Raw genomic sequence first — 72,089 nt, forward strand, 5'->3', positions numbered from 1 at the left:
TTGAAGAATATGGTTGATTCTATCAAATCCGTGGCAGAAATCTACTATGATGCTGCATGAAGAATTGTTGTTTTCTTTGTTTTGATGATCAAAAGAATGAAATAAAAGCTTGTTGATGTTACAAGATAGATTTTCTTGCAAGAGAATTCCCTTTTCCTTGGTGTTCCTCTTGGGGTTCCAATCATCCTGTTTCTCTTTTGCAATTTGAGGGATCCGTAAGAGATGATTGGCTAGGATATGGGAACGGCCAGGCTTAGTGACCACTTCAAAATCAAACTCTTGGAATAGGAGCAACCATCTCATCAGCCGTCCTTTAACATATGCTTTCTTCATCAGGAAGGATAGGGCTTCATGATCCATGTAGAACTTGAAATGCATTGATAATAAATAGTGTCGAAACTTCTCTAGTGCAAACACCATTGCCAAGCACTCAAGCTCTGTCATTGTATAGTTCCGTTCCCTATCAGTGACCTTCCAGCTTGCATAATAAATTAGTTAATATAATTTAGAGGGGCCCTTTTGACATAGGACAGCACCTACCTCTTCAACTGTGCATCTATGTGTACATGAAACTCCTTCATCCAATTAGGAGGTTGTAAGATAGGTACTTGGATAAGGCACTATTTTAGGGTATTAAAGGCTTCTTCACAGTCATTAGTCCAAAGAAAATCCGCGTCTTTGCTTAGGAGCTTGTGCAGAGGGGCTGCCTTGATTGCAAAATGTGCAATAGATCTTCTGTAGTAGCCCACATGGCCAAGAAATCCTCTCAATTGCTTAAGGTTTGTTGGTGCTGTCAAGGCGGAAATGTTCTCAATCTTCACCGAGTCTGTTGCAATCCCTTGTGCAAAGACAATATGGCCCAAAAGAACTCCCGATAAGACGCCAAATACATATTTGTCGGGGTTGAGAGAAATCCCATGCTCTCGCCATCTGTCAAAACATTGCTCTAGGTGTCCCCAGTGCTCACGGATTAAACTATAGACATAGAAGTCATCAAGATACACCTCAATGAAATCATGCAGATGATTTTAGAAGGCATTCATCATTACTCGATGGAAGGTGGCAGGAGCATTACAGAGCCCAAATGGCATTACTCTATAGGCATAGGTTCCCCATTCTATGGTGAAGGTTGTTTTGGATTGGTCATCTTTTGCGATTTGGACGGTTATATCTGTTGAATCTATCCAAGAGGGAATACAACTCATGACGTGCCACTGTATCCGACAGTTGGTCTGTAAAAGGGATAGGGAAATGATCCTTCTTTGTCTTTGAATTGAGCTTTTGAAAGTCCACACATATTCAAAGTTTCCTGTTCTTCTTGGGTACTACCACAATGGGTGAAACCCATTGACTATTAGCCACAGGATAAATGAACTCGGCTTCAAGGATCTTCAATAATTCGGCCTTCACTAGAGCAGAATAATTAGGATTCATATGCCTTTTTCTTTTTCTTACAGGTTTGGCATTAGGCTCTAGGTCAATGTGACGTTGGCATACTGTGGGATCAATCCCCTTTAGGTCTTTATATGACCAAGCAAACATGTCTAAGTTCTCCTTTAGTAGATCTTGCATGACCATTAGTTCTTCTTTTGGAAGATTGAGACCCACTTTCAAGTGATGTTCAGTATCGTTAGTATCCAGGAACGTCACTTGTCTTTCACCTTCCACTTCGTGGATAAATGTCCCATAGATTGCTTCTGGTTGACTCTTTCAAGGGAATAGTATTATCGTCTGATATTCCACTAGAACCACTGTCCTCCGTCTGAACAGATGACTCATTTTTCTATTGAGATTGCTAGAAGGGTATTAGAGCTTTGTTTGCTTCTGTTTGCTATTGTCTCTGCGATTGCCATGTAATAGGGAGAACAATACATCCATGCTTCTATTTCACAGTCAAAGGTGATTTCAAAGGTCAATTCTAATTGAGGCAGGAGGTATTCTCCCATGGACAATGACTTTTCTTCCTTTGGTAGTTGGCTTACAGTGTCCATTGTTAGGGATTGTGCCTCTGTTTTCTTGGGAAAGATCTATTTAACAGCCTCTTCATCTCTTGATGTACCATCTGTTACTTCGTTGGAGGAGTCAGTTATGACTTCGATGTGGATGTGGATCCATTTCCTTTTTGCGATCCATACAATTTCAACACCACTTTGTTGAGTCCTCTGCCTAGGGTTAGGGTTCCTTTGAACCAGTCCATCCTGGCTCTCGCTTCAAAAAGCCAAGGTCTTCCCAACAACAGAGGGTATGAGGTCCCATAAGCATTTGGTTTGACCAACAAATATGTTAGTCAATAGTCTCTTCTTGCAAGGGTTGTTTTTACGTATGGAAGGATGCCCAATGGTTTAATTCTGCATTAGTTTGCCAATATGATAAGCCACTATGTAGGTTGAATTCCTTGCAACCCTAAGTTCTTCATTGTCACATCCGTCATTATGTTTACTGATGAGCCCCCATCAATCAATGCATCTGAAATAAAGCATCCTTCTATCCATACACTAATATCTGGGGTTCTAGGATCTAGGAAGGTGCTAGCCACATCTACTTCCTTTACAGGCTCCGGGGCCTTATCGGTCTTGGTCGCTGTTGAAGAAGCAATCCTTAGTCCATGTCTTCTTGTCAAGATGCTTTTAAATTTCTTTCGGCAGATGGGAGACTGCATCAACAATTGTCAGAATATTAAGTTTGGCTTAAAAGTGTCTAGGTCTTTTACCAAGTCATATTCTTTGATAGGATCCATAGGCTTCTCCAGCTTGTTGAAGAATGGGGCTATACCCATCTTCATCTTTTCTTTTTCTTCTAGTAATGGTAGCATGAGCACTTCCTCTGTTTTCGGAGGTGCTTCTATATTGTCTATCTCTTGGATTTCTGGTCCTATTTTTGGGCTTGTCTCTGTGACTCTTTGTGGCACTACAGTGCTCTGTACTGCACTGTTTTGTCCTGTACTGCTCTATCCCTCTGTTGGCAGGTTGAACTTCACAGTCTTGGTAGGAGATTTGTTCTCTTTCTGGAAAACTGGTTCCTTCTTCTTGGCATGCGTGATAGCGGCAACTTCCAACTCTACCAGATTGGAGGTAGGCTCTTGTACCTTTTGTTGGCTATTAGTAGCATTGGCCTTGACAGGGGCTGGACTTGGACAGTCCTTTGCAGTGTGGCCTTCTCCTTTGCATCCACTACATAAGGGCTTGTAATCCATAGATCTTCTAGGGTTTGGATAATTCAGGGAGATATGACCCTTTTCTCCACACCTATAACATTTCACCTCTGATCTCTGACCACCGCCAAACTTTCGTCCTCTATAACTTTGAGAGGGAAACCTCCTTAGACTGAAATTAGGACCAAAATCCCTAGGCTTTGGTCCAATATCTTGTGTTGTCATTTTGGATTCTAGCAAGTTGAATCTTACATTTTTATATTTCTGTCTTCGTTCATGCATCTCTTTCAGAGAGCAAATATCCTTTGTATGGTTCTTCTGCAACAAACAATAGGAACAAAAGGCTCTAGGAATGGTTGGCTTTTGGGTACATTTAGTGGCTAAATGTCCTGCTTGATGACACTTTTCACACCATGTATTAGAACACATCACATCTCTCCCAGCTCCCACAAGGGTGGATATATTGGCGGTATTCACCTTCAGCGTCTGTAGCTACTCTGTAATCACATCCATAAGCTCTTTCTTGATACTTGCAACTGAGTTGGATAAGTAGTCCTTCATATTTTCACCTCTTGAAGTACTTGTAGTAGGGTTTTGGGAAGCTTGTGTAATTATTGCATACACTGGTTGGGTTGATCCAAAGGGTTCTCTATTCTGGTTCTGATTCAGAGCTCTTGTTGAGACTTGGGGTTGTTGATTCGAGTCGGTAGGGTTCTATTGTTGTTGAGTCGCCATTGGAGGAACTGTTTGAGGCCGCTATTGTTGTGGTTGAACCATCATTTTAGGCATTGTCATCTGTGGCGACTACAACTGATTAGGTGCATTATACTGCAACACTATTTGCATCTAGGAATAGGGGTAGGGAACTCTCCTTGGGACTACATTTGGTGGGTATACCATTCCTGGCATGGGAGAAGGTAAGACTCCTCTTCTTGGAGTCATTGAAAGCCTTGCTTTAACTTCATCATACAATCTTGCACCTTCCACTGTAGCTTGCAGATTGACTGGTCTTCTCAATTCCACAAACTTGCAAAGTTCTGGTTGTAGGCCTCTAAGGAACACTCTTTTTTGGATGCCTTCGTCCAAATGATGGTAAGTCCATATCTTTAGGATGGATTCCATTCGCGAGACATAATAAGCTTCTACTCTTTCTCTAGAGGACTGACTTACATTCATGAACTCCTCTCACATCCGCTCTTCAAAACCTTCACGCCTAAATTTAGTGAGGAATGACAACTTCAGGTTGTCCCATGTGCCAAAAGTTCCTGTTGCTTGTCTCTCATACCACTAAAACGCCGTGCCTTTGAAAGTGGCGGGGAATATCGCTAACCAATGCTTAGGGGTTTTGGCATTGTTAGCCACACATGCTGCCATAAATTTTGCTACATGAAGATTAGGGTCTTCATTGTACTCTCCCTTAAAAATTACCAATGGGACTACATTTGCTGGCCTGTCACTCATCAATATTTCCAGAATGAATCTGACTAAGAAGGGGACCTTGAGACGCCATGCGGACTTCTGTAAAGAGTGCTTTTAGGGCATCAAAGGAGGCTTCTACGAGGTCGTTCTCAGCCTTGATTCTTGCCTTCTCTCTTCTCACGTACCTCTGGACTCGTTCTAATGCTTGCCTCTTGATTGCATCATTCATCAAGGGGTTGGCTCCAACTAGTTGGTCTATACTCAACAGAATAGAATCAGAGTGGGCTTCAGTCTTTGGGGGATTCTCTGGCCAACATCTCTTCTACTTCCTTCTTTTCAACATCTCTGAATTCGGCTTTCAAACCACTACAAAGGGGGAGATATTCTATTCTGAAAGTATCAAAACTCATTCTTCTTCGGATCATTGTTGTGCCATCATTATAACAATGCCAGCTTCTGAGGATTTCAAAAGTGTATGTTGTGAAAAACACTCTGTCTACCAACTTTCAGTGGGTTGCTAATTGGACAAATAGAAGATTGTCAATGCACCAGGCATCCCATGTATCTTGCTATTGAGTATCCACAAACAAATTCCAACTCTTTTCCTTCTTGTTTTCGTGAACCTCCACAGACCACGACTCCTGAAGCTTCTTCACGATCTACCACTCGATGATGTATGTAAACTTCTCAACGAATACCAAATCTTCCATGGATAGTCATTCTCTCTGCTTCTGCTCTTCAGTTTGTTTCCAAACAATTTGCCACCAAGATGCAAGTTTCTGTTGCTTCAACAAGAAGAGGAAATAGTCCACTGCATAGAGCTTGCATCATGATGGTAATGTGTTTCTACCAATGTGGGATGAACTTCTTGTGGAAAGTGGCATTGATAATGATAATCTCCAACTCTTTAGTGGAAGAAGGAACTTTGCAAACATCCATTGAATTCTTTTCTTCTTGGCAATGCCATTTCTTTCATTTTCAGCCTCTTCTGATGCTTGTTGATGGCAAGTTTCCCCGGTTGCGCACCAAAAACATGGAGCCCCAAGAGAGACACCAAAGAAAAAGGGATTCTAATGCAAGAAAATCTATCTTGTGACATCAACAAGCTTTTATTTCATTCTTTGGATGACCAAAACAAGGAAAGCAACAAATCTTCACGCAACATCATAGTAGATATCTCCCACGGATTTGATAGAATCAACCATAATCTTTAACATCTTCAAAAAATCCATCAATAGAACAAGGAACATAAAACAATACATCATTTTTGAATAGAAATCAATCACATAGTATTCATATTCAATATCTTCATAGTTTTCTCTCTCAATCTCTCATAGACAGATACATTGTTTTCATATATTTGGCTCTCTCTCTCTCTCTCTCTCTCTCTCTCTCAATAATACATTATCTCCTCACTACAATACTCAAGAATGGCACTTAATAAACCTTCTTAAGTCGTGGATGCACCTCCCAAGAGGTATGGGAGGTATGAAAGGGCACCAGAGCTGCTACAGTGTCTCTTCATAGCTCATTACTGTCATTGTCACTTTAGTCTTCTCTTCAGTCTTAAGCAGCTGTTTCTTCCATTTGTTTTAGCTCTTTTGAACTTAGATTCATCCTTTTCAAAAGTTAGAAAACTTTTCCAAAGTCACACATACATTCTACCGAACACTTACAGAAGATCTACATAACAGAACATAATAGGAATAGAGTAGAGACAGAATAGAGATAGAGGCTCTATAGAAGGTTTACAGAGGGTTACAGAAGGTCATCAGAGATCAGTAGATCGTCATAACTCATACTAAAATCATTCCAAACTATCAAAAACTATTCAATAATCTTTCAAAAGACCTCAAACTTCATCAATCATCAATTCATGCTTCATACAGAAGAAAATTAGAACAAAACAGAAGCTATATAGAAGGTATCAGAACCAATCAAAACCTCAACAAAACCTATCAGAACATCACAGAGCCTCATATTTCTACTAAAAATCATCATGAACTTCCAAAACATAATTAATATCATCCAAAACACTCTAAAAAACTTCCATTAACAACCATACGTCACTCTAAATCTATAAAAAATCAACCATTCAGACCTCAAAAACAACAAAAATCAGTCAAAAATTCAGTCTTTTTCCACTCTCAACATCCTTGGTTTCATTGGGCACCTTGTATGCCCCCATCTGCCCACTTATCCTCAGTATAACCAGCAGGCCCCACAGTAGCAGCTCACGTTTTTTTGTGCCTATTTCAAAATTTGGCTAAAAAATCCCACTTTTTCTCATATCTTGGGCATCCAAAACCCGATTTAGGCAAGATCTGAGTTGATTTACAGCAAGAAAATGTCATGCTCTTAGCTTATGTGATGCTCTCGAGGCTTGGTATTTGATGCTCAAATTCTTTGGGGATATTTGCCCAATGTTTTGAGAGGCTTTGGGACTAGGTTTGAGCTTCCATAGCTTGATTTATGCAGGGATTTACTGATGTACATTGTTTGGGCAGCAAGGTTTTATCAGGGATGGCTTATGCATAATGTTCTTTGTTGACATTCGGGTGTCTTGTTGGATGTATTGATGCTTGATCATCATGGTTTATGCCCGGATATGCTATTTAAGAGCTATTGAGCCTTGATTTAGATGCAGACACTTCGTTGTTGGTTGGGATTTATGCTACCTTGGTTGACAGGTTATTTTACCTCCAATTTTGTTATGCCTATGGTCTACGGGTGCTCCCGACTACTCGCGATGATACGTTAATGTATTTGGATGATACCACTTTGATGTTTATGTTCTCGGATGCTTCTTGAGCAAAGAGTAGAGCTCAATTCTTGGTTCACTATCATTTTCTTTGCCTGCTGGCATTTCGCTTGATAAGGTTTATGCCCCGTGCTACCCATTATGGGACTCATGTCTGATGTGGATGCTTTTGGGTTCGGTTGTAGTATGGCAGATGTTTGGAATTGAATTGACTTGCATTTGAGAATTTTGTGGAGCAATTTACATTTGGTTGGCTTATCACTTATGCAGCTTGGATGCTATTTGGCCCTTAATGCCCTGATTATGGATCTTGGATTTACTTGGATGCAGATACATGTTTTGGATAGCTTGCTCCATTGTCTTGGTAGTTGGTTATTGAGATTTCATTGCTCATTGATGCTTGGTTCTTTGCGGGTTACTCCTTGATCACTAGACTTTTTGAAAGTGCTTGGGTTTAGCAGTTATGGCTTTGTTGCTTCTGTGTTGCCTAGCGTCTATGCTAGTTGGGTTGCTTTTTCCCATATAGGTCAGAGATCAGTTCCTCTTGATGCTTACCTAGCTATGCACTTTTTCTACTGTCATGTACTTTATAGAGCCACTTATTTGGATGTTGTTGTAGAGATACTTGGGCTTCGCTTGGAGCTTGACCATTGCAGGATCTTATGCCACTTATGGGTCTTGTATTGACTTGGATGCTACTATGTTGTCTGATGTAATGCATAGTCATGTTTGCCATTATGGTTATGGGCTGATTTCATGGCTGAATACCATATGCTCTTATGACAGATGTCTTATGCTTTACCATACTGTGGTTTTTCATGTCATGCAGTTGGCTACAACTCTTCTTCATGTGGGAGATTTTGCATCTTTGGTTGATAAGCTTTTGCAGCATGCTTCTACCACTGATGTACTTGTAGATGATTGTCTTTATGAGAAGGTTCCCTCAGTTGGGATAGCCCTCGCCTGCTTAAGCTCCGTGGATGCTATGGATAGCCCTATTCATGATGACTTGGATTCCTTGTCATCTTCTATAGGTTCTTCTACTTTAGATGTTGTTTGCTTCCATTGTGGGAAGCTTGGGCATGCTCAAAGAAAATGCTTTAGATAGATTAGAGAGCAGTAGAGACAGATACAGACTCGTCATGAGTAGAGAGTTAGAGATACAGCAGATGCAACAGGTGTTACTACTCTTACTAGTGGTGAGGTACATGCAGTTACCCATGGTGATGCAGTTGAGCATGTACTCTTGTCATCCTGTTTCCCTACAGCTTACTTGCTTAGTGCATCAACTAATGTCATCAACCACATCCTTCTAATGCTCCTACATAGTATTTTGATGTGTTCCTTATGAGTTTAATTTGATGTGCTCTCAGTAAAATCTTTTGTAAAATCGTACAATGACTACTTTTTTTAGACAAATGCATTTGCATAAATTGTTTTACTTGTTTTAAATATTAAAATTTTTAAGCTAACATTTGGATTTGGTCATATTTTAAATCTGTGGCTCAAAATTTACTCATTAGACATGCATTTAATAATGTGTAAACCTGCCAATCTATTAATAATTCATGTTTCTTCAACCAATATTTTAATACTAATTTAAGAGCTAGATTTTTTACTAATTCTTTATCACCATTTTTTTACTAATTTAATTAAGAGCTAGATTTTAGGAGTTGATATTCTGAGGCGTGCTTGAAGCATTTGAGGTTCTTTTTGGAGCAAAAAGTGTTAGAGAAGCACCAAAGAACAAATTTTCATAAATAATCAAATGGTGGTAGATGGTCGCGTTGGAGTTTTCCTATAGATGCATATCGATGTTAGGGATCCAACACGAAAGTCTTGGTTCTTCGATCGGAGGTTGTTCGACCCCCCATTTAATCCCTGCAAGAATTGGCATTATAAAGTAGCTACTAGATCTGGGAGCCAAAAAGTGCACGACAAAGGCAAAGTTGATGGATTTTAATGCTGTGAAGCCACCTGTCAGACAGATCTTGAATCCGAGTTTGTTTGTCCACTCAAAATTGAAATATCCACTTGGGGATAGTGTGAATACAAAAGATGAACCGGTTATTTTAAAGAGTTCTAACCTTAGGCTTTAAAAAAGCCTCAAACTAATAAAAAAAATTGATGAACATGCGCGGGTGCTTTTTTGCGCCCCTTCCAAATTTGCCCGATGACGCTTCAATCTTCACAAATGTGGAGAGAGACAGAGAGATTCTTGATCTAGACAGAGAGAGGAAGGAGATGATTGTAATCTAATTGATTTTCATGGAGGATTAAGAAATCTGATTTTTTAGTCTTTCTCTCTGCTCTCTCCTCCCTCCTCTTTGCAGATGTTCATATGCATTAATTCAAGAGAGAAGGGGAGGGGTTGTGATGGAGAATCCAGACCAAACAATGATGTTGGAGCAATGGAGGACATAGATTGGGTTGAGAGAGTGCATCAGCAGCAAAGAAGAAGCATTAGTGGACTCCCATCTATGAGATACAAGCCTCGGAATCGCGGTTTCTATGCATAAGTGAGGGGTTCTTTTATTTTATGAAAAATGATTGAAGAAAGTACTTGATTTTGCTTGTTCCTGATTTTCCATGGTGCATTCTCTCTGAAATATGAAAAAAGATGGAAAATAAAATGATATAATAATTTCTCACAAAACACAGAAAACCTGTAAGGTGAGGTTTTTATGGAAATGATGAAATTTGGGATTTTTTTTAGTGTTTTGGGGTCATATGGGATAAAAATGGATATGGAAATGAAGTTGAGCGTCCTTGATCAGTAAGAATTCATAATGGTGATATATCTCATTTTATGAACAAATAAATGGGAAAAAATAGAAAAATTTTAGTTTTTATGCCTAAAAAAGTAGGAAAAAATACATTTTATATTTGTAAGCATATAACAAGGCTAGAGCATAAGGATCAAGCCTCAGCCAAGCCTTGTTTCCATGTTATAGTGCGTTTTTTATCAATTTTTATATTGAGAATTACATGAAAATGAACTCTACAACTACCCAATGAATGCAAAACCTAACTACTAGGAGGGGAGAGGGTTTGTGACAGTGGTTAGTTACTTAAACTAATGCAAATGATGACTTATTTATTTATGCACAACATATAAGACGTATTATAATTTGAATTAAGGAGATTAGTAGCATGAAGCAATTCCATGCTAATCTCTAGAATACCTCACGTAGACTAGTCAAAAAATCATTGAAGGGTTGTTTTTGCACTTCACCTAGCTAGTTTCTAGTGATAAAATGCTTGAGCACAATGGTTATCCACATTTGCATTGAGCATAACATGGTATCAAATATAGACACATTGCAATTGTTTGCCGAATGTTGACCTAACAAGGCTGGAGCATAAGGATCAAAAGCCTTGTTTCCATGTTATAATGTGTTTTTATCAATATTTATATTGAAAATTACATGAAAATGAACTCTACAACTACCCAATGAATGCAAAAACTAACTAGTAGGAGAGGAGAGGGTTTGTGAAAGTGGTTAGTTGCTGAAACTGATGCAAATTATGATCTATTTGTTTATGCACAACATATAGGGCGGATTATCATTTGAATTAAGGAGACTAGTAGCACGAAGTAATTCTGTTCTAATCTCTAGCAACACCGCATGCACGACTAGTTGAAAAATCATTGAAGGGTTGTTTTTGCACTTCACCTAGCTGGTTTCTAGTGATAAAATGCTTGAGCACAATGGTCATCCACATTTGCATTGAGCATAACATGGTATCAAACCTGGACACATTGCAATTGTTTGCCAAATGTTGACCTATGTGGAGTATGTAAGGAAACCCAAGCTATAGAGTAGATGAACGGTTCCTTGGGGCAAGCTTGGTAAGGAAAATATCAAATCTCTTGGATCGTTCAAATTATATAAGAGTGAAGATTGTTCGTTTCTTCTTTATGTTAGAGCAAACTTTAAAGAAGAATATTATGCAGATGATTGGCTAAAAATTGGCCAATTTTTGAGCACTATGACAAAGAAGGAAGATTGGACTAATGAAGAGTTCAAGAGAATTAAGAGAAAAGCCTATGGTTTTTTTCTTAAAGATGGATACCTCTGGAGGCATGCAAAAAAGAAAGGAAGGGCGCCTGTTCGTGTCTTAGGAGATAAAAAGACACAAAGACACGTCATGCAAGAATTCCATGAAAGCCTATTGGCTGGTCATAGAGGCATATTGGGCACTTTTGCCAAAATAAAATAGAAATTTTGGTGGAAAAACATGTATAAAGACATTGAGCATTTTGTTGAGTCTTGTCATGTTTGTCAAATGTATTCTATGGTAAAGCATAGAGATGGGCTTCAGCCTACCTATCCTTTATCCATTCACTATAGATGGGTTATTGATTTAGTAACCATGCCTACAGGAATTTGGAACATGAGATATCTAGTACTTGCTAGAGAAGATCTCACAAATCAAGTGGAAGGAAAGGCCTTGACAACAAAGTCCACTCATGTTGTTTGTAGATTTTTACTTGAAGAAGTATTTTGCAGGTATGGATGTGTTGCTAAAGTAATTGCTGATAGAGGAGAATTGGATGCCGATGAGGCTCGCCATTTCTTTGCTCAATTGGGAATTAAGCTATCTCTTACCTCAGCCTACAATCCTGAAGGCAATGGTAAGAGTGAAAGAGGCCATCAGCCAATTCTTAAAGCTTTAGCAAAATCATGCAAAGGAAAGTTGAGGGAATGGCCTAAAATGCTACCATTCGCATTATGGGATGATAGAACTATCCATAGTGCAGTGACAGGATATATGCCAGATGAACTCATGTATGGATAGCCACCCATTATGCCTATTGAGGAATCCATTATCACATGGAGTAACTTGCCTTGGGATGAAGGCATGAATAGAGAAGAATTGCTCTCTTTACGCATAAGGCAACTTGAAAGAAGGCCAGAAGATGTCAAAACAGCCATTGAAAGGCTAAAAACATCAAGATTAAAGAATAAGAAGAGGTTTGACAAGCATCATCGACTCCGTCCAAGAGCTATTCAAGAGATTGATTGGGTTCTTGTCTTTGATAGCAGCCTGAACAATCAATATAGTGCTCATAGGAAGTTAGCCAAGCGATGGTTTGGACCATATGTTGTAAAAGTAGTACATAATAATGCTACTTACTCTTTGGCTAAAATGGATGGGACCATGATTAAGATTCCAATAGCTGGGAAACGAATCAAACTCTTCAAACGAAGAGAATCTTCAACTTATGAACTTGATGACTTAGATATAAGCCCTCTACTTGAAGACATGCAGGAAGAAAAAGACTTAGAGAATGAAGATGAAGAAGAAGACCCTCCCTGACCTGTAATCTTATGAAATGGCACATGCCGGAGGATGTGCAGGTTAGGAGGGGGTGAATGTCAAAGAGTTTACTGTTCATAATATAAATCATGGGATTCTTATGAACATAGAAGAGCTTCACTGGAAGTTATATGAGAAATTTGCATACAAAATTCAGACATTGTTATTCAATAACCACCTTAGTTACACAAGTTCTTTTGTATTTAGCATATAATTTTCAGTTATACCATGTATATTTATGAAAAATAAGTCTATGGGAACCTACAACTTGGTCATCTGGAAGTAATTGACAGTCTGCAGGATAAATCACATTAATTCAGGTGTAAAAATATGGTCAGAACACAAGAAAAATGCCAAAAGTTGCCAAAAGTCCACTAGGTCCACATGGGACCTGGAGTAGCAGACTTAAGTGACCAGCAAGTGACCTAGGTAGGTCAAAAAGTGACCAGGGATTGAGCAGGGAGCAGCCTACATTTTTCGGTGCAAAATGCGGGCTGCATTGTCTGAGGCAAACTGGAGAGAGCTGGAGCTATGGTGCATGAAATGGAGCATGCAAACTGAAGATCAACAGGCCCAACTACTGAAGACGTAAACATGGTGAGAGCTCCACTTCTCTGCCTCTTTGGTCTGACGAAAATGCATGCTAAAATAGTCTATAAAAGAGGGAAATTTGAGAGAAGAGTTGCTCTTATGCACAACTTCTCTCATTTTGTTTATCTTATTCTTGGTCCAATGAAGCCCGACTTGTACCCAAGTACTTGAGTGACTTTGGGGCAAGCAAAGGGTGAGGATATTGAAGATTCATGGGCTGTTATGGGCTGAAATAACTAGTCATAAACAGGGCAGCCCACTATTATGGTCCATTTTTTATGAGCAAAAATGGGATTTTTATGGTTGCAATGGAAGGAAATGACCTCTTTTCTTCAGGACATTGTTCATGAATGATCAGAAGTGCTTCTTCTTGAGTTTATGCACTCATTTTGAACTTGATTATGGGCTGGAATTTTCTGTTTTAAAACAGGGCTGAAGCTAAAATTATACTTTTTCAATTCATTTCATGTATCTTTGGCCCAAATCTTGGATGCATTTGAATCTATCAACAATATACTTGAACCAAAGGTTAAAATCCATCTATGTACTTGAAATAAATGCCATTAGAACTTGCATTTGACATTCATAAATGAGTTGAAAATCTGAAAATATCCTTTATGATATGATGTATGTATCCAGAGGCATTTGATGTAATCAAGATAGACTTATTCCTTCTGTTCATGTATGCTTAGTACATAATGAAAAGGCTTGAACTCTTCTTCCATACCTAAATCATTTCTAAATCCTGGATCTTATTAAACCCCAATCTATTTTCCCTTCCCGAATCTTGAATCCTAAACTCTTCTTCTCCACTAAAAGCCCTAGTGGTAGACCTTGAACTCTTAACGCGACGACAGCGTATAAAACGACGTTTAAACAAGCCATTGGTCACACCTCATTCAAGTTATTTTATGGGGAGGAGTGTATTTTGCCCTTGGAGATTGAGTTGTCGACCATAAGATTTGCAATCAATCATTCTTTGGGTGACGAGGATGCACAATTCGAGTGCTTTACGACTATGGCCCACTTGGATAAGCTCAAATTGTAGAGTTTGTTGCACTAGGAAGTGGCTAAGCATTGGATGAAGCAATTGCATGATCTAAAAGCAAAAAAAATACCTTTAAGAAGGGACAATTAGTTCTATATTATGATGCACATAGAGAACTATTTCTAGGAAAACTTGAGCCCAAATGGGACGGTCACTACAAAATCGTAAGAATAGGGAAGAATAAGTCCACAACATTACTAGGGCTGATCTTGAGGGAGTGAAATTTAAACATAAGGTTAATCTTAATAAGATTAAACCTTATTATTTCTAAATGCACTAATGAAATAAATACCTCGCAAGTCAATGTAGGTATGATTAGAAACCTACAAGAGAAAATGTTGGCTGATGGGGCGGTTGATTCCTTATTTGGAACACCCATACTTGGAGAAGTGATATCATCAAGCCTAAAAACTTATCTAGTGGAGTAAAGGATATAAAGTGATTGAGCAAGAGGATGGACCATTTGTCTGGGAAATCAAAGTCTTTTGTCATCATTATTTACGAATTCCGACAAGCATCCCTATTATATTCAATGAAGATGGTGGGATGGCGTCTATAGTTCATCCTCTAAATATGCTAAATTTTGACTATCATAATTACAAGTAGAGGTGACAATGGCTGGCTATGTGAACCCATTGTGGACATACACATTGTATTTTGATGGAGTGTCCAAGGGTCCTAACAAGAAAGGGAGTATAGGGGTGGTTATTAAAGACCCTTGACATAGAGTCATGATGATGAAATTAGCTATTTATCTCAGGGTTGGATTTACCAATAACATGGTGGAATACAAAGCTTTAATCATGGGCCTAAATATTTTTAAGAAGGGTGGTATTCTTTAGTTGTTAGTAAAGGAGGATTCCCAATTGGTATTGAACCAACTAAATGGGACTTACACAGTATGAAATCCCATTCTTTCTATGTATTATCGCACGACTATGACCCTGCTCGATGGGTTTGAGAGAGTGTCTCTTCAGTTGGTTCCACGATATTGGAATTTGTTTGCGAATTCGCTAGCAAACTTTGCTTATGAAGAAGACCTCTTCTTCAACTATGTTCCTAGTTTGGATATCTCTATTAATGATGCGATGGGACTTGGTTGATTATGGGGGCTTTTATCAAAACATGCCCTATATGGCAGGCGATGGTTAGTATGGGTGATGCAAAGAGTGGCCGAGGCCCATTTTCCTTTGTTATCTTGGACCCATAGGTTGGTCAAATGACACGTTATGCATACACCTCTTGCTATTTATGTAGGAGGTATGGAACACAATCTGATGCATTTAGTTTAGGGCAAGAGCCCTATTTCCTCCTTGGGATGGAGCATCTTGTTGTATATTAGCATGATTTCAAAAGGGGGGAAATATATACAAGCTATTTTGTTTGATTGCATTAGGCCAAGAGGGCCATTTCTTTTTAGAGTTTTAATGCTTAATTTCCTTAGGCCAAAAGGGCCATTTAAATGCTTTATTTCTTTAAGCCATGAGAGTCGGTTTTGTTAGGTACGAACTGTGATATTTCTTTAGGCCAAGAGAGCCATATTTCTATTTGTTCTAGGTATGTTTAATGGTTTTCTGTTTTAGTGATTGCATCACACAGGCTCGATGAAGTCACTCGAGGGAGCCTTTGCTGTGGAGGAGCTTCTTGTGGCCATTCTAGGTGGTTTTGTCTCATTTTTGAGTCTTTTTCCCTTAACCAGATAATGTTATATGTGTATGTGGGGGTTATTTTCTTTTCGATTGTTGGCGACCAGCAATCAAGGCATGAAGTCCCAGGTTTAGGGTAGGTATATCTGGGGAAGATTTGACTAGCCATCTACCTCCTATTTAGACATTATCATGCATTAAAAGATCTATTTTAGAGGGTAGTCCTTGTGACCCTATCTTGCCTGCTTAGTAAGTAGTTATCCTAGGAGTCTGAGTTAGTGTGAGGTAGCTAGAGAAGCTTGCCTAACTATCAAAGAAGAGAAAGTTCTAAATATATCTAAAAATAAAAATGAATGAGGTGTGTAAAAAGGGGTTCTAACCCCTCAATCAGAAAAGGAAAAGAAAAAGGAAGAAACTTCCTATAAGTAGTTGATTATCACCTTCCGGAGGCCTAGTAGGTTTGTGGGAAGAAGTTTGACCTGGGGCCTTGGGCAGGGCCTTGGGCCACCGACCTGGTCAAGATCCTAGGTCAAGGCCCAACCTGAGGCCAATGCCTTGTCTTCCTAGGGGTGGTAGCTAGCCAAAAAGATAAGAAAGGAAGGTTGGATCGAAAATAAAAGTGAGCAAAAGAAATGGATTGTGTCACCTCGCGATAGCTTGGTAGGTTCTTGGGTACCGAGAGTATCGAGAAAGGACCTAAGGTTAATGCCTTTTTCTCCTTGGGTCACTCGACGCTCAGCTCCCTCCTTTTTACACACTCGAGTGTGAAACCTTAAACGAAAAAAGTGTTGTAAGAAAAAAATGATGACGAGGCTATAGGAGTCCTTGCTTAGTGGGAGGTCGTGGTCCACCAATTGTGCTATGTTAGGTAGGTAGTTCACACCACCACTAGGATGACCTCTTTGATAGGCTTTTTAGCCAGTTCGTGTTTGAGAAATTGGTTAGAGACTCACTCTAGATTTCTCTTAGATTATGATGGGCCTATCCCTTGTGGATTTTCATGCCTTGATTTTGTCAGGGGGTAGGGTGAGAGTTGTTCTTATGCTTTGTTGATTATAAATTTTGTGGCAGCTTAATGCTCTTTATGATTATGCATGTGTAGATTTGTTTGTGGGTTTTGATGGGCTGAGTCGCCCTATCTTGTGGTCCCTGATGAGAGCTAGATTTTAGGAGCCAATTCTGAGCCGTGCTTGAAGCATTCTAGGATGTTTTTGGAGAAAAAAGTGCATGGGAAGTGCCAAAGACCAAATTTCCATGAAAAATCAAACGGTGGCGGATGGTTGAGCTGGAGTTTTCTTGCATGCATTTCAACGTTTGGATCTCAATTTGGAAGCTGAAATGAGAGTGGGATTTAAAGGCTTTTAAAGTGTGGGAAAGATGCTGAGAAGAGCAAATTTATGATGGAATTTGACCTCATTAGAAGTAGGAAAGATGGATGTGGCAATTTTTACGAGCCACGGAAGATGGGGTTTCAAAGCGATTTCGAAGAGCACTCACAAAATTTTCATAAATTTTTCAGATGCCGGATTGAGCCAAAGCAAGTGATTAGTAGTGCGGGACCTCGACTCAGGCATGCAAGAATTTTCAGTGGCCAATTCGGATGTCGGACGAGCTAGTTCGAAACGAATTGAAGGTCACAAAAAGGGCCAAAAGGTTTTAAAGTTAATCATGGACTTAGGGGGGGGGGGGAGGCACCATTTTGAAATGGCGGCTTGCACTACATGCCACCCTCCACAAGGTGACAATGATGATGGAGGGCCAATGGGGGGGCTAAAAAAAATCCCCTCATTAGATCACACTGATAAATCTTTGCATTCTTTCGCTCTCTAATGGCCATTTTTGATTGTGGAATGGCTGCCTAGTTGAAAATTGAGAAGAGAATGCAATGAAGGATGCTTGTTCAACGTGGAATGAATTGCTTCAAGATCAAAGGGAGGATGAGTGGCGAACAATTGATGGGTCCACTGGCTGCCCGAAACTATTTCATAAAAACACGTAGCACACAAATAAGCAGTATGCCTAAATTTTACAAAGAAAATTGCATTGTTTTGATGTTTGATGGTTTTAATGATGCGCATATGGAAAGAAAATTTGTATGAATCATGTTTGAAGAATGTTTGAGGATTGTACATAAAAAAATACAAAACTTGTAGTCGTACATAGTCCTAATTAATAATTAAAAACCCAAAATGTGTCTTAAATGAAGCAACATGAGAATTTCTTCCGTTTCGGGTTAGAAAATGGGATGCACATATAAATAAAAAAACACCACATTTTTTTTGAAGAAATAAATGAAGATAAATAGGAAAAATTAGGGAAAACTTAGTTTTTTACACTAGAAAATTAAGAAAATTTACATTTTATGCCCGTGAGTGTATAACAAGGCTAGAGCATGAGGATCAAGCAAGCCTTGTTTCCATGTTATAGTGTGTTTTTATTACTTTTTATATGAAAATTACATAGAAAATGAACCCTAAACCTACTCCTTGAATGAAAAATCTAAATGGTAGGGGGAATGAGGGTTTGTGAGAGTGGTTAATTGCTGGAAATGATTCAAATTCAAATTTATTTTTCTATTCACACCACATAGGACGGATCATCGTTTGAATTAAGGAGACTAGTAGCATGAGGAAACTCGGTGCTAGTCTGAAGCAATGCTGCAATTACGAGTAGCTTGGAAATCATTAAAGGATTGGCTTTGCACCTCACATGGCTGTGCTTTTTTTAATCATAAAATGCTTGAGCACAATGATCATCCACATTTGCATTGAGCATGACATGATAACTCCTAGATGCATTGCACTTGGTTTTTGATATACATGACCCACATTGAGTTGTGAGGCACCTAAGCTATAGGTTTAGGCATTTGGGTTCCTTGGAAGATTATCAAGTAAGGAAATTTCTATCTCATAGATCATTTAAAACAAGTGTGATCTTGTTCTGTCTGTGTTATTTGTGTCAGCGGCGCATCAGGGGGCCAATTCTCTTAGTGTAGGAGAGCTGCAATTGGGCCATGGCATTCAGCCACAGAGGTTTCCTCCTCTACGTTTGTTTTACATGGTATATTATACCAATATATATGGGATCTCCCTCTGAGGAGTAGGGAAGGGAAATTGTTGGACTACATTCCATTACAAATGCAATATCTCTAGTAGCAAGATTAGGGTAGTGTGCCCTCGGATGCTCCTAGCCGCGAGGCCATGTGGGGCTGTCTTGTGAGTGTTATAGAGGCCCGGCTAGTGCCTATAGCTAGTGTCAGGTCCATTTTATGGCTCGATAGGTGGTGCATTTACCAGGAGCTACTAATGAGTGGTGGTTTTTGGACTTTGGTTAGAAAGGGACTTAAAATTTATAACCTTGTTCATTAGGAATGCACTAACATATCTATAAAATGGGGTTTGTCCAGGGTTTCAAACACTTGGCTTGCCCTATTCAAAATCTCCTAATAGACTTAATTAATTATGTAGAGACTGAATCCTCTACGAGAAATGATTTAGGTAAAGTGAAAAGTACACATTTAGGGGCTAGTTTGTCCTCTAGCATGATGGCATGAGTTGAGGTTTGTCACCTTGGTGCGGTTTCTATTCAAGAAACCTTGTGCACAACCATTCATCAGCCTAGAGGATATGCAACAAGCACATTGGAACCCATGGAAATTCTAGCATTGACCAACGATCATGCTAAGGCCGTAACACCATGGGATAGTAAGGATATACAATGGAATTTGGTTGTGGCTGAAATGGCCAATGTGATGGGTCACCATGCTAAAATACTAGACCTCACAAGGACATTGGAAGCCTTGGTTGTTAAGGGGAAGCGATTGCTCAAAAGGCCCAATCCGCAAGCTTTAAATAATATCGACATATCGGTTTTTTATGAAGGACAAAAGGTCTTGCATAAATCCATTCGGGAATGGCCTTTGAATGGGCAAGGTATGGAAGATCCTCTGAGAAAGGATTGATATGATACTTTGAAAGCCATAGGGCTCCCTAAACCACTATGTGAGTTGGCAGAAAGTGAATTCCATGGAGTGCATGACCTTCCTACACAAATAAAGGTGGAAACGGAAGAGATTAGGAGGCCTAAGATGTTTGAACTAGGTCATGACAAATATGAAGATTTTAATGACCCAGTGTTGATCTTGAAGGAGAGGACTAAATGCCCTCCTCCTTATAGGGATCTCTGAGTGTTTCATGGGGTGGTAAAGGAGGATCCAATGTTGTTGTTAAAAGAATATGGCCTAACTTGCCTTGTAAGTGAGTTTAGTGATATACATCGAATGCTTGTATTCTCAAGCATCCTGAAGGGAGAAGCTAGGAAATGGTACTGGAGCCTCCCAAGAGGGTCGATTAAATCCTTCAAGGAGCTCTGTGATAAATTCTTAGATGAATATGAAAAGAAAGTGCCCATGACTCAGGTCTTAGGGAAGCTTCTACAGATTAGATAGGAGTCTTACCCATTTGCTAAAGAATATGCTAGAGCCTTTGATCATATTCTCAAGCTTTGGCCAAGAAGAGCCACTATGTTGCTAGAGGATGTACTATGTGAGCTCTTTATGAGTGGTCTAGTGCTTGATACAAAAATCCAAGTGAGGATGCGAGATCCTAAGTCATTAAGGGAGGCTAAGATGCATGCAATAGACTATGAGAAAATATATTCAAAGATGTTGGGAAAACTTTTGGAGTTTTCCCCACTCACTCCAAGTGCATCCTAATATCCAACCATTTCTACAAGGAGATAATTTGTTAGTTGATACCCAGAAAATATCTGTGGGACATCTTGATAGCCAAAACCTCCAAGTAAGAAATGGGAGTCCTATAAGTAGGGATAGTGTGCCTCTCTGTAAAAATACTTCAAGGCAAGCAAGTCCCATTAGGGCTTGCAACACTTCCACGAGACGTAGCTGTGGAAGCATGCATGATAGAACCATTGAGCCCACAAGTGTGGATAGGCATACTATGCGTGGTTCTAGTTGTGCTTCTAGTAAGGTTCTTGAAAAAACTTTCCAATTTATGGATGAATCATGCTTTCGAGTAGATGCTATTCCTTTTAGTAAGATCCTGGTTCCTATGAATAATAAGTTGCAGAGTGGGAAAAGGCAAGTAAAGATATCTCATATGACTAAGATACATGATACCAAAGGTCCATCTGTGCTCGATGAAAGTCATAAGGAAGTGAGGCCATCTGGTTATAACAATAAGCCCGCATTGAGTCCATTAGACCAATGTGGAAAATCGAGAATGTATAAGCATATAAAGAGAAATGTAAGATGGGTTTGGAGGCCCAAAACCCCTAAAAATACTATTGGTGTATTAGGTTAAAGGACAAGCATTCCATGTGGATATGCTTTGATGAATTTCCAAGTGGATGTGATTGGAGGTCATATTGATTCATCTGACAATATGCACCGCCCTAAGATGCATCTAGGTGATGGGCCTAGGCTTGAAGCTCCACCTAGTTTGGGTCATATCATTCAAATAGGTAATGATCCAATTAGGGAAGGGTTGAATGATCATAAATCTATGATTCTCCCTATAGGGGGAGTTTTTGGAAAGTTGGGATGACTGATTCGTTTAAATAATAACCGAAGAGATGAGATATATAAGCCCAAGAGGGTCACTCATTCAACTCATAGTACCCAAGAAGGGATGGGCCTTATTGCTAAGATATCAGTAGAAAGGCTTGGGCTAGTGGATCTACAAAAGGCCAAGATCAAGTCTTGAGCTGTGTGGTATAAGAGATGGGGCTAGCCCTCACGTCCATGACATCTTTGGTTCACCTCGGCTAGCCAGATAAAATGCAATGTATACTCCAAGAAGACCATGTATTGGATGGAGCCAAATTAGCTATTTTTTAAAAGGCTGAGAGGGCTATTTTGGTTTTCTAAAATGTTATATCTCTTTAGGCCAAGAGGCCACTTTCATTGGTTTTAGTGTTTGGTTACGTGAGGTCAAGAGGGCTAGATTTATTGATTGTGAAATGTTCTATTTCCTTAGGTCAAGAGATCCATATGTCTGTTTGGTGCATGTATGTCTAATGGTTTTCTCTTTATTGATTGCATCACACAGGTTGGCAAAGTCACTGGAGGGAGTCTTTGCTATGGAGGCGCTTCTTGTGGCCATTCAAGGTGGTATCGTCCCCTTTCTTAGTTTTCCCTTAAATAAATAATGTTCTATGTATATGGGGGTCCATTTCTTTTCGTTTGTTGGGGAGTAGCAATCTGATGCCAGGAGGCATATTCCACGGTGGATTCCGTGAGGTTTTACGGTGGATTCCGTAAACTTAGATGTCCGGGGCTCATACACAAAGAGGATTCTTTGTGCGAGAAGTTGATGGGGACGCCTGTCCTTTTCGGGTGTTTCATTAATTTAGTGTGTACATGGGTGATTCCATAGCGGGTGATTCCGCAAAATGCATATTAAATTAATAAACGTTTATGAGTTTAGAGTGCGCACTCGTAATAAATTAAGGTTAGGATTTATTTCTAACCAGTTGATTTATTTATGTAGCTGAAGACTGCTAGGTATTCACTTTTGTCGGTTTAATTGTGTTATTTTACTAACGATTGTGAATGCTTCAGTTGATGTGTAGAGATAGCAGCAGTGGCGGAGGAAAGCATTGGAGTCTAGCGGGTATTCGACATTTGGACTATATTTTGATAGGCGCCACGCCTATATTTTGTTATGTTTATTGAGACATCGATTATTTATTATTATTTTGTATGCGCTTATGCGCCCGGATATGTTATTTCTATTTGGACATTGAGATTGGGCGTGCCAGACTCTATGGGCACCGTCCATTAGCTTTATTTTCCTATTTTTGTAGAAAGCAAACTCAAAAGCTAAAAAGCTTGTCATATTTTTGTAATTGGGCTATTATTGAGCATGAAGATTGGAAATATACATAAAATACATGCTTTGTGAAGCGCTCACACAAGGCATGGGGGAGATTGAACCCAATTTGTCTCCTGCCTCTTGTCGTGCATGCTTTTACATGGGTTTTTGTGCAAAAAAGTAGAGTACTTTGTTCTTGGGGACCTTTCGGGATTCACCACGTGAGCTATCTGCGACCAATCTGCGCACCACAATCAAGGCATGGAGTCTTAGGGTTTGGTTAGGTATATCTAGGGGAGACTTGAGCACTTGTCTACCTCCTGTTAGGACATTGTCAAGTGATAAAAACCTATGCTAGAGGGTAGTTCTTGTGACCCTGTCTTGCCTGCTTGTTGCCAGGTGGCCATTCTAGGAGTCCCTACTAGTGTGAGGCAGCTAGAGAAGCCTACACTTAAATATCAAGAGAATAGCAAGTTCTGAATCTATCTCAAAATAAAAATTACAGAGGTGTGTAAAAAGGGGTTCTAACCCCTCAATAAGAAAAGAAACAAAAAAGAAAAGAAAAAAAAATCCTATAAGTAGTTGATTATCGCCTTGCGGAGGCTTGGTAGGTTTTTGGGGGCAAGTTAGGACCTAGGGCCAATGCCTTATCTTTCTAGGGGTAGCAGCTAGCCAGAATAAAGAAAAGAAAAGGAAGGTTGGAGTGAAAATAAAAGTGAGTGTTACAAAAGCATTAAGTGTCACCTTGCGAGTACTGAGTCAGGACCTGAGACCGATGCCCTATTCTGTTTGGGTCACTCTATGCTCAACTCCCTCCTTTTTACACGCCCGAGTATGGAAACCTTGAACGGAAAATATGTTATAAGAAGAAGATATGATGCCTAGGCTATAGGAGTCCTTGCCTAGTAGGGGTTCTTGGTTGAGTTTTCCTCAGTTAGATAGGTAGTTCAGACGATCACTAGGATGACCTCTTTGCTAGGCTTTTGAGCCAGTCCATGTTAGAGCAGTTGGTTAGAGACTCGCTTTGGATTTCTGTCAGATATTGCTGGGCCTATTCCTCGTGGATTTTCATTCCTTAATGTTATCAAGGGATAGGGTGAGAGCTGTTCTTGTGCTATGTTGATCATCTGTTTTGTATAAGCGTGATGCTCTTTGTGGTTATGCATGTGTAGATCTGTTCATGGGATTTGACGGGTTGAGTCGCCCTATCTCATGGTCTTCGATGAGAGTGGAATTTAAAGGCGATTAAAGTGTGGGAAAGACATAGAGAAGAGGAGATTTAGGGTGGAATTTGACCTCATTACAAGCAGTAAAGATGGATGTGGCAATTTTTATGAGCCATGGAAGACGGGGTTTCAAAGTGGTTTTGAAGAGCACTCGCAGAATTTTCATAATTTTTTCGGACACCGGATCGAGCCAAAGCGAGTGATCAATAGTGCGGGAACCCGAGTTGGGCAGGTATGAATTTTTAGTGGTCAATTTGGACTCCGGATGAGCTAGTTCGGACCAGAGGTCACAAAAAGGGTCAAAAGGTTTTAAAGTTGGGCATCGACTTATTCGGGGGGGCGGGGGGGGGGAATGCCGTTTTGAACTGGTGGCCTGCAGTACGTGCCACCCCCCCTCCACAAGGTGAGGATAATCATGGTGGGCTAAAAAAAACCCCTAATCAGATCACACTGATAAATCCGTGCATTCTTTCACTCTCCAATGCCCATTTTTGATCGTGGAATGGCTACCTTGTTGAAAATTGAGAAGAGAATGCAATGAAGGACGCTTGTCGACATGGACCGGATTGCTCCAAGATCGAAGGGAGGATAAGAGGTAATGTCCACTGTGTTTGAGGAACAAATGATGGGTCCACTGGCTGCTCGAAACCATTTCATAAAAACATGCAACATGCAAATAAGCAGTATGCCTAAATTTTACAAAGAAAATTGTATTGTTTTGATGTTTGATGATTTTTATGATGTGTGCATGGAAAGAAAATTTGTACGAATCATGTTTGAAGTATGTTTGAGGGTTGTACATGAAAAAATGCAGAACCCGTAGTCGTGCATAGTCATAATTAATCATTAAAAACCCGAAATGCATCATAAATAATGAAGCAAAATAAAAATTTCTTTTGTTTTGGGTTAGAAAATGGAATGCATATGGGATAAAAACTTGGAAAAAATCAGTGTTCAGTCAATATGGTAAGTCAAGGCATATAAACTAGAAAATATCACAATTTTATGAAGAAATAAATGAAGATAAATGGGAAAATTTTAGTTTTTTGCGCTAGAAAATTAGAAAAAAAACATTCTATGTCCGTGAGCGTATAAAAAGGCTGGAGCATGGGGATAAGCCTTAGTCAAGCCTTGTTTCCATGTTATAGTGTGTTTTTATCGCTTTTTATATGAAAATTACATAGAAAATGAACCCTAAATCTACTAAAGTAAAATCTAAATGGTATGGGGGACGAGGGTTTGTGAGAGTTGTTAATTGCTGGAAATGATTCAAATTCTAATTTATTTGTCTTTGCACACCATATAGGATGGTTCATCTTTTGAATTAAGGAGACTAGTAGCACGAGGAAACTCGATGCTAGTTTCTAGTAACACCACAATTACGAGTAGCTTGGAAATCATTAAAGGATTGGCTTTGCACCTCACATGGCTATGTTTTTTTAAATCATAAAATTCTTGAGCACAATGATCATCCACATTTGCATTGAGCATGACATGGTAACTCCTGGATGCATTGCAATTGGTTTTAGACATACATGACCTGCACTGAGTTGTGAGACACCTAAGCTATGGGTTTAGACGTTTGGGTTCCTTGGAAGATTGTCAAGTGAGGAAAGTTCTATCTCGTGGATCGTTTAAAACAAGAGTGGAGCTTGTTACGTGTGTGTTATTTGTATCAGCGGCACATCAGGGGGCCAATCCTCTCGGTATAGGAGAGCTGCAGTGGGGCCACAACATTCAATCAGAGAGGTTGCCTCCTCTATGTTTGTTTTACGTGGTATATTATAAAGATGTATGGAATCTCCCTATGAGGAGTAGGAAAGGGCAATCATTGGACTACATTCCATTAAAAATGAAATATCTCTAGTAGCGATTAGGGTAATCGACAAAGGCCAAATTGCTAGATTTCGATGCTACGAAGCCACTTGTCCATATGGATCTCGAATTTGAGTTTGTTTGCCTGCTCAAAGTCAAAATATTCACTTGGGGACCGTGTGAACACAAAAGATGAATTGGTTATTTTAAGGAGTTTTAACTTTTGCCTTGATAAAAGCCTCAAACTAATAAAAAAATTAACGAATAGGGGGGGATGCAAAATGTTTTGCACCCCTTCCAAATCTGCTTGATGATGCTTCAATCTTGATAATTCTAGAGAGAGAGAGAGAGAGATTCTTGATCCAGATAGAGAGAGGATAGAGATGATTGTAATCTGGTTGATTTTTATGGAGGATTCAGAAACATGATTTTTTAGTATTTCTCTCTCCTCTCTCCTCCCTTCTCTTTGCGGATGTTCGTATGCATTAATTCAAGAGAGAAGGGGAAGGGTTGTGATGGAGAATTTGGACCAAAAAATGATGTTGGAGCAATGGAGGACATAGATTGGGCTGAGAGAGTGCATCAACGGCAAAGAAGAAGCGTCAGCGGCCTCCCGTCTATGAGATACAAGCCTCGGAATCGTGGTTTCTATGTGTAAGTGAGTGGTTCGTTTATTTTATGGAAAATGATTGAAGAAAGTACTTGATTTTTCTTGTTCCTGATTTTCCATGTTGCATTCTCTCTAAAATATGAAATAAAACTAGAAAATACAATGATATAATAATTCTCGCAAAATATGCAAAACCCATAAGTTGAGGTTTTTATGGAAATGATGGAATTTGGGATTTCTGTTGAGTGTTTTGGGGTCATATGGGATAAAAATGGATATGGAAATGATACTGAGTGTTCTTGATCAATAAGAACTCGTAATGCTGAGATATCCTATTTTTATGAACAAATAAATGGGGGAAAATAGAAAAAATAAAAGAGAAATTAGTATTTACATAAAAAAACTAGAAAAAAATACATTTTATGTTGGTGAGTGTATAACAAGGCTGGAGCATGAGGATCAAGCCTCAGTCAACAAGCCTTATTTCTATGTTATAGTGTGTTTTTATTGATTTTTATATTGAAAGTTATATGAAAATGAACTCTACACCTACCCAATGAATGCAAAACCTAACTGGTAGGAGGGAAGAGGGTTTGTGAAAGTGGTTAGTTGCTGAAACTGATGCAAATTTTGATCTATTTGTCTATGCATAACATATAGGAAGAATTATTGTTTGAATTAAGGAGACTAGTAGCACGAAGCAATTCCGTGCTAATCTCTAGCAACACCGCACATACGACTAGTTGAAAAATCATTGAAGGGTTGTTTTTGCACTTCACCTAGCTGGTTTCTAGTGATAAAATGCTTGAGCACAATGGTCATCCACATTTTCATTGAGCATAACATGGTATCAAACCTGGACGCATTGCAATTGTTTGCCAAATGTTGACCTACATGGAGTGTGTAAGGAAACCCGAGCTATAGAGTAGATGAACGATTCCTTGGGGCAAGCTTGGTAAGAAAAATATCAAATCTCTTGGATCGTTCAAAATATATAAGAGTGAAGATTATTTGTTTCTTCTTTATGTTAGAGCATTGCATCAAGGGGCCAATCCTCTCAATGTAGGAGAGTTGCAGTGGGGCTACAACATTCAATTGGAGGGGTTGCCTCCTATGTTTATACTATGTTGGTATACTATACCAAGATGTATGAGATCTCCCTTTGAGGAGTAGGGAAGGGCAGTCGTTGGACTACATTCTATTACAATTACAATATCTCTAGTAGTGAGTGATTAGGGTAGCATGCACTTGGACGCTGCTCCAGGCCACAAGGCCGTGTGGGGTTGTCTTGTGAGTGTTATAAAGGCCTGCTAGGTCCCGACATTAATTTTAATGTTGGATTAAATATTAATATTTATGTAATAGAAATTACACACATCACCTATTATTTGATGTCGAGCTCGAGTATAAGCCCATGCCCTTTAAAAGCTAGTTGGATGGGACCCAATTTTTATTCCTCCTACTTCTAATTTCTCCTCATGATCCCCTTTTTCTCAACACCAATTGGTTTTTTTTCCATCACCAAGATCCTTTCTTCATCAAGTATTATGGCCAAGAAGAAACCACACAGTATTTACACCATAACATAGATGATGTTTTGGATCCCCAAGTGTGGGACTTATAAAACTTGTGTAATGGAGGGAAATAGCGTGAAAAGATGTATATAATACACATAGTAGATGTGATGAGAAACCCACTTAAGAACACAAGAATAGAGATGGAGGACAAACCATTTTTCTCATTCTTTCTTCCTTTACATAATATAATGTACAATAAGTGTAGATAAGATGCAACATAAAGGAAAGTGGTCCATTAAGTCTAACAGTGTATGAGGCTAAAATCAAGGTTTGGTGGTATAAAAAAAGGGCCAATTTGAGTACCACTTCTTGGTACATATACCAAGAGTCCTTTGGAATTTTGGAGGAAATCCCTTTAGGAAAATTAAACTTTAATATATAAATGAAAGTATTCTTTACATTGTACTAGTATGAAAGAGGTGATGCCATTACTAGGTGGAGTCATCAAGTGCTCAAGTTTAAACTCATGTGCTACACACACACACACACACACACACACACACACACACACACACACACACACACACACACACACACACACACACACACACACACACACACACACACACACACACACACACACACACACACACACACACACACACACACACACACACACACACACACACACACACACACACACACACACACACACACACACACACACACACACACACACACACACACACACACACACACACACACACACACACACACACACACACACACACACACACACACACACACACATTGGATATCCCACTTTCAATGTGCTTGTTTGCTAACTTTGCTAGATTGTCCTCACTCTAGCTCTACTATGTCATTGCTAATCCAGCTCTAAAGGCCATTATAGGGGGGCTCCTAGGAAAATTGGATGTACGCTTTCTTGTTGTGCTATGCCATGAGGACCCCAAGGAACAAGGTTACTACAAGACAAGCCTCACATCAAAGAGCAAAGAGGCAATGAAATCCCCTTGAAACATCAACAAGGATTTGACACTATCATCAAAAGCTAAGGTGTAGTAGAAAAGTACTCCTAACATAAGGGAAAGTGCTAAGCACTATAAGTCAATTGATTTTGACTCTAAATGAGCCCCTTTCCTCTTCAATGATGAGGAGAACAAGTCTACATGAAAGCTAATATGTGAGTTGAGAGGATGATCTAGCTTTTACTTTGCATGCAAGCATGTATACAGTCTCTAATCAATCTTGTTGGCTAGTGAATGTGGGTTGTTTTCTGGTTATTACATACACATGCTAAATCTTGCTGAAGACTAGCGTTTGGTTTGATTGAAGATTGTGCACATGCTCTGACTCTTAAATAATGCAACTTTTCATGAATAGTTTCAAATGATTTGAATCATGTTTTGATCTCAAGTGTATCCTCTTGCATGCCGTGAAATTCTAGATATAGAAAACCAAATTAGGCCTATTGTTAATTTGCATGCTATTTGAATGCAACTAAGCATGTACGAGTGCATGCAATCTACTCTAGATATTCTTTTTTATTTCATGAAACCATGCATGTTGTGAAATGTGATGATATGAAATGTGTACAGTACCAAATTTGGTACTGTGAGTGAGCACTTTGAGGATATGAAAAGTAAAAGTACATTATGCTGCTAAACTATTAGCTTTCAATAGTTAACTTTTTAGCATGTACAAAGTGTAAAAATATACTTTCTTAGAAGGAATGGAGAGGGTATTTTAAATTTCTTTCTATGTTTTCAAAATTTGTGTAGAAGAAAAATGGAAGAATTTCCTCAACAAATAAAATTTTCTTTACAGCAGAGGACTTGCATAAGGAGTATGGGTTGAGTCTTGAAGGAAACTTTGTTCTAGTACTTTTGGTACTTTTAGACTACTTTTGATAGTTTTAGTAGTTTTGGTGATATTGGCTAGGGTAGTTTTCTTATTTTTCGGTACTTTACTGATTATTTTTTTGCATTTGACACTTTCTAATGTTTTGGAGCTCTACATTGTTTGATATTTTTGGTACTCCTTGATATTCTTTGGTACTTTTGGAATTGTTTTGGAACTCTTTATCTTGTTTGATATTTTTTATACTTCTTGGTACTCTCTAATAGTTTTTGGTACTTTTTGAAATTCCTTGATGCTTTTGGTACTATTTTGGAGTTCTTCTACTAGGTTCTTTTGATACTTTTTTGTACTTCTTGGCTTATGGTATTTATTAATGCTTTTTTCACTTCAATTGTACTCAATGTATGACACTTTGGGTGCTCTTGGTACTATTGGGTTCTTCTTTGTACTACTAGTTGTATGTTTGATTTGATATATTTATTTAGTACTAATTGGTCCTATTGGAATCCCTTTAGTACTATTGGGTACTTTTTGGTACTTATTGCTACTTCTTTCACTTTATTAAATTGTTGTTAGGGTACTTCTAGTACTTTGGGTACTATCTTTTGTTATTTTGTCTATGGTGCTTTTGATACTTTTTGGTTTTCAAAACTTTTGGGTACTTTTGGTGCTATCTAGATTATGGTTTTTATTACTACTTCTTATGATATAGTCTGAATGATAAGCATGAAACTTGAGATCAAGGGATTTCTAGGTCTAATCCTTTAATGTGCTTTTTCAAAAATACTATGAAAAGGTTCAGACTCGGTAGAAATTTGACTCCAGTTTAATTTTTTCAAGAAGCTCATTACAAATGTGAAGAATGGAAGGATGTTTACCTTGTTGCCAATGCCTCATATTGTGGATAACATCCATGTCTTTGGGTCTTCTGTTTCTTGTGGGGAGGCTTTGGAGTCCTCTTACATTGTTCGTAGCTTCATGCATTATTGTCAAAATCAGTACCATCCCTTATGCTTTACTATTCCTTTGTAGACAAGTGACACTTGTCTTAAGTTTAGTTGTAACACTATTATCTCTATGGAGGCAAAAGGCCTAGATCACTAGGTAGGCTACTTTGAAGAGTATGTGGAAACTATTTTTCATGATGTTTTTTTTCTATATTGATTATGTCATTTGATCGAATCTTGTGTTTCCTTTATGTATATGTGTCTAGCCCCACAAAGTGCCATTGAGGCTACCAAACAAAAGATGTTCTCAACAAGGGAGTGAAGGGAGAGCCATGGCCCTACCATGTTAGCTACTAGTAATATGTCTAGGAAAGATGATGCTTACAAGGAGGTACAAGATGTCCTACAAGATTTGGGTGCTAGTATTATGGAAGGGAAAGGGAGTGAGCCAAGACTGTTGGGTGCTAGTACTATGGATGGGAAAGGGAGTGAGCCAAGACTGTAGGGTGCGGACAATCTAGTGGATACCTCAAACATTGCTAATCTAGAGAACGAGCTTGAGTGCCAAGAAGGAGATGCTAACCTCTCCAAGTCACACCTAATATGTTCCAAATAGACACTGACTAGTCTTAGCCTTGGATAAAGAAAACAGTAGCATAGATAGACGCAATCACATGGGGCCATACATACATTAATATTTTGAGAATAATTATTCAAAGATATAATAATCACTCTTCTCATTCACATTTCTTATTGTTGATGATGGACAATAGTTGTACACTAAGTCCCCGGCTCCATTCTCTCAACAATTCATGATTGAAGGAGATACCCATTATCTTGCACTATTGCCAAGATTAGATGGGTTCATGCATGACCCTTTGTGCTCCTATAAAACACAAATTGATTTTATTAGTGAATCTCATGTTCATGCACTTATGATTTAGAAGTTAATGCAACTCTAGGATTATGCCATCATGTCATGCATTGCAACCATTTGATGTACACATAAGAAGGATGTACAAATCAAAAACACTTGCAACTAGCTAGTGCTTTGTGTGTCATGTAATTATGCATACATATAGATTCATTGATTAAGCATGTCTCCTTTATCACTCAAAACATCACCTCTTTTTTCAAAAGGAGATCCACTCTCCCCCTACTCTCACATTCTCTCGTTAATATAATTTAAAGCTCATAAATCCTTCTTTTGACTTTTCAAGACCTACACGCTCCTCATACTCTCCCCTGCACCTCACTCACTATTCCTAGGGTTCCTAATGAGTGATGAGTTTCCACTTGTTCATTGTCAAAAAGTGTGTGCATAGTGATGGTGCTCACTCTTGTGCTTGTGAAACTAGTCTTTGGTGAGTACAGCCTCAATGAGCCTCATGTAATGGAGTGCATAAGGAAGGGTCATTTAAGTGCATTTTCTCCTCCATGGCCTAGTAGTAGCTAAGAGAATGGGGTATATGAAGCCCTAATGTAGTGTGAAGAGAATATGTGTAGTGTAGTGCATAATGATAAACCCCTTAGTGGATGCATGGTACTAAGATAGAAAAACAAGCCTCTTATAGCTTTGGTTGCTTAACTTCTCCTCCAATGGATCTACTTCACTCCCTACAAACTAGCCAAACAAAAGCATTAAATTTACAAAACCTCTCATTTATTCCAATGTGTCTTCTATGGTTTTTCCTACATACTTTTAGATGTCTTCATGATGTCTAAACCATTCTAAATTTGATCTCTAGGTCAAGAATACATAGGGAAAAAAAAAGGGCAAGTTTTTTCCCCTTAACTTGTTTTTGAACATCATCTGTTTTGCAATTTTTTTTGGCACCCTCTTTAATTAGTTTTTTTGGCATAGATTGGATATCCGTTAAAGCCTACCAAACATATGTAATCCACTTATCTATAGTCTAGGGTTTCCTCTTGAAGCTAGGACTCTACATCGAAAAGAATTCAAAACTGAATTATCACAACTTTGACACAAACTAACAACATGTATGCTATCAATATATATGTACATTAAAAAAAATTATAGTCATCAATAAGGTCCTCTCCTCCCTTCGTCTTTTCTCTTTTCATCCATCAAGATAAATTTTTATTGTCTCACTACCAATGTCTCTTCTACATTGTGTCCTTGGTTTTTGGTAATGCCTAGATCACCATGATTATCAAATGCATATGCAAAGGGGAATAGGCACTAAAGTATTTATCTCATTGAGAGATTTGATGAGGTTGAATAGTTGTCTATCCTATATCAAGTGCATTCCTATGTAAAAACTATCAAAAAATTGGTGTTTGAAAAATCCCTTATATTGAAGCCACATTATACACACATATATTTATGAGTGATTCCCTTGGATCTCCCAGCATCCCAAACAATGCAAATAAAGATAAAAACAAATATATTTTCTCATTAGGTTCTTCCATCTCTTGCATCATGGGGTCCTACATGAGATTCTATTTTTAGGTCACCACTCCCTTCCCCATTCTCATGCTCATGTCCTTCTTATGCTTGATCTTATAAGGTATCCATACTTCCATAAAGCATTGCTAGTCTGATATTCAATAACTAGACAATCCTAATACAAAAGAAGAATCCTCATCAAACAAACCACGACTATAGTAGACTTTGTATGAGATTCATTAAGGCCTAACAAATCACAAAATAATAAAGATTAGAACATAAGGCTTAATGATGAATTTGCCACCTTTAAAAAGAAATTTTTCTTATAATATCATGCTTTAAATTATTACTCTCTTGCTTCTTAGCCCCAAGTATCACTTTTGAGTAGGTAAATTTCACTCACATGGTCTTATGAACATGTATAGCCTTATCTCCTCGAGTCATAGTTCTAAGTTAAACTTTAATAATCAAAGTTTGATCTAATACCCATCCAATCTAGGTTTATACTATATTTTATAGTCCCCCTTGGGCTTTTTTTCCTTTACATATTTCAAATTATCTTTTCATAAGTTAGCCTCCTCATTTTGTCGTTCCTTCCTTATCAAGCCCCCTAGTACATAACATTTCCATTGGGATTGTGATGATGTCATTATGTTTTTGGGATCTTGTAATAATAACACTCATTAACTCCATGTTTTTATATTAATAATGTGAGCTGGGTGAAACTTGCTATGCCCATTAACCTTAAGAGGTTTCTTATATATCATGGAAAATTTTTGGGATTTTTAGATAGCTCGAAGAAAACCTAGCAGGATTAAAGCCCTAGAAATTACGTTAAATATAGAGGACCTTGATTGCATTTCTCACTTGTCTAGCTTCTAGGTGAGTCTCTTGGAGAGTGCACCCTTGTTTGGTGAAGAATTCTATTCTAGAACAAACCTAAGGAGTATCTGGTGCATTGAATGAATGATTCTAAGAATATTTCTATGAGAAAAGTTCCATTTTTTGCATAGAGAAACTTAAAAATGAGGAACTAAAGCATGTGCAAATATAATCATGTTACTTGCTCTAGAGAGGATTATTATTTACAAGTTCTAGTTCTTATTCTTAAACAAATATTGGGGGAATCACAAAGTGCCTTATATCTTGGATATTTGTTCTTCTCATGGGTTTTAGGTATCCTAAATATGAAGCATTGGGTTAGAAAATAGCAATTAAATATGTGTTACCTTTTTTCAACAAGCTAACATCCTACTTAGGCAATGTTTGTTTATGGTATGATTAATTTTTAATGCTATTTAGATTATTTTATTCTTAGCTGGGTAAAATAAGCTCATTAGTATTTGTTTGTCAATAGTATCAGTATGTGCTTTAATATTATATGTATTATTTATAAGTTATATTCATAGATTTCTACTTAACTACTTATGTAAATTATAATATGAATAAATTATAATGTAAATATATTATATAGATTACAATATATTGTTGTGCTACACACTTGACATATTGGGACAATTGGGCATACTCTTATTCATTCAAGAGCTTGAATGCGCGTATCATAGATTAGCTCTCACCTAGTCACCCACATGCGGATTGATAATAAACTGTTGTAGTGAGCATGAAGTCATGTGCCTCCTATCAAGAAGGTCCTATGCATTAGCTCCATGATTCAAGTGAGCACTTCATTGCCCCTTAATCCAAGAATGAGTCGAGAGTGGAGAAGGAGAGAAACCCCCAAAAGAATACATGTCCTTTTCCATTTGCATGCCAAAATCCAAGTCCTCTCTTAGTCCACCTTGGTTTGTGCTGTCACCTCAACATCGTGGTATTTAGACCATTCACATATGTAACTACCAATAACTGATTCTATTTTCCCATTTTGAATGAAACCATGAACATTTGAATAATAAGGTTGTACTGACCTCTTAAGCCTAAATCCATTGAGTGCAGGGTGTAAAACCTTCCCTTGAAAGTCCTTCAGCAAAAAAGTATCGTGACCCATGTCTTTGAAAATGACAAAGGGACCTGCATACCTCAGTTTCAACTTACCAGGAAACTTGCCAAGGCAAGAGTTATAAACTACAACCCAGTCTCCCTCCTAAAAAATTCTCTTCTTGACATGTCTATTAACCCATGTTTGTCTCCTCTTTTGTGTGATACCCGTAATATAAACTTTTAATATCTAGTCCTCTTCCAATTTCAAAAGTTATTCTAATCTATGCTACACGGATTCTTCAGGATCCATCTTTCTCATAATAGCAACTCTCAGACTTGGACCTACAAATTCCATAGAAACTACTGCTTCTAAACCATAAACCAACCTAAAAAGTGTAAGCCATGTTACAACTTTATGTGATGTCCTGAAAGCCCACAATGCTGAATCAAGTTTAATATCCCAATTTCCAGATTATCTTCAACAATTTTTTTCAAGATACAAAGCAAAATCTTGTTGGAACTTTCAGCTTGACCATTAGCCTGAGGATGATAAGGAGTAGACTTCTTGTGCAAAATCATATGCTTGATAGTCAGTTCTCTGATCACTTGATTCAAAAAATGCTTACCCCAATCACTGATCAGCTCAATAGGATAGCAAATCTGGTCGTAACATTAGAATAAAAAAACTTTGCCACACTTGTTGCTTTATTATCCTTTAATGCTTGGGCTTCTACCCACTTAGTAGCGTAATCAATGCAAACCAAAATGTATGTGTTACCTGTCCTTTTTGTAGCTGGTTTGATGGGACCAACGAAATCAATCCCCCACTTTTGAAACGGCTCAAGTGGCAACACAGGATGATCTTGCATCCTATCCCTGTCAAGTGGTTGACCTTCCTTGAGACACTACAAACACTCTTTAGCATACTAATGAGCATCTTTCAACATAATAGGCTACCATAACCCTGCTTGCAGTATTTTTTTGCCTGTAATCTCTCTTGAAAAATGACCTCCTGACAGTCCGGCATGAGCTTCATGTAACACTGCTGGTTGCTCAAACTCAGGAACACACCTTCCCAAGGCATTATCTACTCCCCTCCTATACAATGTGTTCATAATAACCTGAAACATTCTACTCTTCAGTGCCAACCTTCTTCTCTAGTCTGGTGAAAGGTGTGTAGGCATAGTTCCTAACTTCAAGAAATGCAGCATTTGGTCATAATATGAATCAGGATCAAGGACCTGAACCTCAAAAAGTTCAGCATCAGGTAGCTGATCATAAACTCCAACTTCAGACTCATCATTTTTCAATCTACTTAAATAATTAGCTATAGCATGGTCTTTCCCAGGGGTATGCACAACCTTAAAGTCAAACTCATGTAATAGCAACATCCATCTTGCCAATATACCTGTCAATTGAGGCTTATTTATCAAGAACAAGAGTGCTTGATGGTCGACATGAAAAATGACTTGATTTCCCAGCAAATAATGTTTAAATTTCTGCACTGAAAAAACCATTCCAAGCGCTTCTCTTTCAGTTATTGAATAGTTCTTTTCAATAGTGCTTAGTCTCTTGCTTACATAATAGATTGGTCTATACCATTCAGATACCTTATCGTGCAGTAGAATAGCTCCCACAGCCAAGTCAGATGCATCAACAAAAATATGGAAAGGTAAATCCCATGCTGGAGGTTGCAAGATTGGAGCCACCACTAACATTTTCTTGAGAATACTAAAGGCTCTCTCTTGATCTTCCCTCCACACAAACTGTATCCCTTTCTTAGTGAGAGTTGTAAGAGGAGAACTGATATGTGAAAGGTACCTTAAATACCTGCTATGCCACTTAACTTGGCCCACAAACCGCATGACTTCCTGCACATTACTTGGAGCTTTAGCTTTCTGAACAGTTGCAATCTTTTTGGGATCAATACTCATGCCTTCTTCTGACAAGATATGACCTAACAACACACCCCTTTTGGCTTCAAACACTGACTTAAAAGGATTTAAAGACATGCAAAACATTCTGCATCTTTGAAATCATAGTCTAAGGTGTTTTAAATCTTCTCTCTTACTGCCAAACACACAAAAATCATCAATAAAGACCCTCATAAAAGTTGTTAGATAAGGCTCAAATGTCTTATGAGCAGCTCCTTGAAACTAAGGCGGTCCATTTTTCAACCCAAAGTTCATAACTGTGCTAACATAAGCTCCCAACTCTGTGATAAAAGATGTCTTATCCATGTCTTTTGGATGCATCCTAATTTGATTGTATCTTGAAAACCCATCCAGAAAACTATATATCTCATGACCTGCCACATCATCTAGGAGAGAATCAGTAAGAGGAATCGAAAAAGGATCAATAATATTAGCTGCATTTAATTTCCTATAATCCACACAAACTCTGATCTTCCCATTCTTCTTTGGCACTACAACAATAGGAGATAACCAAGTAACCTCATTGCCTGGTTTAATGAACCCCACTCTCAAGAGCTTGACAATTTCTTCCTTGACATGTTTGGCATAGTTAGGATTCATTCTATACCTCTTCTGAACAATAGGCTTAGCATCTTTCTTCAAGTTTATCATGTGTTGACACACAGCTGGATCAAATCCTTTCATATCTATATAATCCCATGCAAAAATATCTTGAAACTCTCTGTACAACTGAATTAGATCCTGCTTGAAATTGTCATCAACAAAAATATTGACCTTGATGGGTTTAAGATCTCCAATATTTAGGTTAATCTCTTGAACCTCATCTTCAACAACTCTTGCAGATCTTCTCATTGTATGCTCATACCTTAATTCAGCCTACACAATGGCTTTCTGCCCTTCATCATCTAGTACACTTGAATTGTATATGAAATCGTCCATACGAGTTTGCTATTTTTCAGATTCTTCTTGCTGCAAAACTTCAAGATGAGTAGTGCCTTGGTCATGAAATAATTTATCCTATTCATTCCCTGACCTGTCCTGAAATTCAAGATGCTCTTGACCTTTAGGAAGACCCTCTGATTGCTGTCCAGACTAATTTTGACTTGCAGTTTCAATAGGTTGATGCTCCAAAAGTGCATTTCCAACCACATTGGGTTGCTCTTGATACCCTTGTATAATACCATCAACATCTATCTCAAAAATTGGAACCACAGAAGGATTTATCTGAAGAAATAATTCCTCCTCATCATCTTCTACTTCATCTGCAAGGTTGATAGTCTGAGCTACTATAGGTCTAGTTGAACTTTTCAAGATAACCTTATTAACCGTAGATAACCTAATTTCCTTGAGTCCTCTTGGAATACACACATAATCATTTCCCCAATCCTGCTTGAGTTTGGCCAATCTAAACCACGGTCTCCCCAAAAGCATTGCATAAGAGTCTCCAATTTCTAACATTCTCAGCACAACAAAGCTCACCCTGAACTTTAGACCGTCGGCCACTAAATTTTCTTAATTCATTAAGATACCCAAAGGTTGTAATCTCTTTTGATCAGCCATCCAAACATGAAATGGGACTGGTAAAAGCTCCTCTTGCTTAGTTGCCAAATATGTATGTTCGAGAAGTATATTAACTCGGGAACCCCCATCCAACATGACATCATCATGTTTTCTTCCTACATACTCAACTTGAATGATGGGTACTTGGTAATCCACAACCTCATGTTGAGTTGGTATGACTACCTAACAATCAGGAATTGCTTGATCTTGAACTATTGTACTTTCAACGACTTCCTGTTGCTTCTGCCTGATCTTTAGGAGTAACTTCTCCTTAAATCCTAGTATCAAATCCAAAATTTTCTCCAAGGTCAACTGCAAAGAACGCTTGGCCAAAGCTTGAAAAAGCTCTTCTGAACCTCCTTGCTGTAATTGTCTAGAAATTTTGCTATCAAGAAATTGATTTGGCTATTCAGGAACATACTCCTGATGTTCAGGAAGTTGGTCCTGCAGTCCAGGCAGCTATATGCTTGAAGTCCCTACATCATCAACTTGATCAAATTCAAATTCTTCAGCAAGTTTTTGCAACTTTTTAACATGTTTTGTTGCCTTTTTTCTTGTCTTTTCTTGTTCATTCCAAACAAGCTTCTTACTAGCTTGGCTTCTAGTTACTGCTAATACCATTGGTTCCTCTTGACATTCCTCTACTTCAATACAATTAGAACAATCACAATGAACGTGCATACTTACAGCATTAGTGTTACTTGACACCTCCTTTGCCTCTTCATGAACCTTCTCTTGTTGAATTTCCATACAGCCAACAGTTCCTGTACCTTCAGGAGTCTGCCCCATCTTGATCAAGTAACTCTATAAGGACTGCTGCAACTGGGGCAGGTGGATTCTATTGATGAGATGCTCCTATAGGTCTTCTGTCATTGCGGGACCTTGCTACTGGCATTCCTCTCTCAGTCCTATGCCTTGCCCAAAGCTCATAGTTTGGTCCAACAAAGTGTCCTTGACCTCCACAATAGTGGCATGCTCCCATTTGTGGAGTTTGTTGCTGTGCTTGAAAATTTTCCCAAGGCTGTCTAGCCTGCATTCTTCTAGGTCCTTTGAAGGGTCTCTATGGTATAGTGTCCGAGATAATCTAATTTACTATAGCTAGTTGAATAGGTCTCGGTCTAGCCTGCATCACTGGCATCTGCTATGCCATCCTGACATTAGGATTATACCTGCAAGTCCTAGTTTCATGGCCCTTTCTCTGGCATATCTCACAATGTTTTTCCTTCCTCTTACTTTCAAAAATATGCAAATCTTTTAACTTTTGTTTTATCATGTTATCTAACTTGTTGTCCACTGACTTCTTCCTATCTTTGTCCTTTGCTTTCTTCTTTTTGGTCTTGGCTAATCTTGATTTCTTCTTCTTCTTCTTATGCCTCCTCCGGCTAGAATTATCTTCATCAAAGTCACTCGAATCATCATCAGAATATGAACTATAATCACTGCCCTCATCATCACTATCTGTATCTGAATCTGATCCTGAATCTGCATCAGAATCTGAATCCAAAGAGTCCTCATCTTTACTGTTCTTAGATCTAGAAGCACCTAATTTCCACTCTCATAGCTGCCTGGATCATTGTGTCCAATGTATCATTTCGGGGCCCATCTCAACATTGGCAATGGGATTCCGAATCTTACCTCTCAAGCCCTTCATAAAGTAGGTAATATGCATTTCAACTGAAGGTACATCATCAACATGCAGCCTATTTAACAGATTCCTGAACTTATGGGCATAGTCCTCCACCAACATAGCCTTTTTCTTGATCTTCTTGATCTTCCTGAGAATGTCTCCCAGAGTTTTATCTTTACAGAACCTACCCAAAAATGTTGTTTTTAAAGCATCATATGAATTAAAGGCTGCCATACCAAAACTAGCAAACCAAACCATAGGCTTTCCCTGGAAGGTGGCAGCAAACTGTTGCATTTTAACCTAATCCCTGTACATTTGATTGAAACCACTGGCTGTCCATCTGGTCTCAAATTGTGCCACATGGCAATCAGGGTCTCCTTTCTTCTTGCTTGAAAATTTAGATGCACGAACCTTTAAATTAACCAACTGATTCGGATTCATTTTGGGTCTCTTCTTGGGCTTCCTTAGAGGTGGTAATGGATTAAAATTCAGAACCCTCTGGGGTGGAATTCGAGCACTTCTTAACAAAAATGTTCTCCCAAGCACTACATGCTGATGTAGCCTCTCAAATGCCTGCCTAGGAAGAGTATCCTGTTGGTCAAGAGGTAATATTCCCTCATCATCTAAAAAGTTTGGAGATTGTGATGAAGTGGTAGAAGAATGATGGGCTGTTGAGGTACTTGCAAAGGTACCCCCTTCCACAGAAGTCTACCTAGCATCAATAAACTGCTCCTCATCTAGCATGTCCAAACCTTTTGATCCATCCCTATCATCTAGCCTTTCAACTTGGTGTTTCTGTCTTGTCAAAGCCTCCTTGATTTCCTGGGACTTGCTCTTGGTAAGGATATGATTGGATAAATAAGGGTAATTGGTGGACATAAATACGGCTCATAGAAGGCACCTAAATCAAGAAATTATTTTCCTGATGATGACCGGGAAATATGTGCAAATCAAGCCACCAAAATGTGCTTGTCATGCAAACATCTTTTGTAAAATGATCCATTGCAAATGTAATTTTTGTCAAAAATCATTTATGAAGCAATGTGACAATGTGGGTCCTTGAGCTCACATATTAAAATATTGCTACGAAAAGGAAAGGTCAAACCCTTTTGTCTCATTTCAAAAATTGAAAGGTCCTTAGACCTTAGTCCATGTATGCAAATTTGAATTTTATAATTCAAGAAAGGAAAAGGAGGTGGTTGCAATCGTGGGATTTGAGGAGGTGGGAGGTTGAGGTGGTTACACCCTCTCTCTTCCTTTATCTTCTCCTCTCACGGTTCATTTCTCCCTCTCTCATTTTTGCATAACACTTGCCTTCTTGTTCTTGCTTCCCTCTCTTGTGCTCCTTTGTCAAATCTAATGGAGAGTGAGGAAAAGGAAGAGGGTGAGGATGGAAGAAAAGTCCAATTTCTTGTGTGCCTTCCTCTTGTGTGTTTGGAGAGCATGGTTCTTGGTGAGAAGAAGGAGAGTTTTCTTGCAGGTTTTCATGGCCAGCAATGTATTTGCAGCCTCTACCTATCCGGTTCGTGGTTCATATTGTGCCGTGGTAGGGTGCTCTTCATTTGGTGCACTGGCCGGGAAAGAGGTGGCTATGGAGCTTACAAGGGAAATGCTTGCAGTTTGGTTTTTGGACGTGGAAAGCCATCTTTCTTGGGTGCCTTCCAAGACAAAGAAGGAAAAGTTTCAATCATTTTAGACTTTCAAGGATCAAGAAGATGAACGAGGGGTGAAGAAGATGAAAAATTATTTATTGCTGGTTCCCATGACTGCCCTATTGCCATGTCCACCATGTTCGTAGTGTCCTCCACCTTCTAACCTTATTTTCCTCTCTCCCACCTATAGCCTTCTCTGCCTCCTCCCTGCCCTCCTCCATTTCCACGGGCTACTTCTAAACCCCCATTTAGCTTGCCAATCTTCTCCGTAGATTTCTGTCCACTACATGCAGGTCATACCATTCGATTAGCCCCATCCCCCACCTGCTGCTCCTCTTTCACCCCTTCCATGTACTCTTCTTCCGTCATCAACTGTCGGACGTGTGCGCAACACAAATACAAATAATCTGGTGGTGGCCTTAATGGTGGTGCTGTGAAGCAAGTTGGTGGAGGAGAGGTCATGATCAAAGGCTGGGGAGGGAAGCTCCATGGGGAAAGCACATCGGTCATGGCCTCAATGCACAGCGAGAGCAAGGTCATGACGCCATGTCCAACAAGCTGCTTTAGGCCGAATCCCATGTGTGGGAAGGACGGGGTAATGTACTGGTGCGGCTTTGCGAATGCCGAATGTGCAGGCATGGAGGTAGACTACACAGGCTTCTGCGACTTCGAGAGCAAAGAGATGGGGGAGAAGTATGTACTCATGCTGGATAAATTCCTGGTCCTTCTTAGAATCCCTTGAGAACGGCACAGAGGTGCAGAGAAAAGCAGCATGCATTCAAAATCATTTGCCTCATGGTCCCCTCTTCTCATCTCCACGCGGCAGTTACAAGCCTCTCCTTTATCCATTTTCAAGATAACCATTTTTTTAAAAAAGGCCTTGATAATTAAGCTTTTCAACACAACCTTGTTGGTGGTTCACATGCATATCTCCTTGTTACCCTTCATTCAACCCTTCTTTCAACAAGACCATCATCCATTACACATAACAAATTTCCAAGAATTTCCTTTTCGTTAATTTTTGTTCTTTTAGATTTCCATAAAACTTACCTTCCTTTCCTTTTCGAACATAAATTTAGTTTTCAGGTGGGAGAACTTTAATGTCTTATCCTTAGTAAGGGTATGCTTAATGGTTGTATATTTTTTGGGTTTTCTTATGTGCTTCATTGGTGGTTGTCTTTCATTCTAACTTAAGTTTGATGTTGCTCTTGTGCACAAATTGCTGAAAAGCCCTATCTTTCGAGTATTTGCTTGAAGTTTTATTTGGCATGCTTTTAACCCTAGGCTTCAACGTCCTAGTTGCGATTCTATTTTGTGTGTTATTTCCCTCCTTATCCAATGGAAATTCAAATATCCAAGAAGAAAATGAAAACCAAAGATGAAGACAAAGACTTTTGTTAGAGTTGATCGTGGTTCTTCTTTAAATTTGTTCGTGGGGACGCTTCACACTTAAGCGTGGGAGGAATGATGACCGGGAAATATGTGCAAATAAAGGCACCAAAATGTGCTTGTCATGCAAACATCTTTTGTAAAATGATCCATTGCAAATGTAATTTTTGTCAAAAATCATTTATGAAGCAATGTAACAATGTGGGTCCTTAAGCTCCCATCTTAAAATATTGCTACGAAAAGGAAAGGTCAAACCCTTTTGTCTCATTTCAAAAATTGAAAGGTCCTTAGACCTTAGTCCATGTATGCAAATTTGAATTTTATAATTCAAGAAAGGAAAAGGAGGTGGTTGCAATCGTGGGATTTGAGGAGGTGGGAGGTTAAGGTAGTTACACCCTCTCTCTTCCTTTATCTTCTCCTCTCACGGTTCATTTCTCCGTCTCTCATTTTGGCACAACACTTGCCTTCTTGTTCTTGCTTCCCTCTCTTGTGCTCCTTTGTCAAATCTAATGGAGAGTGAGGAAAAGGAAGAGGGTGAGGATGGAAGAATTGTCCAATTTCTTGTGTGCCTTCCTCTTGTGTGTTTGGAGAGCATGGTTCTTGGTGAGAAGAAGGAGAGTTTTCTTGCAAGTTTTCATGGCCAGCAATGTATTTGCAACCTCTACCTAGCCTATTCGTGGTTCATATTGTGCCATGGCAGGGTGCTCTTCATTTGGTGCACTGGCCGGGAAAGAGGTGGTTATGGAGCTTGCAAGGGAAATGTTTGCAGCCTGGTTTTTGGACATGGAAAGCCATCTTTCTTGGGTACCTTCCAAGACAAAGAAGAAAAAGTTTCAATCATTTCAGACTTTCAAGGATCAAGAAGATGAATGAGGGGTGAAGAAGATGAAAAATTATTTATTGATGGTTCCCATGACTGCCCTATTGCCATGTCCACCATGTTCGTAGTCTCCTCCACCTTCTAACCTTCTTTTCCTCTCTCCCACCTACAGCCTTCTCCGCCTCCTCCCTGCCCTCCTCCATTTCCATGGGCTACTTCTAAACCCCCATTTAGCTTGCCAATCTTCTCCGCAGATTTCTATCTAGTACATGCAGGTCAGACCATTCGATCAGCCCCATCCCCCACCTGCTACTCCTCTTTCACCCCTTCCATGTACTCTTCTTCTGTCATCAACTGTCGGATGCGTGCGCAACACAAACACAAATAATCTGGTGGTGGCCTTAATGGTGGTGCTGTCAAGCAAGTTGGTGGAGGAGAGGTCATGATCAAAGGCTGGGGAGGGAAGCTCCATGGGGAAAAGCACCTTGGTCATGGCCGCAATGCACTACGAGAGCAAGGTCATGACGCCATGTCCAACAAGCTGCTTTAGGCCGAATCCCGTGTGTGGGAAGGACGGGATAACGTAGTGGTGCAGCTCTGTAGATGCCGAATGTGCAAGCATGGAGGTAGACTACACAGGCTTCTGCGACTTCGAGAGCAAAGAGATGGGGGAGAAGCATGTACTCATGCTGGATAAATTCCTAGTCCTTCTTGGAATTCCTTGAGAACGCCACAGAGGTGCAGAGAAAAGCAGCACGCATTCAAAATCATCTGCCTCATGGTCCCCTCTTCTCATCTCCACGCGGCAGTTACAAGCCTCTCCTTTATCCATTTTCAAGATAACCATTTTTTAAAAAAAGGCCTTGATAATTAAGCTTTTCAACATAACCTTGTTGGTGGTTCACATGCATATCTCCTTATTACCCTTTATTCAACCCTTCTTTCAACAAGACCATCATCCATTACACATAACAAATTTCCAAGAATTTCCTTTTCGTTAATTTTTGTTCTTTTAGATTTCCATAAAACTTACCTTCCTTTCCTTTTCGAACATAAATTTATTTTTCGGGTGGGAGAACTTTAATGTCTTATCCTTAGTAAGGGTATGCTTAATGGTTGTATATTTTTCGGGTTTTCTTATGTGCTTCATTGGTGGTTATCTTTCATTCTAACTTAAGTGTGATGTTGCTCTTGTGCACAAATTGCTGAAAAGCCCTATCTTTCGAGTATTTGCTTGAAGCTTTATTTGGCATGCTTTTAACCCTAGGCTTCAACGTCCTAGTTGTGATTCTATTTTGTGTGTTATTTCCCTCCTTATCCAATGGAAATTCAAATATCCAAGAAGAAAATGAAAACCAAAGATGAAGACAAAGACTTTTGTTAGTGCTGATCGTAGTTCTTCTTTAAATTTGTTCGCGGGGACGCTTCACACTTAAGCATGGGAGGAATGATGACCGGAAATATGTGCAAATAAAGGCACCAAAATGTGCTTGTCATGGAAACATTTTTGTAAAATTATCCATTGCAAATGTAATTTTGTGAAAAATCATTTATGAAGCAATGTAACAATGTGGGTCCTTGAGCTCACATCTTAAAATATTGCTAGGAAAAGGAAAGGTCAAACCCTTTTGTCTCATTTCAAAAATTGAAAGGTCCTTAGACCTTAGTCCATGTATGCAAATTTGAATTTTATAATTCAAGAAAGGAAAAGGAGGCGGTTGCAATCGTGGGATTTGAGGAGGTGGGAGGTTGAGGTGGTTACACCCTCTCTCTTCCTTTATCTTCTCCTCTCACGGTTCATTTCTCCGTCTCTCATTTTGGCTCAACACTTGGCTTCTTGTTCTTGCTTCCCTCTCTTGTGCTCCTTTGTCAAATCTAATGGAGAGTGAGGAAAAGGAAGAGGGTGAGGATGGAAGAAAAGTCCAATTTCTTGTGTGCCTTCCTCTTGTGTGTTTGGAGAGCATGGTTCTTGGTGAGAAGAAGGATAGTTTTCTTGCAAGTTTTCATGGCCAGCAATGTATTTGCAGCCTCTATCTAGCCGGTTCGTGGTTCATATTGTGCCGTGGCAAGGTGCTCTTCACCTGAACTGCACCTAAATCAAAAAATTATTTTCGTGAACCTGGAAGGGATCACCAAAGTGTTATGGTCTTTCAACATGCCATAACAACCACGAAACATCATTCTGCTTGAATACATAACAGTGATGTAAAGGAACTTTCTGAATGTATTTCTAGCCATCAACACTACATTATGGTCAAGAAATACATTCAAACCCAAAGCAAACATCATACTCAGCAACATAGAATTATTGTTCATCAATTGCGACATTGTTTTCTATCACCATAATCATTATTGATTAAGCAACGTGAAAGAGAATAACACCAACACACAAGAGACAATCAGAAGATAATGGAATCAAACATCAACAGCCATTTCTAGGCGATGCACACAATCATATTCCATTCATGATCAAGAACCAACTGCTCGAATACAATTGCTTGACGTTTTTGACCTGCGCCCTGACTTTTAGGTGACACATCATATGAAGTATAAGGACTGCTTTACATATGTTGTTCCAGAAGACTACATGCATACTAATACTAAGGTATGAAATAGTACTAAATAGACGGTGAAGTTCAAGTCCTAACAGTGTATCTCTTGCAACTCTCTCTCTCTCTCTCTCTCTCTCTCTCTAGAGTCATTAGGACTCAATAGAGAAAGAGTATATATATATATATATATATATATATATATATATATATATATATATATATATATATATATATATATATATATATATATATATATATATATATATATATATATATATATATATATATATAAGTTTTTGATGTAAGAGAAGAGGAGAGGGAAGTTTTAAAATAATGTTTGAAGAGAGAGAAGAGAAAAAATAATTACTAGCTAGGAAGTTTAATTTATATATATATATTTATGATGTATTTTAATATGAGACATAATAGATTGAGACTTTTTGAATGAACTATATTGAAATGTTTGAATGTTATGAACAAAAAGCTATTCTCTCTTTTGGGATTTTTTTTTCTCCTAGTATAGAAAACTAATAATTAACATAATATATAACGGCTTTTGTCTTTTGCATTGTGTATTTAGAAAAATAAAGACCTTATCAAATATTTACAAAAGTTTTATACTATTGAAATTATAGTCAAAATGTGACTTTTTCATCTAACTATACTTGGGCAAAAAACTTTTAAATAGAGGAAGTTGATCTCAAGTTGGAGAGAGAGAGAGAGAGAGAGAGAGAGAGAGAGAGAGAGAGAGAGAGAGAGAGAGAGAGAGAGAGAGAGAGAGAATGTGTGTGTGTATTTTGATAAAAGTCCAAAGTTATTAATGTAAGAGAAGCCCAAAGGTAGTATTATAGTAATATAAGAGAGAGTTGCTATAATTGTTTTAAGATTGCTTTAAGGCACAAAGAGAGAGAGAGAGAGAGAGAGTGTGTGTGTGTGTGTGTGTTGATAAATATCCAAAGCTATTAATGTGTAAAAAAGGCCCAAGTGTAGTATTATAAAAGATAGTTAAAAGATTTTTTTAAAGCCACACACACACACACACACACACAGAATATGTGTGTATGTGTTGTTAAATGTTCAAAACTATTAATATAGGATAAGTCCAAAGGTAGTATTGTGGTATTATAGGAGAGAGTTGCTAGAATTTTTTTAAGCCATAAGAGAGAGAGAGAGAGAGACACACAGAGAGAGAGAGAGAGAGAGAGAGAGAGAGAGAGAGAGAGAGAGAGAGAGAGAGAGAGAGAGAGAGAGAGAGTGTGTGTGTGTGTGTAAAGATCCAAAGCTATTAATGTAGGAGAGGGTCTAAGGTAGTATTATAAAAGAGAGTGCTAGAAATTTTTGAAGCCAAAGAAGGGGGTACCAATGCCCCCTTCTTTGGCTTCAAAAATTTCTAAAACTCTCTCCAATGATTTTTAAAAAGATACCTCTTTCTTGTCTCTAATTAATAATTGTTTTAATCTTCTCTCTCTCTCTCTCACATCCAAAAGTTATTTTTATCTCTTTCTCCTCCCTCTCTTCTCCATTGAGCCCTAATAGCCTTCCAATTGAAAGTCTTTACATTCAAAGTATCTAGAATGTATTTTTGATTTTAAAGACTAGGCAAAACATTGATGAATTACTTAGTCAAGGTGGATTAGAGTGTGTATGAGCAATAATCTTTAAAGATATGTCTTTAGTTTGTAATATATACTAGATAAACCTACCACCTTGATTTATCTCTCTATATGTATATGCGTGTGCATATATGCACACACGTGTGTGTCCCATTAAGAACTTGTTTCTATCTCTCTCTCTTATTAAAATACCTTGATTTGTCTCTCTATGTGTATGTGCATGTGCATACATGCATGCCTGTGTGTGTCTCATTAAGAACTTGTTTCTATATATCTCTCTTATTCAAAAACTATTATCACAAAAAATTTCCCTCCCTCTCATTAACACACACACACACACACACACACACATGCACACACACACACACACACACACACACACACATATATATATGTGCATGTATTTATGTGTGTATATTGGAAGTCCTAATATGTGCACACACACAGGTACACACATATGATTAGTTCAAAGAAGTATAACTATGTTTTATAGTATGTGAATATTAATATTATAATAGCATGATGTTAAGTTAGCAAAGACATGCACAATGAGGGATCAAGAAGATGGTCTCTCTCTCTCTCTCTCTCATTAAGTATATTGATTGAGCATCAAATTTATACTTATTTTCACCAATCAATATCCCTTCTTACCGCCACAACAAATAATCACAAATGTACAAGCTTTAATAATAAGTATTTATTTTTTAACCAATGTTTTTCTCTTTCCAAATATGAGATGTAAGTTCTTTTTGATAAGCATGGATTGGTATATTGATGGGACCTAAAATGGGTCGGCACTGGCTAAGGCACTAACCGGACCTCATGCCCTCAACAAACAACCCCACCTCATGGCCTCACAGACCAAGAGCGTGTATCGAGGGATACACTATCCTAAACACTAATTATTGCGTGCTTATAGTCTGTAGTCCAATGGATATTCCCTTTCCCGTCTCCTTAGAGGGGGACTATACATATATCGGCATTAAATGCCACACATCCCAGACACAGGACACCCATCGGCTGATTGTCGTGGCCCTACTACAGCTCTCCTACATCTTGGGGATTGGTCCATCAATGCACTGCTTCCACACATAGACACATTTGAAACAACCTCCCCTCTTAGTGCCAAGTTGTTTAACGTTCCAGGTATGCACTTATCCTCACTTATCCGTCCCCTTTTGACCCACCATCTAGACCTACAGCCAGGTTGCTCACTCTCTCTACATAGGTCAAGTCCTAAAGAAACCAAGTGCTATACATCCAAGAGCTTGTAATTGATACCATTTAACAATGCTTGATTCAAATATGTATACGATTCAGTGCTCAAACAATTGAAAAACAGCCTTGTGTATTGTGCAAATCCATTCTTTTCATGTTTCCATACACTTATGCATAATTGTTGTATCGAGAGAAGACACCGAGCCTTACACTCATGCTGTACTTCCCTTTATTTAACTTAACGTCATCCTATATGAATAATGCAGCAAATACATTAGATTTTATATTATATTTCAATGCACAAACTCCCCTCTCTCCCTACCATTTAAAGTTTTGCTTGCAGTGATAAGTAAAAGCATAGTAATTTCATTTGTATTTTGCACAAAATAAGTAGTAAATACTCACAAAAACATATAAATGGGGATAAATGAGGCAAACCCTCATGTTTTATCCTCATTATACACTCACAGACACATCCATAATTTTCCATAATTTTTCTCGTCCGTTTCTTATTTTTTTCCTCTTTTAAAGAGCATTCTCCCTTATTTTTCTTTTTTTCTTATTTATTATCAATAAAAATGAAATAAAATTAGCATTATTTTAGAGTTGTGGCTCTTGACTCCTTCAACAGCAACCATGATTTCATGCTTTTCCCGTTTTAAGCCCAAAAACCCAATTTTTACTCTAAAAACCATGCTTTTCGAGTTTTTCCCATTCATTTCCTACACTTTAAGTGTATATTTTTTGAGTTTTTTATTATGAAAGAGTGAAACCAATAGCAAACAACATGTCCATCAATTTTCAGCCCATATGAACATTGCTAACCTCATCAAATGCGAAAAAAAGAACCATTTTCTTTGTAAAAATATCATTACCGTGTATTTTTTATTATTCCGGATTTTGAAACTTGTTGTGGGTCTACAAATCAGGGCCCGTTTGATGCTCAGCCTGCCTTCACACTACAATCTTCAGCCCACCTTCAGTTTGGAAGCAATCTGGTACCATGCCAGACAAGCATTCATCAATCGAGCTTCATTCTTCTTCACACGCAGGAACTGCCCCTTACAGGAGAGAGAGAGAGGAAAGAGAAAGACTGAAATCTGATCTCTTGAACTAGGCAGTCATTTGAGGAGTGGACTGGAGCGATGGAGGGCGAAGATCAAGAGTAGGACAGGCCCAAGATTAGTTGGGGGGTTGCTTTTAGGCTCTCCAACCCCCCTCTCCTCAAATCGTGTATATGGTGCCCTCTTCCTCAACAGGCGGTGAAAAGAACGCCCCCCCGCCCCCCCGCGCCCCCCCCCCCCCCCCCCCCCCCCCCATTCTCACGAAAAATTTGGGGGGGCTCCCTAAAGCCCCCAAAGGTCATAACCTTTGGCATCTTTAAAGTCCCATTCACACTTCCTTTGGATCTTGGCCTCTCGGGCACTCCCTCTCCCGCGTCTGGTGTCTGAATTAAGATCCAAAAAATTATAGGCATTCATCTTGAAGTCCCCCACTATCGAACATCTCCTAGGGTCTCATCTTACACACCAAAAAATTATGAAAATTCACCAACTGTCGTCAAGTGGGTTTTTAAAGCTTTTTTCAAGCAATGCCGCTTAAAATCGTACTGATTGCCACCGCCGAAGTCTATTTTTTCCCTGAAATACGATTTTTTTGGCTATTTTTAAGCACTTCTCGACATAAAAAATCATATGCTATATATAAACATGTCTATATTTGCATCCATTCCAAATCCTCACTAAACATTTTGCTTTATACATGGCTCTAGCAACCTCATTAAACATTGGTTAAAAAATAAAAGCATATTATTAAAGCTTGCACATTTGTGAATTATTTGTTGTGGTGGCAAGAAGGGATATTGATTGGTGAAAATAAGTACAAATTTGATGCTCAATCAATATACTTAATGAGAGAGAGAGAGAGAGAGAGAGAGAGAGAGAGAGAGAGAGAGAGAGAGAGAGAGAGAGAGAGAGAGAGAGAGAGAGAGAGAGAGAGAGAGAGAGACCATCATCTTGATCTCTCATTGTGCATGTCTTTGCCAACTTAACATCATGTTGTTGTAATATTAATATTCACATGTTGTAAAATATAGTTATACTTCTTTGAACTAAGTATATGTGTGTGTGCATATTAGGACTTCCAATATACACACATAACTACATGCACACATATATATGTATATAGATTAAAGAGAGAGAGATTTTTAGTGATAATAGTTTTTAAATAAGAGAGAGATATAGAAAAAGTCCTAATGAGACGCACACAAGCATGCACGCACGCACATGCACATACACATAGAGAGACAAATCAAGGTAGGTTCCCCCCCCTCCCCCCCCCCCCCCCCCCAAAAAAAAACACTCTTTGCCCGCATAAATTGCGAGTAGTACAAATTGATATAAACTACATATCAAGGATGCCATTGGTCAACTTTAACTAGTCTTTAGGTTTAGCACTACCTTATATAAAGCTCTAACATCAATCTCACTTTCTTGCTTCATGTGATAATTGACATTTGAGGTTTGTTAAATTTAAGAGTCTTTTAGGGAATCATTACTAGAAAATGAATAGATACACCCAAATTGTAAATCATACAACATATGCTAGGAGAACATGAGTCTAAAAGACATTTCAATTTATTGAATAATTGTACAAAAATCTACTTTCTCTAGGTTAGTTTGCAGACTGAGACTTGAGTAGCTATCTCAGTTTCCTAGCCCTCCCCCAAAACACTTTCTGTTCCCCCTCCCCCCCTTAAACATAATGCATTTTTAATTAAATTTAGCTTGATTGTTATTAGTTTTCTTTTTATTGGAATTTTGATTAAGATTAGCTTAATTGTTTTCTTTCTTCCCTTTCCTATTTACTTAATGAAAACCATCATCAATAAGATTCATTTTTTCTTTAGTTTCTATAGACTTCTTTAATTTTAATCCAGACAATCCCTAGCAAAATATCCCACCTTCATGCATTTGAAGCATGCATTAAGTAAATTCTTGTAAAATAGGGGTTGGTTTGTGATGAGATTCCCCTTGAAATTAGATATGATAAGAAAGTCAGGGAGCTTATTAATCAAATAATTGGGGGAACCATCAAGGATTAACCATGTTTGTTGGTCTCTTCCCTAACATCTTCTCGAAAGGGACCATCAGAGTTTTTGCAAAGGGCCAAAGGTTCTTGGGAAGGTGTGTGAGCTCACTCAACTGATTTTGGAATTGAAATTACAATCCATTGGTGTATCATGTTGATTACCCTCTCAAAGATCATACACTAAACTTAGTGAAGAAGTTTGTCTACAAAACTTAAATAACTATAACAACTGGCTAGGAATTTTCTCTAGTCATGGAGCAATGAAACATTGAAACTTCCCAAAGGTAGCTTTGGAGGACTAAATGGAACAAAAAAAAGGGTGGCCTAGGATTACCAAATCTACTCAAACTATTAGAAAAAATGGTAGCCAAATAGATTGTCCAAAGCTTCTAGCATAAATCAAAATACTGGGTTAATCTAATCCTAAAGAGCTTTTACGATTTTCCCTTTGAAGGATACCCAAGATGGGAGGAGAGAGAGAAAGGGTGATGAGAGAGAGGACATTTGATGTGTAATTTTTTATTGCCACAAAGGGGTTGCCGGCAGCACCTTATTGGATGAAATTTTTTTCCGGCGACCCATTCTAGCGAGGGTAACTTTTCACCTAGCTGAATTTGTGGCTTTTCTTCGCCCACTAAGGGGCTGCCAACGACCCCTTTTTGACAGAAAAACAAACCATAGTTCCGAGAATAGACAGCATGGAAAGAAGAGAGAGCAACAAAATGTTGTTTTTTTTCCGCCTAAGAAGGGGCTATCGGTGACCCCTTCTCAACGGAAAAAAATCCAACACATCCAAGAATGCATGGGGGGAAGAGAGAGTAATAAAGCGATGGGAGAGGGATGAGAGAGAATGACAACATGAATAAAGCAATGTTTGAATGAATGTGTTTCCTCAACATGAATAAAGCAATGTCTGAATGAGTGTGCTACCATTGTACATACTTTCTTGATATGAATATGACTTTTTGCCCTCAAGATGGGCCATTCTACAAACAAGTGAGCATGTCGTGTTTCGTGGTAGATACGCGGATCTTTTTTTCGCCCAAGAAGGGGCTGCCCCTTCTTGGGCGAAAAAAAACACTCTGTTGCTCTCTCTTCTCCCCATGTTGTCTATTCTCAGAATTGTGGTTTTTTTTTGCCAAAAAGGGGTCTCTAGCAGCCCCTAATTGGGTGAAAAAAAATCTAGTTGGGCCAAAATTTACTCTCTCCAAGAATGGGTCATTGAAAAAAAAATTGTTCGATAAGGGGCTATTGAGGACCCCTTTCTTGGTAAGAAAAAATTACACATATCACATTCTCTCTCTCTTCCCCCAATTTTCTCTATTTTTCACCTATAAAATGTTGAGATGACAAGCTCAACACATGCGGACATTGATGATGGACTACCTGGTTAGATGGGTCCACACGTCTACACTTAGCACGTCGGTGGTCATTATGACTCTCATATGGCCATTGACTCATTACTTATTATATTCAAGTTGTTACACCTATTTACAGCTGGCATAGTTATAGCACCAGTCAACTAGTGTAGTTGGTTATGCATTGTTTGACTTAGTAGGCCACTTTCCTTTATGTTGTATCTTATCTATATTTTGTGTACATTGTAAAGTGTATGGAAGAAGAAGAAAGAACCAGCAAGACAACGTTTTGGCCTCCATCTCTCTTCTTGTATCTTGAGTGAGCTTCTCCTTGTGCATTCTGTGTGTTCGGTGCAGCATCTTGAGCAAGTCCTCCCACCACGTGATTCTTGACATAAAAGGACCCATCCCCACCCTTTTCACATTGCAAATCATTACCCCATGACTCTCGAGATGTGACTCTCTCTCTATATCCCTCACTCACTCTCTCTCCTTTGTCTTTAAAAGGACTCCCCTCCCTTTGCAATTCAAGTTCGTGTTTTCTATCCCCTACCCTCGGCACGGTTCTGTCTCTCTCTCCGCCCTCTCTCTCTCTCCACACCTCTCTCTCTAACACAATCACACATACTCTATCTCACCTTTCTAGCCCATGCTTTCTCTCTCTCTCTCTCTCTCTCTCTCTCTCCACCTCTCACTCTCACTCACACTCTCTCTCTTTATCACTCACTCACATACACTTTCTCTCTTAATCTATCTCCACCTTCCTCCCTCTCCCTATCTCCTCCTTTCTCCCCCCTTTCTCCCTCTCCCTCTCTCTTTCTTTATCTCTTACTCTCTTATCCCAATGTCATCTCTTCCTCTCTCTCTCTCTCTCAATTGGGATTTCATTGGCAAGAAATTGAGAAAGAAATATATTTGTAAGAAGTAACCGTAAGCCCCTCTATCTTGGCCAAATCTGATTTCAAAAGACAAGATCATGTCACCCTTTTCGAAGGCGATGAAAGGATTGCAGAAGGTTTAATCCGACAAATGTTCCCCTCATCGAGCTTGCTCCCCTGGATGAATGGGAGTTATTATCACATATTTTATCATTATATGATGTTAATAGTGATGTGTGTCCTTGTGTGTAGGGAAAGAAAGAATGCAAGAACACGGACTAGCTGTGCTAGGGGAGATGGAAGCTACCAGTAAATAAGTGTGAATCTTGTGTTTTTTTTTCCCACAATACAATGCCAATAAGAATGGTCTGTATTTTTGTGTAGAAGGAGATACAATTTTTTATTTTCAACCTATAATGTTGGATGATGTGCCAACCACCATAGAGACACTAATGAACTAATGTGTCTCAATAATACTATCTACAACAACATTTTGAAAGAGAAATATGTTGCTAATTATAAATTTATCATGCAATAGGATATTTGAAAGTCACATGGAAGTCCCCTTGCAAGACATCATCTCCCATGAAGCTACAATGGTGCAAGATGTTCCAACCACATATGCAGGTAAACAAACATGTAAGAAGAATATTATCTATCGCTAACATTCAGTAAGAAGAATATGTTACTAATCAAGGAGTCAATGTGCAGAGGTCCACAACATTTGAAGCCCCGTGGAAGACCCCTTGCAAGTTGTTGTCTCCCATGCCGCTATGATGGTGAAGGTGGAGTGGCGTACTGTTTTGTGTTACCCATTCGAGATTGGAGATGCATTGCAAAATGATTAGCCAAGTGAGGCATTCTCTCGATTGGTAGAGGCATTGGAGGACATCAACCAACACAAGATGGTCGAGGTTGACGACGAAACCACAAACACAGCATGCGATATCATGGTGGTTTGTCTCCTTGAAGATATTCCCATGCATGGATTGGGGGATTCTTCTCCCTAATTGTTTTAGTGGTAGGTCTGCTCTGATACCAACTGTAACATGCCCACCTATCGCCTGGCACCCCCATGGAATGTCACAGGGTTTGTCGCCTAGGGTTTCTCGAGTCCAACTCACAACAGAATGTTTGCGGCCAAACCCACTAGGATTGACTTAAAACTTGAGTCCCTAGTGGTCAAGGTCTCTTGACAGCACTCTAGCATTGGGTTTTGGACGTCCTACTTTACGCAGAGATACCTAGTCGAAGCAGACCCATTCCCCACTTGGTTCAAAGAGAATGTGAAACGAGAGGGATGCAGCGCTCCACCTCTCTACCCATAGGGCATAGTCCCATTCTGGCATGAATCGGGGTTCTAAGCTAACGATTACTAAGAGTCAATAGTCAATAAAACTTTGTGAGAAGCCTCCCATTTCTCTGGGACCACCCTGCCATAGGACAGACCCATCGGAGGTTTCGCCCTCCCGCTTCCCTTACTTGGCATACTTTAGCTGTCTAATTAGTCCTATCACTCTTAAGTATGGCATGTAAAAACAACTTCCTTAATTAAAACTTTTTAGGGGACAAGGTTCGTTCATGTAATCTTATGGCATTGACACACAAACAAATTTGAGCAATTCCCCTAGAAGCACTTAATATTAACAATTTATCAGAATTACAAGTCTTGTTCAAAAGGGACAATATCCGTAATTCTTAAGGATGCACTTTTATTTCCACCAAGTTTCCGCCTTGCACTAGTAACAGGGGCCTCTTGAAAATTTATTCCGAGTCACGCTGATCGTTTGAGCAGGACTCGGAGGCAGGGAATTTATGGCCAGAGCCCCCCTAGCATCCAAGCGTCCTCCTACGTTCAAATCAATCTGCGGAGAGACCTCTCATGACGGGTTCGTTCGGTCCACGTTCCCATCAAGGCTATTTAGAACCCCCTTGGCTAGGGTTGATGGCTAGCTGGGGGTGGTTTGGCATGCCCTCCAAAAGTTCTACCTGATTCACTACACTCATTTATGAGTTTGGATTTGCACAATCTCTTTTTTCCCTTTTTTTTTTCCTTTTAGTTGAAGCAGTGTTCCTAAATTTACAAGCATAAACAAAGGTGCAGGTGAGTGCTCGAGACATCTGCTAAGGTGGGGTCCCTCTCTTGAACCTAACGTTTGTCCTTCTTGTCTTGGTGGTAATTACTAATATCCTCCAAAAGATAGGGAATCCCTTCATTCTGTCCCCCTATGAAAATAACCATAGGTTGGCTTAGTTTCTTCGAAATCCCTAACTAAGTTGAGTTGAGCCCTATCCTTGTGTGTATATGGTTCCTTTTTATTGAATGGCTTTTGAATAAATTTTTGTATTTTGTAAGTGCGGTTGGTAGTTATCTTCAAGATGAATCCCTAGCAGCACAACAAAACTAATCATGATGTCACGCAATTTAGAGGTGTAACTTTCCCAGACAACACTATGTTGCCAAGCAGGCCTATGCTTTTGGGAATTCATTTCGAGGCTCTTATGCCAACTCAAATAGAGACTTGTATATATATATATATATATATATATATATATATATATATATATATATATATATATATATATATATATATACATATATATCCTTGGGGTGGAGGACATGAAGCTATTAGTCCTAAGGCAAAAATGAACACTCCCTTTGAAAGTTTATAGGAGTCTAATACTTGTTTTAGACTTGCAATGGCCTTGATATATTTAAACCGTTATCGTAGCAATTCAGGAATTTCATGTACTTGATTCAAACTGTCACTTTTACCTTTCCAATTTCACAAGTTTTGTGATGCAAAGAAAAAAAGTACAACTTCTGCTTAATTGATAATTATGCATAAGTATTTCAACAACCGGTTTTTAAGCATGCTAACATTAGTGCATAGTCTGAAGTATTATGAGCATAATCAATAAGGTCCTGGCTTCTTCTTTTGCATGCATGAATACACGATCTCCAATAAGATAAATTGATGTAAACTAGACAGTGGTTAGTTATGATAGATTTTTTGCCAAATAGCTTCCATTTCTAATGAAGCCGGCCTATGTCCTTAAGCTTCCCCATCAGGGTAGGGTGAATGGAACGCACCTGATTACCATGTGATATGGTTCCTTGCCCCATGACTCCATAAGTTGAGGCGAGATTCATGTTTGGTTGGACCTTACTTCATTTGGGAGGCATCATATGATTTGGCTTTTTCTTTGCAGCTACGCACCCAGATTGCACGAGAGACGGCTGCTCGTGGAAGGGCCTAGTCTGCGCAGATTTTCTCCAAGAGGGGGGGATGGAAAGAAAGACGGCATGCTCCGAGTTCTTCAGCAAGGAAAGAAAAAAAAACAATTTCCTTCTTTCTCTCTATCTCTCTTTCTCTCTTCTCTTACCCTCCCTTCCCTCTCTTTTCGGTCTCTCTCTTGCGCTCTCTCTTCTCTTACTCTCCTTCTTCTTCTTCTTCTTCTTCTTCTCTTCTTTTTCTCCTCTCTCCCCTCTCTTCTTCTTCTTCTCTTTCTCTTCTCCTCCTTCTCTTCTTCTCTACTCTCTCTCTTTCTCTCTGGTGCGCAGATCGGTCGCAGATAGCTCACGTGGTGAATCACGGAAGGTCCCCAAGAACAAAGTACTCTACTTTTTAGCACAAAAACCCATGTAAAAGCAAGCACGACATGAGACAAGAGACAAATTGGGTTCAATCTCCCCCATGCCTTGTGTGAGCGCTTCACAAAGCATGTATTTAATGTATATTTCCAATCTTTATGCTCAAAAATAGCCCAATTACAAAAATATGACAAGCTTTTAGCTTTTGAGTTTGCTTTCTACCAAAAATAGGAAAATAAAGCTAATGGACGGTGCCCATAGTGTCTGGCACGCCCAATCTCAATATCCAAATAGAAATAATATATCCAGGCGCATAAGCGCATACAAAATAATAATAAATAATCGATGTCTCTATAGACATAACAAAATATAGGCGTGGCGCCTATCAAAATATAGTCCAAAGATCGAAAAACCCGCTAGACTCCAATGCTTTCCTCCGCCACTGCTGCTATCTCTACACATCAACTGAAGCATTAACCAAACAAGCCAACAAAAAAAGACAAGCCATGAATTTCAAAGTTGATGATTATGTTTGGCTTAGAATAGAAAAGCGTAGACTGCAAAGTGTAGATAGACATCCAGTTGTTAAATTAGCCCCTAGATTCTACGGACCATTTAGAATCATTCATAAGATTAATGACAATGCATTCAAGTTAGAACTGCCATCCCATTGGAAAATTCATAATACATTTCATATTAGTTTATTGAGACCATTTAGAGGACAATTACCTATCCACCCTGTCTATGAAAACCCACCTTTACTAGAAGAAGAGACTGAAATACTTGAACCAGAAGCCATAATAGATACTGACTACATGACCACTAGAACTGGCCGAAGGTATTCTAGATATCTAGTGAAATTTAAGAACCGTCCTGTAGAGGAAGCACAATGGATGCACGCTAGAGACCTAAATGCTTTCCCCACTCTGTTAGCTCCACATTGAGCTAATAGCAATTGAGGTCAATTGCTATCCCACCCCGGGGGTATGATGCCAGGAGGCATATTCCACGGTGGATTCCGTGAGGTTTTACGGTGGATTCTGTAAACTTAGATGACCGGGGCTCATACGCAAAGAGGATTCTTTGTGCGAGAAGTTGATGGGGACGCCTGTCCTTTTCGGGCGTTTCATTAATTTAGTGTGTACATGGGTGATTCCATAGCGGGTGATTCCGCAAAATGCATATTAAATTAATAAACGTTTATGAGTTTAGAGTGCGCACTCGTAATAAATTAAGGTTAGGATTTATTTCTAACCAGTTGATTTATTTATGTAGCTGAAGACTGCTAGGTATTCACTTTTGTCGGTTTAATTATGTTATTTTACTAACGATTGTGAATGCTTCAGTTGATGTGTAGAGATAGCAGCAGTGGCGGAGGAAAGCATTGGAGTCTAGCGGGTTTTTCGATCTTTGGACTATATTTTGATAGGCGCCACGCCTATATTTTGTTATGTCTATAGAGACATCGATTATTTATTATTATTTTGTATGCGCTTATGCGCCTGGATATATTATTTCTATTTGGATATTGAGATTGGGCGTGCCAGACACTATGGGCACCGTCCATTAGCTTTATTTTCCTATTTTTGGTAGAAAGCAAACTCAAAAGCTAAAAGCTTGTCATATTTTTGTAATTGGGCTATTTTTGAGCATAAAGATTGGAAATATACATTAAATACATGCTTTGTGAAGCGCTCACACAAGGCATGGGGGAGATTGAACCCAATTTGTCTCTTGTCTCATGTCGTGCTTGCTTTTACATGGGTTTTTGTGCTAAAAAGTAGAGTACTTTGTTCTTGGGGACCTTCCGGGATTCACCACGTGAGCTATCTGCGACCGATCTGCGCACCACTCTCTTCTTCTTATTCCTCTTTTCTTCTCTACTCACTCTCTCCCTCTTCTTCTTATTCTTATCCTCTTCTCTATTTACTCTCTCCCTCTTCTCCTTACCCGAGCGATAGCAAGTCATGGTCTTTCCCTTGGTTTTCCTTCCCCTCATCCCCTTCATGATGGGGTTTATATAGGTGTTTATAGGGGGGGAGAGAGAGAATTTAGTAATGGCACCCCCCTTCGCCACCTCCAAATGGTCGTGGCAGTGCCCATGGCCTCCTCCACTTCACATGCAGCACCCCCTTGGCCTCTCCATGGTACATGTGGCACCCCCTTGGCCTCTCCATGGTACGTGCGGCACCCCCTCTCGCACTTCCACAACCTCGCAGCACGCGTGGGACGGTTGTTGCTCCGTTAATCTCTCCACGTCGATAAACGACAGCCCCCTCCCCTCACACCATCTGTCGGTTGGCGGCGTAACTAGGGGGTTAATTTTTATTTTTAATAAAAACAAAATTTCATTTAGGGGGGTCATATGGTGGAAAGGAGGGGAGAGGAAAATGTTACATTCCTCTACAAGACTTTGCTAGAGCTTTCAAAATAGGTTGATGACCTCTCTCACTCTTTCCATTGCCTTCAGGATTGTAGGTTGATGTTAAAGACAACTTAATACCCAATTGAGCAAAGAAGTTGCGTGCCTCAATAACATTCAACTCTCCTCTATCTGCAATTACTTTACCCACACAACCATATCTACAAAACACTTCTTCAAGCAAAAATGACAAACAACTTGAGTGGATTTGGTTGTTAAGGCTTTGCCTTCCACTTGATTGGTTAGATCCGCTCTTGCAAGCACTAAATACCACATACTCCATATTCCTATAGGCATGGTTACAAGATTAATAACCCATCTATAATGTATAGATAAGGGATAAGTTGGTTGTAACCTATCTCGATGCTTAACCATAGAATACATTTGACACACATAATAGGTTTCAAAAAAATGTGCTATGTCCCAATACATGTTTTGCACCAATTTTTCTATTTGACTTTACTAAAGCTTATCCTTATGCCTCTATGGCTAGCCCACAGGATTTCATGAAATTCCTTCATTACCTATTGTTACAATCTTTTGTTACCTAAAACTCGGACTGGCACTCCTTTCTTCTTCTTTGCGTGCTTCCATAGATGTCCTTCTTTAAGAAAAAAGCCATAAGCTTTCCTCTTGATATGCTTGGACTCCTCATCATTCCAAGTCTCCTTCTTCTTCATTGTGCTCAAATATTGGCCGATCTTCAACCAAATTTCTTCATAATCTTCTTCAAGGAAATGAACTAGAACTTGAGCAATTCAATGAGCATGATGGCTTCTAGTTGACCATCCTGTTGTTTTCAGCTTTGGACCAGTATATGCAATAACTGAAAAGGTATTTTTAGCAGCCATGGAATGAAATTCAGCAAGTATAGATTCTTCAGCTTCATCTTCTTCCATCAGCAATGTTATGATTTCCAACTGCTCTACACACAACATTGCTATACTAAGATGGCAATCCATCTTAGTATAGCAATGTTGTGTGTAGAGTAGTTGGCAATCATGCCCAAGAGTGAAAGACAATCATTTTCTACCACTACGGAAGCACCTATAAAGTATTCACGATCACACTTTAATGCTGTTACAATTCCCCACAATTCCCTTTTTACTTGTGCATACCTTCTTTGACGTTCATTGAGAACTTTTGCTCCAAAACGAATTGCATACCTATTACCTTCAAGAGCCTCTTGGCCAACAACCCATCCTATCCTAATGGGACTTGTATCCACAGTAAGGATAATGGGTTAACCATTTGAATAATCAGTCCTTTTGTTAGTGGGGACTGAAATTAACAGCTTCTTTAATTTACACATAGTGAGAGTATGCTTATTACCCCAAGAGAATCTTTGGCCTTTTCTTAATAATTGATAAAGATTTTTGGCTACATGAGCAAAATGTGGTATCCATATGAGATAGAATACACATGCGCCAAGAAATCTTCTCACCTCTGAAACATTTGTGCAATTTTCTTGTATTCTGCTAATGGCATCTATCTTGATTGGAGAAGGTTTGCGTCCATAGGGGCCACATAGATGACCGACCACTAGAACTTCTTCTACTCCAAAAATCGACTTAGCTCTAGAAAGGGTAAGATGTACCTCTTCTAGCCTTTCAAAATCCTGTCACAATCATGAATATGGTTAACTACAAATGTCATGCAACCATCTTTGTCAAGCTCCTTATTCTTTTCATTGACTTCACATCCCTTGATAGGTGTATCATCAAGAAATGTAAGAGTAAGTTGTGGAATAAAGTCCCTTAAGAGTTTGTGCATGGCATTCATCATATGGGCTACGGAGTTTGTTGCACCTTGTGGTAAAGTGCACATGTGGACCAATCCAAGAGGTTTCTTCATTGTGGTAATGTCTCGGCTTTCTAATAAAAGCTGAAATTGGTCATATCCTGAATATAGGTCACCCATAGAATAAATTGCTCTACCTGCAAAAGCTTCAGCAAACTCATCAAAAATTGGACCCGAACCAACATTTCGGATTGTGACACGATTAACAGGCTGTAGATCTTGAATGAATCATAAAGATCCATTTTTATTAGGCACAGTAAACCATCGATTTGAGTAGGGTGCTGAAGAAGGTTCTAAAATTTTCATTTTGATCTTTTCATTTAGAAGTTCCAGTAATTTGGACAAATGCATCCTTGGAACATGAATAGGCTTGAGGTTCCAAGGTACATGTGGGACCGTAAAAATGAACATAGGAGCCACAATATTTGGATCCACACAGCCTATTTCACTTGGTTGAAATGTAAAAGCTTTTCCATGTTTCATTAGCATTTGCATAAAAGAGTGTTTTTCAGCCGACGACATGAAAGAATTTTCACCTATTTTGAGCTCTTTTATACTTTCAAATGTGAACTTGTGACCAATGTTAGAAGGATCATGAAGACTTGGCTGATTTGCTGCCCTATCAGCCAGCCCTTCACTTTTAGGAGACAGTGGGACTGCCACAAGTTTGACTTTCTTATCCACCATCTTGTATTTTGTCTGCACTTGCACTTCAACCTTGTTGAGTAAACCAATGTCTTCCTGCTCAACAAATTCTTGAATTGTTTGATAAAAATCCAATGTACATACTTCTATGGACTGATTTTCTTATCTTCACTTTCAGCCTTAGTCATGGCCGGAAGAGACTTATAACAGCACATACTATTGGCTGTACATACATATAAATTTGCTAGAGACACAGTTTGTATAGCATAAGGAGGTTGAATCTTTTTACATGACGCACTACCATAGCCTCCTTTTATAGTAGTGCAGCCCGAAAACCCTTGAATTCTCTGGCATTAGGAGGCATAGGATAATCACATAGTCGATATTTGTTTCGATGATGGTTAGCACACAAAGTAAGAAATCGGACAACTTGTTCATTATCCTTGCTTCGGATTTGAGCATAGGAAGAACCATCATCAAGAGCTTTTGTTTCCAAGCAGGCTTCAGAAATGTAAGGTTGCCCAAGAATGATATGGTAACTACAAGAGTCTTGAACAAAAAAGTGAAAATTGTCTTTCATGTCTCCAATAGTTACCTGCACATTAGGACATGCAGCATATAACTCTCCAGAAGAGTTGTTTGCAGCTCTCATTCGCCATCCTGGATCAACATCTATGGGCCATTCGCCACTTTCATAGAGACTCATTACCATGACGTTTATCTCCGACCCGTGGTCTAAGAGTGCAATACATGATGTTTCTTTTTCTCCAATTTTGATGACTATCTCCATTGTTGCTCTTGTCCAATGCGTACGGGAGTAGTGACTGCTTGGTGACAGATGATTTTTGATGCCGAGAAGTGCTCAAAAATAGCCAAAAATTACGAATATCAAGGAAAAAATAGACTTTGTCGAAGGTGGCAGTGGCAATTAGTACGATTTTAAGTGGTAAGTCCCTAAAGCGCTAGTGCTAATTTTCATGGGAAATCAAAAGGTGGTGGATGGCCAAGCTGGAGTTTTCCTAGATGCAAAACGACATCAGGAATCCAACACAAGTCTCGGATCTCCATTTAGAGGTCGTTTGATCCCCCATTTAATCCCCGCAAGGTTTGGGGCTATGAAGCAGCTACTGGATCCAGAAGCCGAGAAGAGCATGACGTGGGCCAGCTTTGTAGATTTCGATGCCACGGAGCCACCCGTCCAGATGGATCTTGAATCCGATGTCGTTTGCCCCCTCAAATTTGAAAAATCCACTTGCCGGAAGTGTGAATGCAAGAGATATAAACTAGATAAGTTGACTAGAATTTTAAAGCTCTAATTAAAAGAGCTTAAGAGCCACAAATCCCATGAAATGAAACGATGGGGGGGGGTCTATTTTTTGCACCCCCTTTTTTCTCCCCTCATCATGATTTTTAGATATGAAGAATGGAGAGGAATGCTCCTGGGCCTGGAATGCTTCTATCCTTTGCCCTCCATCGCCACAAACAGATCAAGAAATGATGCATTGAGTCGAGAGATCAAAAACCAGTCTTTCTCTCTCCTCCCTCTCTCTCCTACATAGAGGTAATTCGTGTGCAAGAAATCAATAAGAGGAGGGACTGCTTGTCCAGCTGTGATCGGATTGCTTCAAGATGAAGAGGAGGCTGAGGAAAGAAGTTCAGCACTGAAGAATGGTTGCTGGTCGGTTCGTGGGCTGCTCAGAATAATCATTAAAAAACCTGCAACACGCAAGCCACGCAGTATACTTCAATTTTACAAAGAAATTTGATTGTTTTTGTTATTTCATGGTCCAAATGTTGTTCATATGCAATGAAATTTTATTTGAACCTTTTTTACATCATGATTGAGGGCTGTAACTACAGAAATACAGAACCCATAATGATTTAGAGCCCGTTATTAATACTTTAAAACCCATAAAATGCCATTTTTAATGAAAATTAGTGGTTTTTTTAATTTTGAGTTGGAGAAAAGGGATGGAAATGGAATAAAATCGGAGAAAATGTTAAGTTTCAGTCAAAATGATAATTCAATACAAATAAATCAGAAAATACCTATTTTTCATGAATAATAAATAGGAAAAATTGGGGTTTTGGCGCTTAAAAAAAAATGGAAAAATAAGATTTATGTGCGTGAATGTTTGGCAAGGTTAAAGCATGAGGTCAAGCCTCAGTTTGGCCTTGTATTTTGTGTTATAGTTCGTGTTTATCACTTTTTACATACAAAAATGATACAAAACAACCATTTACACCTATGCACTGCAGCAACACCTAAATGGTGGGGGGGGGGGGGGGGGATAAAGTTTGTGTGACAATCTAATTTCTGAAAAGATACAAATTCTGATTTGCCTCTTTGTGCATAGCATTTAGGGATTGTTCCATAAGTAAATATAGGTGACTAATAACACGGAAGTTCCGATGCTAGTCCCTAAAGCAGCACAATACGTAATGCTTAGTTAAAATTCATGAAAGGGCTATTTTTTGCACCCCACATGGTTGTTTTTTTAAATCATAAAATGATTGTGCACAATTTTCATACACCTTGCATCAAGCATGCCATGTGGTATCTCTTGGAATACATTGCACTTGTTTGATAAACTTTGACCAATGTTGAGAGGACATGAAACCTAAGCTGTAGGTTTAGATGGGTGCTTCTGTTGGGGAAAGTTTTGTGATGCAAATCAAAATCTCCTGGAACGCTGAATTATGAAAGAGTGGAGTTTGTGCGAATGTCATATGTGTTAGCGACAGAGCTTGGGGCTATTCCCCGAGGTGTAGGACAGTCGCACTGGAGTGGTGGCAATCAGTCGAGAGGTGCTTTCCTATGTGTGTATTACAAGGCATTATGCCTATATGTTATGGGATCTCCCTTTGAGGAGAAGGAAAGATGAATGTTGAACTACATATTGGATACAAACGTAAAATTGTCATAAGCATTTAGTGCAAAGTGAGTTTTAGACGCTCTCTACTCGCGAGGCCGTGTGGTGGGGTTGTCTGTCATATGCATGAGGTCTAGCTAGTGCCATAGCCAATGCCGGCCCATTTTAGGTCCCATCACTTGGAATGAACCGAGCCTCTTCCTCCTCATGCATATGCTATAGACGGTCTTCTTTTTGAAAGATGGGCTGTCCAACTAGTTTGGACCATCCGACCATTACATTTTTAGCTTTCACTTCTTTAATTTTTGCATTCATGTTTTCTCTATATTGAGCTTCAATTGCTGCAATTAATTCTTTAACTACTTCAAGATGAATTCTTTGTGAAGTCAGCTTCTCTTCATCTTGCACAAAAACTCGGAGAACTTGCAAAAAAGCATGCACTGTTTCTTCAGCTTCATCACCAACATATTGTCTTTTCCTTTTGATTACATTAATAATTACATCATGGAATTCACATTTGGCAATTCCAAGAATTTTTCGTAAGGTGAATTCAATTTTTCTTCTTAGAATTCGTTCTTCTAGGACTCGTTTGAGATCGGTTGTAGATTCTATGTCAGACTGCATTTTGTAGCCTAGCTGCTTGTCTTTCTTCTTTCCTTCGGTCTTCTTTGTTTGTGGCGCATCTTCCATCTCTTGATTTGGGGTTATATTTTCAGCAAGCTTTGGTTGTTCAGGCATTCTTCTAGTTACCTATTTTGGAGGGCCAGAAGAGGAAGTCCCTAGTTCATCTTCTCTTCTTCTCTTTTCTTCAATCAAGACTTCTTTATGATTGATGTCAGCCAAATGTGCAAAGGCGAAAAAAGAATCTACCGGTTCTTTCCAACCAGTTATTCCTCGAATGCACTGACTGGCATTAGCCAAATCTTCCTTGGCCACTTTACCACGTTTTATTTGATCTAGTGTATGCATCCATACTTTAGATTGTACATTAGATTTACATGCTTTTAAACTTAATTTAGTTGGCTCAATTTGCAGTCCATAGGTAGCTGCATCAATTGCTACATAGGCATTCTTTACAACTAAATCTTCTAATCTTTTCTTCATTCCACCATTGCCAAATTTTGGCTCCAGTGGAAGACCACTTTCAGTTGCATGGATTTTTTCCTCTTTCCAAAAGAAGAGCTTATGTGCTTCAGCCTCATGGAAGGTAGAACGCTCCCTCTTGTCATATTGTTAGCTGTCGCACCAAATACAACTCCTCTTAAAGCCTTCTCTCATGGGTCTTTGAGTTGATGATCATCCTCGTTCTTCAACTTTGACATCCAACTTCTCTACTTTGGAACTAATTTTTGTAAGATTCAAATGAAGGTCATGCATGCTTTTTAAAAGTTCATCCGTGACATCATTTTTAGAAGGAATAGAAGAAGAAAGAGTTGGTTAATTAATCAAAGGAATAGGGGATTTTGAAGGTGGAACAAGCTCCATCAATAGAGTTTTTGAAGTTGAAGTAGAGCCTAATCTTAGTCGTATCCACTCTCTTCAAGCAATCATGTTAACTGCATCAGCAGTAACATCTGTCCATGCAGTCTTGACTCCTGATTCAGAGGTAGCATCTTCTAGGTAATCAACAAGCTTTTCTTACATAATGAGATCTGCAGCCTTAAGAAATAATTCAATCTTTTGACCTTCTGTACTTTGTTGGTCTTCAATATCAAGTTGTCCAAATTTACTTTCAAATTCATGGTATAGAGTTGTTGTAGCTAAACCTTTGTTGGGTTTTTCAACCCATTCAGTGAAACTTTTCTTCGTCATAAGGCCAGAGTCTTCTAAGAAGAATTCTTCGCGTAGGGATTTTTTGAATGTAGCCCAATCCGCATCTTGTTGGAAAAGACCATGGATTCTTTCTTGAAGACCATGCTTGGCTAGTCTGGTAAAATAAAAGCTCCATGCATGTTGCAATACACCAAAGAAGAGCATTTTCTCAACATACAAATGAATGAAAACAGAGACATTTTGACCATTAAATTGTTTTAATTCATGCCCAACTTTTTCTAGGGCCTTGATAGCCGTTGAATCAATATTCTCTTTTTCTTGCCTTTGTTGTTGTTGTTGTAACATTTGGATTTGTTGTTGTTGAGTCTACTGCAGTATGCACATCAATTGTTGTAGAGTATCTCCTGAAGAATCCCCCATCTTGGAGTTCTCTTACACTGACCTTCACATTCGGTTCACCAATGTTTCAACGTGTAGGGTTGAAGGTCACCATAGGGATTTGGCAAAAGAAGAATCTATGGGGGTTCAAGAGCTTAGACTCCATATATGGTAGAGATAAGAGAAGGGTTGAAGGTTTCAAGCCAAGTTCTTGAAGATAAGTGACAACAGGGTGAAGGTAGATTCAAGGAGAGGAGGAGACGGAAGAGAAGGGGTTCAAAGAGATTTAAGATGTAGAAGAATACTTCCAAAAAGAATTAGAAAATATAGAAGAATACTAATAGAGATGAAGCATGTCAATTTCTTTCAGCATTATGAGAAAATATAACTCTAATAGACAAAAATGTGTACAAAATCATACCTTCCTCTATGATGCTCAAATCGCCAATCTAATCCTTCCAATGGCTCCGAAAGGGGGGTCAAATAACAGGACACCTGACTAGAATCCTGCTAGATCACTCCATCTCCCACTTTCAGAGTGATGTTCACTGCCTGAAAACAGCGATCGTGCGTCGCACGATTTTACTAATCTCCCTTTTTACATAAAATCCTCTCAAATTAGTTGAAAGCTACATGATTTCTTTTACATGTTATCCTAATCTAGAAGTTGTCTATAGTTTTGTAGATTTTTTTACAAGAGATAATATCTAGAATATTAAAATTTGACTAAAATCTAATATTTTTGAACCATGGACACTAACACTAATGTCTAAAATGGCATTAGCTCTCTAAATCTAAAAGGAAGCCATACTCTATATTTTTTTACATGGTGTGTGCATAGCGGTACGACACCGTGCAAAATATCCTTCCTTAATTAATTCCATTAAGAACGAAGCACAATCAATGCAATCACTCTAATATCATCTTCCAAGAAGAACATTCATTTATTCCGGCCATGGCAACTTGTCATTACAGACCCTTGCCATGCATTTACCATCAAACACAAGCACTTGGAATAATCGTCCAATTCACATCCCACAATCAGTTAATCTAATCAATCCACAAAACAATGGTATCCTTTTCCAAACATTGCAGGAATAGTTGCAATAACCTTCCATCGCGTGTTTGCTCTCCCCCTTGGGATCTAAGCGATTCCATGCAAAAATTACTTAACACTTCCTCCATTCGGCTATAGGACATATGTCAAAGTTTCAACATTGTTCAAGACACGAGTTCTAATAATCCCTTACTTTGATTGATAAGCAAACATTCTTGAGTACAAAAGCATCGGTCTTTCCTTTGACTCAGGGTTTCCTAACTCTTGAGCTCTTCATTTGCCGTTGAGGCCTAGAGTTGTTTGTATCCATTCTAGGCCATGAATAGGATTGATAACATTGTAGCTATCAGACGGATCTCAAGGTATCTCAGTTTTAGCCCTTATGATCGCTATTTGCATTAACTACGCACAACATAAAGACTCCCAATCTATCAACATAAGCTATTAAGGGCTAGAGCTTGATAACATTCTCTTCTAGGCTAAGCTGCTTGCCATGTAATCCTTCGAACAATTGCAATGTAGTTTATCCTTTTAATGTCTTATTCCCATATGCCATAGCATGGGTCTAATGCATCTCATGTGGGAAATAAAAGCAAGCACCTATTAATTTGGAAATACATTACTTACGACTGATATCGCATGTGGATTGGCAGTGATGTCCTTGTGCGAGTCTTCATTGCTCATTGTGAGGTTTCCATCCATGCATGTCATTTTCTGCTTGGGGGCCATCCCCAATCGTTGTGAGTTGTGTAAGATTTCTGCACCTGGTGCTCCAGTAGTGGGGTTGTTTGTGAGTGGTGGATAATCTCGTGAGATAGGTATAGGTTTGTAGCCACGGGGGAAAGAGATATGTGTGGCCACCCTCTTCGGAGGGGAAAGGAAATAATCTCTCTCCTTCTCTCTCTCTCTTCCTCTTCTTCTTCCCTTCTTCTTCTCTCCCTCTCCTTCTTCCTCTTCTTCTCCTTCTCTTCTTCTCTCCCTCTCTCCCTCTTCTTCTTCCTTTTCTTCTCCTTCTCTTCTTCTCCTCTCTCTCTCCCTTTCTTTCTCTCTCTCTTCTTCTTCTTCCTCTTCTCTTCTTCTTCTCCTCACTCTCTCCCTCTCTCTTCCTCTCCCTCTCTTTCTCCCAGTGTTCAAGCCGCTAAGCCTTCTCCCTAAGGCCTCCTCCTTTTTTTACCTTGCAATTGGGGGGGGGGGGTAATATAATGGAAGGGGGCATTATTATTGGGTAGAAATAGATAGTGGGGGGGAGGTTGGAGAGGGCACATGTGTGCCCCTCCTCCTTATCAACGGTAATGTCATCGTCCTCATCTTCCTGGATGTCTTCGTGATCCTCGCCCCTCGCTGTTATTGCCTTGATATCTCTGTTGTCTCATACTTACTCAGTGTCGACGATCACTACAGCTCCATTATCGTTTGCATATGACAAAAGCAAAGCACTATCATTAACTATCTGACTCACTACAACTTCCCCTCCCTCTGCCAGCTAGTGACGTTGACAAGGGGATTTTTTAAAAAAAATCATTTTATTATAAAAAGGGGGGGAAAGGTCATTCCCATGCAGAGGGGGGAAAGAATGGAATGTTACACCTTCTTTCTCTCCCGTGTTCGAAATGTTGTTTACTGCATGTAAACTGTGATTGTGGAGCATGCGATTTCGCTAATCCTTCTTTTTTTGTATTAAATCTCCAAAACTAGCTTAAAAATCACTTGCTTTTTTTTACATGGCATCCAATTCTAGAAATTTTCATATATTGTTAGGATATTTACAATAATTAATATCTAAAATATTCTAGTTTTGTCCAAAAATCTAATATTTTTTGACCATCCATACTATCTACACATAAACACTAGTGATTAATATGGCTCATAACTCTCATTCACGTCATAACTTCTGTGAAAGGTGGTTACCGTCCTTTTCAATCTGAGAGAAATATCAGATTACGACTCTCAATTTTTTAAAATATATATTTTAATTAAATAAAAAGTATTAGTTATTAATGTTAGTTAGTTTTACTTTAGTTAGTCTTTAGTTAGTAACATTACTAACTTATTAATTGACTAACTAACTTTTGAACTAACCAACTAATTTTTAATTGCATATAAAGATTATATCCTCCTCCCCTTAGAGAAATTGAGATGTCCTCATCTCGAGAGAACTGGGGGTTTCATTCTGGAACCTGTGGGGTAGGATCCATCACACATTTGTTGCGACACTCTGACCACTCATAAGCATGTAGTCTTTAAAATAACAACTTATTGTATTTGATATATTCGAGTCTAGATTACAAGAGAAAATTTATTGTCCTTACATCTCATGAATATCTTCTAGGTCTTTCCTAAGTATTTGATAATATCCTGGTAGGTTCTAGATCATTGAAGCTTGTACAGCTTCATTTCTTGTAAGTTCAAGTTCTCTTTGAGTCCTGTTGGGACAATTGACATGGATATGTTCAATGTTGTGGCACTAGGAGCATTGATGTTTAGGGTACTTTGGACATTCCCTTTTGAAATGACCTACCTCCTTGCAATAGAAACAGTGTGGAACTTTATCACTTGGGGTCACAAGATTCTTGGTTGTCCTTGGCAGGATTTTCTTCTTAAGACCAAATTTCCCTAGGATCCTTTTAGCAGACCGAAGTGGTCCTTTATCTCGAAAACTTTGTTTCCAAATTGTCCTCTTTTTAGATATGAACTAAGATCCATGGACAATCATCTTTGCTTATAATACTAAAGAATA

This window comes from Lygodium microphyllum, chromosome 8 (genome assembly GCF_053477565.2).
Source record: "Lygodium microphyllum isolate KBCC chromosome 8, Lygodium_microphyllum_v1.1.10, whole genome shotgun sequence".
Lineage (NCBI taxonomy): Eukaryota > Viridiplantae > Streptophyta > Polypodiopsida > Schizaeales > Lygodiaceae > Lygodium > Lygodium microphyllum.